The 72,089-nt window shown below is 42.9% G+C and overlaps 1 long non-coding RNA gene across 1 annotated transcript; it reads right to left on the reverse strand.

The window, feature by feature from the left end:
* Positions 1-41,875: 41,875 nt before the first annotated feature.
* LOC134299273 (uncharacterized) lies at positions 41,876-43,110 on the reverse strand. The gene is made up of 2 exons (XR_010006458.1): positions 42,502-43,110; positions 41,876-42,250 (listed from the first exon to the last, which is right to left on the reverse strand). It is a non-coding gene; the product is annotated as an uncharacterized LOC134299273 (long non-coding RNA).
* Between the last annotated feature and the right edge of the window lie 28,979 nt (positions 43,111-72,089).

The raw sequence follows: 72,089 nt of genomic DNA on the forward strand, positions 1-72,089 counted from the left end.
CCCTTCCCTATTTATTTAGCCATACTGCTGGTATAGGCCAAAGTGACCCTCAAGGGACATTTTGGTGACTCCTATGGTCCCCTGAATGGAAAATATTTTTGTCCAATATTCCCCCCCCCCCAAAAAAAATATTGCCCCATAGTGTGTCTTTATGAGATTGGAGGGTCCTAAAAACATGGCAAAATACTCTTCACACTCTCTAGAACAGGGGTCCTCAAACATTTTAAGTGGAGGGCCGATTCATGGTCCCTACGATTGTTGACGGGCCGAATTATCATTTGAAAAAAAAAATGAACCAATTCCTATGCTCACTGCACATGTCTTATTTGTAGTGCAAAGAAAACAAAAACAAAAAAAACACAACCCAGCAACAATTATATATTTATTTATTTATTTACTAACTACATTTATACCCCACCCTCTCTCACCCCGAAGGGGACTCAGAGTGGCTTACAAGTTGTATGTACATACAATATATTATATTATTAGCATAGCACAATATTAGCATTATGTAATACTATATTGTACTATACCATTATACCATAATATTATTAGTAATATTACATTTAATATATAATATATAATTAATATTATCATATTATACAATATTATTATATTGTATTATTATTATTAGCTGCCCTGAGTCCCCTATTGGGTGAGAAGGGTGGGGTAGAAATACTATAATAAATGAATATTATATTGTATTACATTATAATATTATTATCAATATTATATGTACACATAATATATTATATTATTACTATATCATTCATTTACAATATTAGTAAATGAAAGAACAATACAATATTTAAAAATAAAAAATAATTTTAACCAACATACTGTAAACTTATCAGGATTGCAGTGGGAAGTGTGGACCTGCTTCTGGCCAATTAGACAATCAAGTAGGATTGTTGTTGTTGTGCCTTCAAGTCATTTCAGACTTTGGGTGAGCCCAAGTCTAAAACTGAGGGTGGGGGCCAGGTAAATGGCCTTGGAGGGCCGCATCCGGCCCCCGGGCCTTAGTTTGAGGACCCCTGCTCTAGAAAGTAATAGGGGCATGTGATGATTTAAAAAGTAATTTTGGGTTGGGAAATGTGTGCAAAAATTGGTTCTGCAAGTCTCCTAGGGGTTAATGTGACTGACTCCCAGGATCCTACAGTTATCCAGCCCTGTCCGACTGGCATGAAGAAGAGCTGGGCAACCTACCTTTCCCCATTCCCCGGTAGGTTGTTAGGAATTGTGGGAGTTGAAGTCCAAACACCTGGAGGGCCGAGGTTTGCCCATGCCTGGGATATCCTCTTGATTCAGTCTCCAGCCAATGAGGGCCATGGAGTATTTGCTCTCCAACTCCACTCCCAATAATCCAGTTCTGATAACAAATTAGGGACAGCATTTACACCAATGCCATGGCCAGATCAAGGCAAATTGGGCAGGGTCCAGCCGCAATGCTGCTCACGAATCTGGTGCACAACTGCGCAAGTGATTGCCAGAATATCCTTCCCGGCTCTTGATTACAGCCTTGGAGCTATTGAATTCGCTTCATTCCATTCTTAGCGGTTCTATTAGTCCGCCAATATACCTTTTAAATTAAACTCAGCTTCTATGTCTCCAGGGAAGCCTGGGAGAGCATAAGTTATTGCCAGAGAAAAAAAGTGGCAGAGTACGCAGGGATCGGATTATTAAACCCACACTTGGTGTTCACTGCCAGTATGTGCCAGGTGTGGTAGCAATGATGGCTGGCAACTAGCCGAGCAGTTGAGCTACTCTGGCTTTTAGTCCAAATTTTAAAGGAGCAATCGAGGATGTTGCACATATTGGAGGAATGGGTTTTGGCATCTTAGATTATTCCTAATATGCCTGGAAGTTGGGAAACAAATCCACTTTGGGTTTTAGTCCAAACTGGATTTCTGTTAACATGGAAGCCACCCAAGTACCAAAAGATAGTATCAGGCAAGCCTTTTCCAGAATGGCATAACTGTACATTAATAATAATAATAATAATAATAATAATAATAATAATAATAATAATAATAATAATAATAATATACATCACACAGTCCTAAGCGCTTGGGAAGTGTTCGACTTGGAATTTTGTGATATAAAATCCAGCATATCTATCTTGTTTGCTGTATCATACTATGTCGCTATGTCAATAATAATAATAATAATAATAATAATAATAATAATAATAATATACATCACACAGTCCTAAGCGCTTGGGAAGTATTCGACTTGTAATTTTGTGATATGAAATCCAGCATATCTATCTTGTTTGCTGTATCATACTGTGTCACTGTGTCAATAATAATAATAATAATAATGATAATATACTTTACAGTAGAGTCTCACTTATCCAACCTTCGTTTATCCAACGTTCTGTATTATCCAATGCAGTCTGCCTTTTAGTAGTCAATGTTTTTGTAGTCAATGTTTTCCACTTGGCCATGGGGAGGTGCTGTTGTTCCGTTTTCCATGCCTAAGAAACTGATGTCCTTCCTGATTGAATTTTGCCAGCATGTTTTCAGTGGCGCCTTTTACCTCCCCGCCAAAGCAGTACCTATTTATCTACTTATATTGCTGTTTCCAAACTGCTCGGTAAGCAGAAGCTAGAGCTTATGGTGAAAGCTCATCCCAACCCATGGCCAACCTTCTGGTCGATAAGATTTTCAGTAGTTGGCAGTTTAACCAGCTGTGCTAGCCGCAGCCCCTTATGAATATATAAAAATATAGGTCTTTGAGCAGTGAACCAGCATGGTCTGAATGCAGATCCCTGAATCCACATGACTAGGGTTCAAATTTCACATTCAACCATAGATCTTGGTCAATTCCCATTCTCTCAACCTAAGAGGAAGTAATCTAGGGAACTGACACAAGAGAAGAACTGAGGAATCCGTTGAGTGTCAGCTATAGGTTCAGCAAGACTAGAAGAAGTCCCTGAAGCCATCCTTGTGGAGAGAAAAAGTGGGGTATAAATCATCATCATCATCATCATCATCTAGCCCTGAGCAGTGGGAAGGAGATAAATTGTCAAGAACATAAATACTGACAAGTTTATGCCTCATTTGTTCAATGTGCTTGCTTGCATTGACTATGAACTGGATGATGGGTGTTGTCATAATTTAACCACACTGGTATTAGTTTACATGGGGGGGGGGGGGGGGCACTAGAGAATGGTATTTATTCTGTGTGTTGTCGAAAGCTTTCATAGCTGGAATCACTGGGTTGTGGTGAGTTTTCCGGGATGTGTGGCCATGTTCCAGCAGCATTTTCTCCTGATGTTTCACCCATATCTATGGCAGGCATCCTCAGAGACTGTGTGGTCTGTTGGAAACTAGGCAAGTGGGGATTATATATCTGTGGATTGTCCAGGGTGGGAGAAATAATAATAATAATAATAATAATAATAATAATAATAATAATAATAACTTTATTTTTATACCCCGCCCCATCTCCCCGGGGGGACTCGGAGCGGCTTACATGGGGCCATGCCCGACAACAATACAACAGCAGCAATAAAACAATAAAACAAATATTGAGAATAAAACAAATGTCACATCAATAAAACATTAACATCAGTAAAGAACTCATGTCTGTTGGAGGCAAGTGTGAACATTGCAATTGGTATTGAATAGCCTTGCAGCTTCAAAGTCTAGCTGCTTCCTACCTGGGGGAATGCTTCATATATCAACCCCTCTTGCCTAGTTTCCAACAGACCTCACAACCTCTGTGGATGTCTGTCATAGATGTGGGTGACATGTCAGGAGAGAATGCTGCTGGAACAGGGCCAGACATCCCAGAAAACTCACAGCAACCCAATGATTTATTATTCTCTTTAGCAAAGAGGTGTTAAAGTTTATAGATTTATGGCCGCAGCTGCAAGAGAAAAGCAGCAGCAGACAAATGGCTCCAAGGCAGTTAAAGTGTGAGATCTGGCATGAGGAGATCTGAAGTATTTTGGTTTTATGAGCCAAAGGAGGCAAAATTCATAGAAAGGGGACTGGCCTTACATATTGACAAAGCTTATAGAATATTTGAATTGTTTTACCTATGACTGGATTGTGCATCATACAATCCCTAGATTTAACAAGGTATGTTGTAAGATGAACAGCTCTGCTAGATAAAGTTTCTATGTTTTCAGAGCTTTGTTTCCTGAACATGGCATCTAGCAGGGATTTTATTGCCTAGTTTGAGAAGATTCTAGTTCTAGTTCCTAATGAGCCATTGAACTCACTGTGAACCAATTGCTGTGAGCAATGTGTTGTAGATCAGCCAAAGACTGATGGTTTAACTGAAGATTTAGAGAGGATTGTGGGCTTTGCTGTGGCACAAAGTGATGGGCTCTCAAGTCTGGGAAATTCAGGTCTGGGAAATGATGTTTCTGTGAAAAAACTGGCTTGGAAAGTGCAGGGCCCAATGAGTCAATAGTAGATAAGGATTCGAGTGAAGAACTGAGTGATAAGGAGTGTTCCCAGGAGAAGCCACCTATAGCTACGGATATCAAAAGTCTCAGTTTACAAATCAGAGCTGAAAATAGTGTACACAGGGCTGAGAGATTATGTGGGAAAGTTAGGGAGAAAATTCATGGGAAGCATAATGCTTTCATGGGTGTGTATTAAACAATAAGTTGTTTACTTTAAGAGCAGTTCAGGCAACACTGCGTTAGAGTGAGAAGCTAAGCCTGGGTTCTCTTGTTCATGGCTCAAGTCAAGCCTTGATTTTTGATTTAATATATCCTCAAAGTTTTCTACTTTTCTGTTCATGTTCTCCTGCTCAAGCCTTAGTAGTTATATCTTCCTGAATGTGGATTTAAGCTGTATCTGTGATTCTTGACTGTTCCTGGACTTTGTCACCTTTGGAACTTTATGACAAATTTGGATTATTGTTTGGTTCTTACCTTTTGTTATACCTTTTTGGATTATATATTTTCGTTCCTTATTCCTGATTTTTAGTCTGCTTTTTATCTGTTTTTACAACAAACGGTTTGCTTATATTTCTGGACTCTTGTGTGGTGCAGTGGTCATAGGTGTTTCCAGGCCTGGACTTCAACTCAATGAACGCTGCCTTGAGCTCTTGAGATGAACTGTTTATTTTTAACCAGTCCCAGGCAATCGAAGGGCAATGTTCTCTAAATAACTTGGGTGAAATCTACGAACAGCGTGGCACTTTATAGAGTTCCCATATGGACCATCTGTCTGATATAGTGTGTGATTTGTGCATTTGTGGGAATTGATAGGAAAATGAAATATGTTGCAGATCAAACACTTAGTGAGATGCACACATTGGGAAACACAGGAAATGCTTGCCTGATTCTCTCACCCGTCCTGCGTTTGCCTGGCACCCTGTTTCCATCTCTGCCCTTGTTCTGTTAACAAGCATTTGGTCGCAAGTTGGTTCAGATTTATCTCTCCCAAAGTATGCCAACCAAAGCCTGGCCAGATATAATGTATTCATCCTTTGGGAGTTTACTTTGAACAGCTCCTGCGGTCAAAAAAGTTCATTTAATTGTTCCCCTCTAAGCTTATGACTGTTCTTCATAGCATTGCACACATCTAATACCTAGCATGTGAAAGCACCGATCTGGAAACCAGAATATTTGTGCTATCACAGTTATTTAAACACTTCAGCTTGAATGCTGTTGGTCGTCCCAACCAAAATAGACCCAACTCAACCAAAATGGATTGTTGAATAGGGTTATTATGTGTTTTCCAGGCTGTATGGCCATGTTCCAGAAGTAGTCTCTCCTGACGTTTCGCCCACATCTATGGCAGGCATCCTCAGAGGTTGTGAGGTATATGGAGAAACTAAGTGTGGAGATGTGGCAGGGAGGAATCTTTTTATCCCACTGCTGCCACCAAATTGTGGAGATCTCAGGCAGAGAGGAATTTTTTTTCTTTATTCTCTTTTTCTTTCTGATTCTTATTCACATTAGATGGTAGCGTTACTTAGTTTTGAATATAGGTGACAGAGACTTGGATATTGAAGAACAAAAACAAGTTTATTTCAGGCAGAGAGCTTAGTGGTTACAGTAACTTCTTTAAAGGCACTTAGATAATGGTTGCAAAGTTATTAACGGATCACTTTGGATCTAACTGGGATTGCTTTCCCTTCCTACTCAGACTCTACAAATAAACCTAAACAAGTCACCTAACTTGCTTAATTTAACACCACTGGAGATCTGAGTTCCCCTGGTTTCCCTAACCTGGAACCAGTGTCTTCCCTGTGACTAAAATCACAGACTATACTGTTTTTTAAAACATTCCCTCCTTTTTCTTCAAACGGAGGTTGGCTCCACCCTCGTTACTATGGCAACCTGCCTCAGAATGCTGAGCTGGTTACCATCCCCCACGCACTGGTGACTAATACTTACCCTTTTAAACATAGTTAAACCTGACTTTTAAAATGAAATTAAACATGACATCTATAAATCAAAATAAAAACACATTTCTTCACACTAAGCAAAGAAGGTTTATATATCTGGCTACCAGTATTAAAAAAAACTCCAAAACCAGACCAGTAAATAAGGAGCAGCACTCTGAAAACAGAAGAATTCCAGACAGGAATCAATCAGGGACAGCTAACGACTGTGAACAAAGGATTCCCCCAGGCCAGGAGGTGAGGCTGGGAAGGCCATTTAATGCTAACAAAGGTGATTAATTACAACATTCATACTGACCTTCAACAGACAAGATTTCTTCCCCCCACCCAGGAACTTGCACAGATATATATTAAGCTTCCTTGCTTAGTTTCTCCATACCTCACAACCTCTGAGGATGCCTGCCATAGATGTGGGTGAAACGTCAGGAGAGAATACTTCTGGATCATGGCCATACAGCCCGGAAAACACACAACAACCCTGTGATCACGGCCATGAAAGCCTTTGACAACAGATTGTTGAATAGTGAGTCCATGCAAAATGCCACTTTTCATAGGTCTACTCTAATGAGGGATCCAAGGCCAGAAAATTAATCCAATTGTAGTCCCAACTACAATGGAGTTCCAATGGAGACACTGATTCAAGGCTCATTGAACCATTGAGTGATGTTTTTCCCTTGGATTCAAGGAATCATAGAACTATAGAGTTGGAAAGAACCCAAAGGCCATTTAATCTAAGCCTCTACCAATGCTGGAAATCTACGCTAAAGCATCCCTTACAAATGGCCATCTACTGTCATACAAAAGGGTTGTATCCAAACTGCAATGAAAATAAGAGGAAAATATATTATTCCACAATTACAGATCCAACTAAATCCAGCTAGGATTGTGAAGAATCTTGTTGTGGTTCTTGTTTCATAAGTCAACTTATGATGACTGCAAGATTAGTTTGTGACAGGGCTTTCTAGAGTTGAGAGAGTGTGACTTGCCCAAGATCACCCAATGGGTTTCTTTCCAAGACCAAGTGGGAATTGAATCCTGGTCTCCAGGGTTCAAACCACTACAGCACAGTGGCTGTTGTTACTATCCATAGCCACAAAAGAGTGAACTGTTAAAGTTGCTGAGTTAGCCTCAACTAAAACAGATTTTAAAGAATAAGCCAACTGAAGATTGTTTGACACATTTTCCTGTGGATATTTTGACAGGTGAGTTTGCTATTCCCTGGAACAAAATCAGTGATGGACAGGATCCCCAGGAATGCTGAAAAGGCAAACCTCTTCCTCCCCAATACAGTCCTACCTCCTGCCAACCTTGACATGGCGTGGTGGCAGATGGCCCAGTTCCTACTGTGCTTTTTGTCAACTCTTCAAATACAGATTTTGAACCAAGGGCACTGCAAAAAAAATATTGGAAAAGCAAGGGGCTAAAGTATCCCCCTCTTTCTCCTCCAAAATGATAACTCTAAGGATGAAGGAGTTTTAACTAATGCTGTACTAGACCTTGGAAGCAATGTGTTTCCTTTGGTGGTCAATGGCTTCCATGGCAGGAGGACTGTGAGTTGTTTTGTCTGGAAGAAGATGTACCCTAATCCCAGGACACTACTGTATCTAGAGCATTGACCTAAAATGCTGGAGGTAACATTAATTGCTTCTGGACTTCTTCTATTACCTGCTGTGAAGGAATGCTGCTAGCCTTCAGCTAAAGGGCTTCTTCTGAGGTACGAGGGTTGAATGAAAAGTAATGCCTTCACCTTTGTAACTCAACAGATGACAGTCCTGGTATGCAGCAGGTACTGGCTTGTTCAGTAGACTCTCCTCTACAGTTCCATTGGGCGAGAAGCCTTATCATTGAACGGTTGTGTTGTTAAAGTGCGAAGTACAGAACCCTGCGCAGACGGTTGGTCAATGCAACTTAAGCAACATGCAGTCATTGAATTCTTGACAGCAGAAGGTGTCACCCCAAAGGAGATTCATCAGAGAATGCAAGCTGTTTATGGTGATTGAGTTGCTAAGAGTACTGTGCGTTGATGGGCAAGTACGTTTAAAGATGTTCAGGTGGGAATATCTGACTTGCATCACAAACAAAGAGTTGGACGTCCTGTGACAGCAACCACCAAATTTCACAAGCAAAAGGTTGACAGATTGATTCAGGACAATTGTTGTATCACTCAGAGAGAAATTTCAAGCATCATCGGCATTTCACAAGAACGTGTGAGTCACATTATTGCTTTACTTGGCTATCGGAAGATCTGTGCACAATGGGGACTGTGAGACGCCGGTTCGGAAACAGAGTGTCAACTTCTTCCGTGATGGCTTCAGAAAACTTGTTCATCGTTGGCAGAAATGTATCCAATTGTCTGGTGATGATGTGGAAAAGTGAATAGTGGTAGTTAAAGAGCACATTCTAAGGATTATTTCTGCGTTTGATTTATTAAAATATTCCCATCCAAACCCAAGTAATGAAGGTTGAGGCATTACTTTTCATTCAACCCTTGTAGGTCTCCTGCTGCAGAAAGCTTAGTTTTTGGTATCCATGAAAATCCAGGAAAGATGGGAGTAAATCCAACATTCCACTGGAGAAGGAATACAAATGAAGAAAATCTGTGAAATCCCATTTACACAAAGACAAAGCCATCATCCATCAGGTCTACTCCATCCCATCCCCAATCGATTCCTTCATTCAATTCATGCCAAGGCAGCAAACAGGTGCATAACCAGGCTGGAAGTAGCTCTGGAAGTAGCCCAGGCAGGAAAATCATGCTTGGAAAGACAAGAAGTTGCCAAAATTTAACTAGGAATGCCAAAAGAAGATTGTAGATTTTACTCCTGCAAGGTGGAACCAAGGGTTGTCACTTATCAAAGGATGAAGCGGGATTTCTCTCATCCACCAAACTGGAAATTGCTCCATCAGGGGCTTACCGTTGAGGCTTCGGACCAAGAACCATAAGACAAGTCAAGGCCCAGGAAAACAGCTGCAGTCCTCAAGTGAGTCCAGCAGTTAGAGCCATGTTCCAAAAACCGTAGGCACAGCAAGCCAAAGCTGGATCCAGTCCAGAGAGTCTATTGGACAACATCCTGACGCTCCAGGGCAAGCGACAGAAGGAGGAAGAGAGTCAGCTTTCCAGCTGGTAGAGGAGGCTGGAGAGCCAGACAAACAGAGGCCGGGCTGGGGATTTTGAGCAGGAGATCTCAGCACGGAGAATGACAGTGGAATCAACTTCTGATGCAAATCATGCACTGGTTTGGTTTGGAGGGAAGTGTTTTGGGGGTAATTGTGCTTTTCTATGTGCTGCCAGATCAGTTTCAACATACAGGAGTCCATAAATGAGAGACTTTTAAGAGTGCTAGTCATCAGGTCTTGCATACTCAGGGCCACAGCATCATTGATTACCATATATACACATAAGGCAACATGTTGGATATCATCCTGGACTATACAAATCTCATCTATTAGCTATGTAGTGGATAGGTTAGAATGAGGGAAATCTATCTCTATATTCCATGTATGCCTAGATAGGCTTTTGCTAGTTGTTCTCTTCCTTCCTGTTTACATCCACTCCCCACATTGTTGATATAGTAATGTGAACCCTTTAGAGATGAGGTAACTTCCTCTATTTAGATTGGAATGTTAATTGCCCCAAAGGATCGGACCATGCGGTCGGGCATATCTCTTCCTCCTTTGTCTTCTGCCCACTCTACTGGCAAAATGTAGCTATTTAGATATTTTTGTTATTTTTCACCTTCTTACCATCCTTAGATGCTAGCTTAGAGAGCTAGTTAGCTCCAGAAGCTTTTCTATTCACAATGGATTTCTTTTTACCTCAATAAATACTTTTTGAACTTTCAAGGAGACTTTGCAATCCTTTGCCATCCTAAGCAACGAAGGCTTCCACAAACTCACCTCACGTAAGTTTCTGCTGCTTGTGAAGTGTGCTTCTGCCACTCTGCTATATTTTTGAGGAATCACCCTCGAAAGAGGGTTGTTTTTTTAGTCTAACCGCTCATAGATTCCCAACAAAGGGTTATGGGCCCAGCATGCTTCTGCCACTCTGCTATATTTTGTGGAATCACCCCCGAAAGAGGGTTGTTTTTTTAGTCTAACCGCTCATAGATTCCCAACACAACATCATGTATAAGCTGAAGACAGGATTAGGGGCCAAAATTACGGATTTTGACATGACCCATGTCTACACTGAGGGTCATTCTGTTGAGAGGGGCCAATGCTAACTCAAGGAGAGTGTTGCCCTACACAAGACCACCACTATTTCCCCATCCAGGCATTCAAAAAGACCAGAAACAGCTCCACAGTGGAAAGACTAGGACAGATTGGTGTTTCTTTTAGGTTCTCCTGGGACCAACTGGGTCTACAACTCCCAGAAATCTCATCCAGTTTACCAGCTGTTAGGATTTTTGGGAGTTGAAGGCCAAAACATCTGGGGACCCACAGGTGGAGAACCATTGGATTAAGCTCTTGCCTTTCATCATTCTGCTCGGAGAAGGGAATGGTCCCTTTTTGGATAAGAGTTAAGGTACAGTCCTCACACTGACCATCAATAAAGTCTACCCAGTTTTTTGAGGGTGATGTCTTTGACTTAGTTTTTTTAAACTTATTCATGGGTATATAGCAGGCATGGGCAAACTTGGGCCCTCCAGGTGTTTTGGACTTCAACTCCCACAATCTGGAGGGCCCAAGTTTGCCCATGCCTGCTCACCTGTAATGTGCTTCTTCTATCACAGGTGTAATGAGGTATGAATTTAAGGTTTACAGATGTTATGTTTAATTGTGTGTATATGTTTTAAAGGGGTAAGTATTAGAGTTACCAGTGCGTGGGGATGGTAGCCAGCTTAGCATTCTGAGGCAGGTTGCCATAGAAACGTAGCTGCTTCTGTAGAAATATAACTATTTCAAAGCTAGCAAGAAAGGGGCGGAGCTAGCTGGATGAAAAAGGAGGGAATATTTTGAAGAGAGTTCAGTCTGTGATCGGAAGAATCACAGGGAAAGACTGGTTCTGAGGTGGTTAGAACCAGGGAAGTTCAAAAGTCAGTCTGTGATCGTGAGAGTCACAGGGAATAGACTGGTTCCAGGTTTAGGGAAACCAGGGAAGTTCAAATCTCAGTCTGTGCTCTGATGAGGGACAGGAAAGATTGATTCTAGGTTGATGGGATCAAGGAGACTCAATTGTTCATTTTGAGTCGGTTTTAAATAAGTTTAATGTAGTCTGTGTCCTGGAAAGGCACAGAGAATCTGTGATAGTATATTATAGGGGTGACTGTGGTTTGAAGTCACTTGATAATCCAAGTTTCAGACTTTGGGAACCAATCCCAGCTGGACTCACAGAGATCCATTGAAGTAACAGTTAGAAAGGAGCAGAGGAATAGGTTTTAACTACTTTAAGTAAAAGAAGTGATACTTTAGAGAGTTTGATTCAACTTATTCTAGTATTGTAACTGTTAATAAGAATACCTCTAAGTGAAACATCTTTTGTAACCACCAAGCTGGTGCCTGAATAAACTTGTTATTGTTCTTTCAACATCCAAGCCTCTGTTGCATATATTCTAAACCAAGTTACGCTACCCTTTAAAGTAAAAGTAAACATCTCCCTGCGTCTTTGGTGGTTGCATCTTTATTAGTTCTTTACAAATTTGGGGCAGCGGGTGGGATAAAAAGATTCCCCCCTGCCTAAAGGAGCCTTAGATGTTCATAGTCCTTTACAAATTGGTGGCAGCAGTGGAATAAAAAAGATTCACCCTGCCTGAAAGAACCTCAGTCATTATTAGCTCTTCGCAACAGGTATGAAATAATTTGCAATTATGCTAAATCCTTGTAAAAAGTGAACTGAGACAAAACACTCCCCCATCCCTAACCACCCCATGAAAAAATCTAAAATGCTGAGTATCTGCAGGCAGCAGACTTTTGCCATTCCCCCGGCCCGATGCTCATCACAAGGCCTGCCTTAGTGTAGGGCAGAATGTAAGTGTATGGATCACACTTGACAGCTTGTCCCACCTCCATCCCCTCTGCCACTGGGCAACCTGCCTTAGATGCCTTTTGGAAAGCTCGGGTCTCAAGTGGGTACGATAGCCAAGCTCATCTTGGTTCCAAGGAATGTGCGAATCACATTGTGAGTGCTGATCTCCGATGAATCAGTTCTGGTTGCCACGTTCACCGAAAATGTTCCTGGGGAAATGTAGAAATATGCAGAAAGGCAGCCCTGCAGGAAAGTTCGAGAAAAGGAAATGAGATGAAGCTGTGCAAAGGAAGTGAGAGGCCAAGTACAGTAAGCGAATACGTTGGATAATAAGGAGAGATTAAGGAAAAGCCTATTAAACATCAAATTAGGTTATGATTTTACAAATTAAGCACCAAAACATCATGTTATACAACAAATTTGACAGAAAAAGTAGTTCAGTGCACAGTAATACTATGTTGTAATTACTGTATTTACGAATTTAGCACCAAAATATCACGATGTATTGAAAACATTGACTACAAAAATGCATTGGATAATCCAGAACGTTGGATAAATGAGTGTTGGATAAGTGAGACTCTACTGTACGTTTTGCACCACTGTGCTGTTGGAAAGGAAGAAGCACCAACAATGGTATAGAGAGAGCAATTGGGAACAGAGGGAGCCCATGTCTGCTGTCCTGTTTTTTTAATCTCTACTTATTTATTTATTTATTTATTTGTTTACAATATTTATATTCCACCCTTCTTTCTCACCCCGAAGGGGACTCAGGGCAGATCATAATATACATATACAAGACAAACATTCAATGGCATATGAACATAAGAGACAGAGATAGACACAGAGGCAATTTAACCTTCTCCAGCTTCCAGCTTCCTGAGGGGATGCCCAATTCCGGCCACAAGGGGGAGCAGCTGCTTCATCATCCACTGTGACGGCGACCTCCTCATTCTAAACGTTGCTGGATGATTTTTTATGGTGTCATAAATTAGTTAAATTAGCCTCTCCACATATAAGTGGTACCCAAGTTTCCTACTTGATAGATGCAACTATTGTTTGGGTTGCTTAGATCAACTATGAGCAGAGCTATTTTTTATTTTAATGGTCGAGTGCTCACTCCGCCACAAGCTGGCCTCGAACTCATGACCTCTTGGTCATAGTGATTTATTGCAGCTGGCTACTTCCTATGTAACTCAAGGTGTTTTGCTTTCTTCTTGCATGTAGAAGTCACTTCACCCTTCTTTCCTAAAGTTTTTAGTGTGTTTTCAAGAAAGAAACATCACGAAGCTTTTTTTTCCTGCCCTAAGTTGCCTCTCACAGAAATATGAGACACACATACATATACATAGTATACATATATCTTTATTTATTTATTTATTTGCAGTATTTATAGTCCGCCCTTCTCACCCCGAAGGGGACTCAAGGCGGATCACAATGTACATATATATGTCAAACATTCAATGCCATTAGACAAACGACATATATAGACAACCGCATATAGACAGACACAGAGGCAATTTAACATTCCAGCTTCTGTCTTCATGAGGGTATGCTCGATTCTGACCACAGGGGGAGCTGCTGCTTCATCGTCCATTGTGACGCCGAGTCCTTGATGGAGTACTTCCTCACCTTCCGCACACTGCTGGAGATTTTATGGCATCATAAATTAGTTAAATTAGCCTCCCCGCATAAGCGGTACCTAAATTCCTATTTGGCAGATGCAATTGTCTTTCGGCTGCATAGGTCAACTCAACAGCAAGCTGGATTATTAATGGTCAGGAGCTTGCCCTGATACATATATGAGCAAATATGTGGTAGTTACATACAAAACCCAATAACTGATTGAGAGTCACTGAATGTTTGAATAGAGTAGAGCCATCAAATCAGTTGGATTTACCAGTGAGTTGTCTTACCTTTCAACAATGAATTCAATATATCTGCTCTAATGGGGAACCATTCAAGGAGGTTCCAAACTATGCTTCCCAAATGTTATCAGAAGTGGAGTCTACTCCAGAGGTTCTATGAATTGTAATATTTATTCACCTTTTTCCTTGCTTTCAATTGCACACTTCCCTGACACAAGCATTTTGTTATGTTTTGTTTCAAAGCCAATCTTAGCCCCTTATGCAAAAAGTGCTGATATCTGAATGCAGCTGAGTTCTAGTTCACTTACAGGTTCAGCAATTGCCAATTCAATGAGCATGTGTCCAAAAGCAAACTGAATGTCCCTGTATTTCCTGTCTCCAGAAACTTATGTCTTGAGATATATAGCTTGAGATGCTATTGAGCCCAGTCTTATCCAATGATCCATCTATCATGAATTTATCTAATGCCCTTTCAAAGTTATTATTCAAGATGGGAAACAATGCTGCAGCCACATCCTGATGCAAATATCCTAAACCAGTTGTGTGCTCGCCGCATAAAAGAATACTGTCTTTGTCTTAAAGCAACATCACTTTCCAACCCACAAAACCAACCACATGTCCTTGGCAACCCACATTGCCTTTTGTTTCCTTTGCTGATGCCGATCCAGCTCAGAACTGTTTCTCTTGAACAGCATATCACACAGAACTTGAAAAAGTTATTATTCTGGATTTCTGATCCCATGGGTTCTGGACTGTAGCAGGCTAATCAGCTTTTCAGTAGAGTACAATTGTTACTTCTGACCTTCTTCCTGCTCACTGTTTAGTAAACTCACAGGATTCAGTTGTCATCCAAAACAACAGGAAGCTTCACTCTTCAGTTCCACTATTTACAGCTGCACAATTCAGGATACAATAATCCACAACCAGGCTTATACTTACAAAACGAGATTCAGTCAGCAGTAATGCATAGCAAAATAGTCACAGGTACAGATTATTATTTTTTTATTTACAGTATTTATATTTCACATTTCTCACCCCAAAGGGGACTCAGGGAGGATCACAGTAAACATATACATGGCAAACATTCAATGCCATTAGGCATACAACATATATAGACAGACACAGAGGCAATTTAACATTCCAGCTTCCAACTTCCTGAGGGTATGCTCGATTCCGGCCAGGGGGGAGCTGCTGCTTCACCATCCACTTGTGATTGTTGCAACTCAGCTGGAACCTCAGGGTGACTCTGATGGGGATTATGGGATTCAGGTTCAAAATGACTCTGATGGGGATTATGGGATTCAGGTTCAGAGTGTCCCTGTTGTAGAAGATGAGGAACAGGGAGTTTTTCCCACAGGAGGGAATGGTGTTGATGATACTGAAACTAGCCAAGTGCAAATCGACTCAGAAAAGGAGGACAGTTCTTAGTCTGATAACAAGCCGGTTGACACTAACGAGCAGGCTGACCTTGAGGGAACGGAATCTCTAGATCAAGCTGACCGTTTGGAATTCAGGGTTCGAAGGAGTGTGAGAATAGCAAACAAGAAGGAGGTCAGAGGCCAAAGAAATGCTTTCATGCTTCGCAAAGGGTATTAAAACAGTGTGTTGGGAGACAAATTTTTGTCAAAGCAACCTTTCGCTCAAGCCAAGAAGCAAGCTCTCGTTTTCCTGGATTATCTTGCAGCCTTTGTGTGTTCATAGGACTTTGTCATGCTTTAATGGGCCTCTGTTTAAGGAGCTCCACTGGCTGCCGCTTACTTTCCGAACCCAATTCAAGGTACAGGTTCTTACCTACAAAGCCCTAAACGGTCTAACCCTACCTTAGAGACCGCATTTCCCCCTATGAACCCGCACGATCTCTTCGCTCGTCGGGGGAGGCCCTCCTCTCGCTCCCACCACCCTCGCAGGCGCGGTTGGTGGGGACGAGAGAGAGGGCCTTCTCTGTCGTGGCCCCCCAGCTTTGGAACCTGCTCCCTAGGGAGATTAGGCTGGCCCCCACCCTCCTCTCCTTCCGGAAGAATCTGAAAACCTGGCTTTTCCGGAAAGCCTTTGATGAGTGACTTTTGTTGGTTTAAGATGCCTGCCTACGTAATAATAGACCCACTGATCTGCCCTCTTATTGTCATTATTGTCATTTATAGTACTTCATTGACTATGTCAATTATGTAACTATCTCCCCCCGACTTGACACATTCACCTTTTGGCCCAGACTTGTGTTTGATATACCTGTTTTAACATTTTATCTTGTAAGATTGTCCTTTTCGATTGTTTTACCGATATTGTTGATTTATTGTTGTAAATTTGTGTTTTTGTTTTGATTTTATATTGTGATGTTGGGCAAGGCCCCATGTGAGCCACCTCGAGTCCCTTCGGGGAAATGGGGCGGGGTACAAGAATAAAATTATTATTATTATTATTATTATTATTATTATTATTATTATTATTGTTTATTCCTTATGATTTCTTGGATTATTCTCTAAAGCCTTGTTTTGTAACAATCTTTTGGAACTTTACTTTTGCTTTTAAAGAACTATTTATTTTCTATTTCCTAATAAACTACAAAAGACTTCAACCTGTGTGCAGCCTGGTGTATATAGCAAGGTGAAACTAACCTGAGGTGCGACAGTGACACTGAGTCCTTGATGGAATACTTCCTCATTCTTCTGCATGCTTCTGGAAGGTTTTGTGGTGTCTTAAATTAGTTAAATTAGCCTCGCCACATAAAGCAGTACCTAAATTTCCTACTTGACAGATGCAACTGTCTTTTGGGCTGCCTAGGTCAACAGCAAGCTAGACTATTTAATGGTCGGGAGCTCACTCCAACTCAACCATTTCTGCAATACCTTCTGGTGTTCCATCATACTCTTTCAGTCATTTCCCAGATTGTGACACCCCTGGCAGCGAGAGCACTGGAAACCAATACACTGAGGCCAATAAACAATCTAATATCTTTATTAAAGAATTGAAGAAATAAAGCAAAAGTAAGCAGAAGATAAAGTTCATCAATAGACCTTTTGGGAAAGGTCAAATATAGTCCAATAATATATTGTCCAATGTCCAATATTAAAGTTTAAAGGTTGAAATCCAAAAAACCGAAACGCACTCAAACTTCCAAGCAGTTTGAGTGGGGAAACGTCCAAGTCTTCTGCTAGAGTTACAAAGCAAGTCCAAGGCAAGGAATTGAAGACAAAACTAGATTCACAGCACGACAAGGCAAGGCTGAAATCACGGCAAGGCAAGGCAAGGCAAGGAAACACGGCTAGGCTAGGCACGGCTAGGCTGGAAGGTAGTGGATCCAAACGTGGTCCACACTTGGCTGGAAGTGAAGTTAATCCTTCAACCGACACGTTGACTCCACGCTGGCTAGCCAGCGCACAGAACTTTTAAGGAACTTCAAATCTCTCCACAGAGCAGGTGTCCAAATGCTCTTTTCCCAAGGGAAAAGAGCTAAAACAACATCTTCAACCAGATGCGATCATCCCTGAGAATTCTCAGGGGAAAACAGGTTAATCAGCAGATTCTCTGGCTGCTAATTGTGCGCTCCTTCTCCTGCCAGCTTTTTCAAACCTACTAGTTTCCCAAAACAAAGGAAGGGGAACTGGTGGGAGAAGCCTCCGTTTCAAGGGCCTTTTTAATGAGCTGTGGACTAGAATTGTCAATAGGGAGCATCTGGAACGGGGCAGAATCTTGCTGAATCGGCACAAACCCCATTTCCTCGTCACTTTGGTCCATAATGGAGGCAAGATCACGGCCCAAGGGTTCAGGGGACATCACACAGATGTTAGTCACATGTCCATCAGAACTGTATTTTACACATGGATTAAATGCTCAGGCATTTCTATGCAACAGACTCTATAGTTAACTTATTGAAGAAGTTGACCATAGAGTGTGCTAGAGAACCTAGGGACTTCTTGGAAGAGTATTTTTAATTAAATATGCAAAAGTGAAGCCCACCGACAATATATAGTGTGAATGACTTGCTCTCAAAGTCCTATACTTTGGACTGTGGGCAAAGTTCTATATTTTGGAGTATTTTGGAGTGTTGTCCACATTCATGCATGAATGTGGACAATATGTTGATTTTACAAAGGTAGATTAACTGAAAATAGTATGTTTATTTGGTATTTATGCAGATACATTAATACAGTAATGAATACAGTAGTTACTTCCTTCATGGCTTGATTTTTTTTTGTTTTGTTTTGTGTGTCTTCAAAATATTTCTGGCTTACAGCCATCTGGGTTTTCTTGGCAAGATTTGTTCAGCAGAAGTTTCTCTTTGCCTTTTTCTCTGGTTGAGAGAATGTGACTTGACCAAGGTCAACCAATGGGTTTCTATGGCCAAACAGGAATTCAAACCCTAGTCTCCAATATCATACTCCAACAGCCAAACAACTATACCATGCTGGCTCTCACATCTTGGATTCCAACCGCCCTTTATTGCTGTTTCTTAAACCTGGTGACAATAGTGCCTACTCAACACAAAATAACTCTGTCAATGCTATGGGACAATTGGTAAAGTTTAGCTATAATGCTATTTAGAATCCTAAAACCCATCCATTGCACAATGCCGGCTACTGTGTTCTGGATGCTGTGCTGCAAAATAGTAACTTTTCCAAGCTCTGCATGCATGAATGCTCATGTCAGCTGGCAGATGTGTTTGGGACATATCAGCCATCAACGTCATGGATGAAGCATCTACCCATTGCTCCAGTTTTCCACAAAAGACTCCGGAAAAGGTCATCTCCTCCATTTGACAGCCACAGCTCTAACAAATGAGTTTATTTCTCATTTATGCTGCAACTTATCATGCTTAAAAATCTGCCAATTACTCCATCAGTCAATCAAAGAGTTTTTAAAACACGTGTCCTTTCCATCACAAAGAACCTAGTTTCTCGACATGTCTATGTGCCTTCAAGTCGCCTGAGACCCCATGCATTTCAGAGTGTTTTTTGAAGATCAGGAATACTCAGAAGTGGTTTTGCTCTTTCCTTCCTTTGAAAAGAAGCTACAGAGTCTTGTATTTGTCAGCAGTCTCCCTTCCAAGTGATCACCAGGGCACACCCTGCTTAACTTTCATAATCAGCTGGTATCTGGTGCCTAAAGGTCATTTATAAAGGGCAAAATTAGGGATTAAATTCAGTGCAAAAACCGAGACACCAGGTGTAAATGTCTAAGTGAATGTATACATAATGGTTTACTACACCACCCTTTTGATGAAAGCCAACATTGTGTATTCATCAATGTACGATATAGATGATAGAAGGAGAAATGGATGGATGGATGGAGAGAGAGAGAGAGAGAGAGAGAGAGAGAGAGAGAGAGATAGCAAAAGATACTGAATCCTGGTGAGATCCATCATGCCGGTGTAGTGCAAATCAATACCCACAAAGTTAAATGATGCAACCCCAGTTTCTATCAAACATTATCACTGTGCATATGACTGTGTATTTCCCAGGCTACCTGCTCCTTATGCAACATCAGTGCATGGTTAAGATGGCTAGAGTTATGAAGGAGGACAAGCACATCAACTAGGAGATGCTGCAACAGTGTGCTTTTGCCTGACAAAAACCCTTCCTTTGCTGTCCTCTCCTCCTTAGTTAATTCAGGACAAACTACTTTGGCACTTTGAATCAACTTGCAGCCATGGAAGGAAACTGAAGAAGGGAAAAGTGGGAGAAAGAGAGAGAAACTGGGACATTTTATAAGCTGCTGCAAAGTGGGATGACATCAGATTAATTTGGACCAGTGTTTCTCAAACCGCTTCTCTAAATGTTTTGGCCTTTAGATCCAACAATTCCTAAGAGCTGGTAAACTGGCTGGGATTTTTACAAGCAAAAGTCCAAAACACTTGGAAGAACAAAGTTTGAGAAAGACTGATCTAGACTTTTCCTACTATCTGGACAGAATGTTGTCAAAGGCTTTCATGGCCAGAATCACTGGGTTGCTGTGAGTTTTCCTGCTGTATGGCCATGTTCCAAAAGCATTCTCTCCTAACGTTTTGCCCACATCTATGGCAGGCATCCTCAGAGGCCATAGATGTGGGCGAAACGTCAAGAGAGAATACTTCTGGAACATTGCCATACAGCCCGGAAAACATGTAACAACCCCACATCTATGGCAGGCATATTCAAAGGTTAGATAGAGGATGTCTGCCATAGATGTGGTCAAAACCTCAGAAGAAAATGCTTCTGGAACATGACCATACAGCCAGAAAACTCACAACAACCCAATCTGGGCAGAGTTTGTCTTTTCCTTCTTCTTCCTTTCCCAGTTGTGGAAGCCTTGCTCATTAAAAGCATTCCAGCCTATATGAATTCATTTGTCGAGCACTTTTTCAGGTGAGACAACTCCACCAGAGTTTGGAGAATCACATTCACCTTTCCAAACCAATGCGTTGTTGAACCCAATAACTCTTTTGGCACATGGACAATTTCACCACATTTCCCCCTGCTCTGGACCATTTTAGAACTCTTAAGAGGTCTTTTAAACTACAAGAAATGGCCTGATAGTTGACTTCCAGGCCCCTTTTTGTTGAAAAATGACCCCTCCTGAGGTTCAAATGGACCAAGGGACTCGAAAAGTTGAGAAATTGAACCCTGATCTACACTACAGTACTATCCCAGGGAAATGGCATACAACACATGGAATACATTTCTCCCCTCCCTGATGTTAATATTTGTGAATTATAGAATGTATCACAGGTGTGATAGATAACTTTAAAATGTGTGCATGGATTTATAGATGAATTAACCTCATTGCCATACTTGAGTTTAATTAAGTATTGACAACCCTTGTTATTGAGTATTAATTGATTATGATGTGCATGGAGCATTTTTTAAACCCAGTTTTGCCTTATCTTCTTAATGGATCTGGTGACTATATTAATATCTACTACAACAAGAAAATAAAAAAGAAGGTACTTCAGTTCACATATACACCTTGTTCTTTTCTATATAATAATAACAACAACAACAACAACTTTATTTTTATATCCCGCTCCCATCTCCCCAAGGGGACTCAGGGCAGCTCACATGGGAACGAGCACAACATCAACATACATTAAAACACAATTTATAATTTAAAACAATATAAAACAAGAAAAACAATATAAGACAATATAAAACAGCATAGAACATATCAAGCGTAGTATGAGTTTTTGAATGGGAAAATCATTATTTTTATAATGATCATGATCACCCACCATGAGCTTTACTAAGCCATTTAATCATACTTTACATTTATAACAGTTTAGGAAACAGGGCTACTCCTTTTTTGGTGAAAGCTGAACTCAAGATGCCAAGGATATCTTCAGCTCTGGCACCATTGGGTTGCATATCTTGACATCCCATTAAGTCCGTCTTTTGTCTCTTGGCTGCTTTTTCTGCATTTAAGGAGTGTGCATAAAACATGCTCCTTAAAGCCTGTTTCGCCAGGCAGTAAATATTCTCCCATTTTATACCTGTTGAGGGAGAGATCCATCAATCAGCAGAAAATGTTCAGCCGTGGCTTAGATTGGTATCAATCAAGGTTTGAGTTTGGAAAGACGGGTAACGGCAGAGGGGTGGAAGAGACGCAATGATTTGAGGGCGGAAAAAAGAGACAAGAAAAAACAGAAAGCACTACTTATTTTATTTATTTATTTACAGTATTTATATTCCGCCCTTCTCAACCCGAAGGGGACTCAGGGTGGATCACATTATACACATATAGGGCAAACATTCAATGCCCATATATACATAGAACCGAGACAGAGACAGACAGACGCAGAGGCAATTTAACCTTCTCCTGAGGGGATGTTCGATTCTGGCCACAGGGAGGAGCAGCTGCTTCATCATCCACTCTTGACCGCACTTCCTCATTCCAACGTCGTAAATTAGTTAAATTTGCCTCCCCACTTTATAAGTGGTACCTTATTTCCTACTTGATAGATGCAACTATCTTTCGGGTTGCTAGGTCAGCAACGAGCAGGGGCTATTTTTTATTTTTAATTGACGGATGCTCACTCCGCCACGGGCTGGCCTCGAACTCATGACCTCATGGTCAGAGTGATTTATTGCAGCAGGCTGCTCACCAGCCTGTGCCACAGCCCAGCCAACTTGCCATGTTCACTTATCTACACTGAAGAATTATCACAGTTTAACACCACTTTAACTGCCATGGATTCCTCCTAAGGGATTCTTAGTATTTTGGTTTGTTGTGGTACCAGAATGCTCCAAAATAGAAGGCAAAAATATCTCACAAAACTGCAAATCCCAGCATTCTATAGCATTGAGTCATGACAGTCAAAGTAGTGTCAAACTGCTATAATTCTACAGTAGACTTGTGAGCAGATTTAGTTTCCCCATTTTCCTTTGGTACCTTCGTTACTTCAGGAGCAGGTAATGGTAAGGGCTCTCCCAATACGAAAACGCACCCAACATGAAAACAAACAGGATCCGAACTTGGCTCCTCCTTCCCTATTCCCCATCACAGTTGAATCTTTTTGATTTTCCTATATTTTCCTGATTCTTTTTATTTAGTGGGACAGATTAGGAGCCAGGGAATTTCAGAAAAACATCTACTTCTGCTTTATTGACTATTCTAAACCCTTCAACTGTATGGATCATAATAAACTGTGGCATGTACTTGGTGGTCTGGGGATACCAAGTCACCTTGTCTGTCTCCTGAGAAATCTGTGTAAAGACCAAGTAGCCACAGTAAGAACAGACCACGGAACAATAGACTGGTTCAAGATTGGGAAAGGAGTGCGGCAGGACTGTATCCTCTCACACTACCTATTCAACTTGTACACAGAACACATCTTGCGACATGCGGGGCTTGAGGAATCCAAGGCCAGAGTTAAAATTGCTGGAAGAAACATTAACAACCTTAGATATGCAGATGATACCACTCTGATGGCTGAAAGCGAGGAGGAGCTGAGGAGCCTCATCACCGGGCTGCAGTTAAACGTCAAGAAAACCAAGATCATGGCAACCAGACCGATTGACAACTGGCAAATAGAGGGAGAAAACGTGGAGGCAGTGACAGACTTTATATTTCTAGGTGCAAAGATCACTGCAGATGTAGACTGCAGCCAGGAAATCAGAAGACGTTTCCTTCTTGGGAGGAGAGCAATGGCCAACCTTGACAAAATAGTGAAGAGCAGAAACATCACACTGGCAACGACGGTCCGCATAGTGAAAGCAATGATATTCCGCATAGTAATCTATGGATGCCAGAGCTGGACCATAAGGAAGGCTGAGTGAAGGAAGAGAGACGCTTTTGAACTCTGGTGCTGGAGGAAAATCCTGAGTGTGCCTTGGACCTTGGCAAGAAGATCCAACCAGTCCATCCTCCAGGAAATAATGTCCAATGGCTGCTCACTGGAGGGACGGATATTAGAGGCAAAGCTGAAGCATTTTGGCTGCACCATGAGGAGACGGGAAAGCTTGGAAAAGATCACGATGCTGGGGAAAATGGAAGGAAAAAGGAAGAGAGGCCGACCAAGGGCAAGATGGATAGACGGTATCCTTGAAGGAACTGGGGGTGGTGATGGCCGACAGGGAGCTCTGTGTCAGGGGATGATGAGGTGCAGAGTGGATTCCAAAAACTCATCATCCCGGTCTCACCTCTTTCTCCAGACTGTCTTCCCATGCTGAGAATCAGCACTGGTCAACAAACACTCCAGCAGGTGAAGGGGTCAGTTGAAAATCAACTGTTGTTAAACTTTATTTACATATCTATTTACAGTTGCACTTCTCGGCTTCAGAGCATAGCATTCATAATCCATCTCCAGCGAATGCTCAATGCCGAACACACACACTAACGACACTCCCCTGCATTCCACAGACCATGAAGGAAGTCCCGGTCAAACAAACTTGACCCCATTGGTCCTGTGATACGTCAATCAAAGCAGGTTCTTATTAACTCCATAACTACTGAAATGCCTTGCCGAAAACTCACACAGAAGGTATTTCTAAAAGCCTAGATTGATTTTAACATTTCACACAATTCACAATACCCTGACACTCTGGCCTGGACTGGCCCATGAGGTCACGAAGAGTCGAAAGTGACTGAACGAGTGAGACGACGACAATGATTAGGAGTTGGGGACCTGAGGTGTGCGTGTACATGTTTGGGAGCTTGGAGAGTCACTCTTTTAGCTTCTTCTTTTTTTCTTCCCTTCCTCTTCTTCAGAAAATACTTTTAAAAGATAATAATAATAATTATTAATAATAATCCCAGCAAACAAAAAAAGAAGCCTACCTCTCCTCTAGGAAGGAAGCAAAACCGGCAAGCAGAAAGGAGATTGCAGGCACTGAAAACAGAGGGGATTTTTAAGGAAGTCCAGGGAGGATAGCTCTACTGAGCTCCAGGTCATCGGTCTTCCTTCCCTGGACCTCCTTAAGGAGGGAAAAGGAAGGGACCTGAGGCTGTTAGGAATTGTGGGAGTTGAAGTCCAAAACACCTGGACGGCCAAAGTTTGCTGTGCCTGCTGTAAGAGAAATAGAAACAGAACTAAAACAACTGAAACAAGACAAGCACAAATGGCAAGAATGTACAAAGAAGAAATTAAAGAAGTGTCAAGAAGGATTCTTCCCTGCCATTGTTGGCTTCCCAGGCTGAGCTTCTCCTGTTCAGAATGGAAGCAAGAATGTCATGCTAGTACATTATGCCTCCATGTGCATGGAGACATAATGCACTGGATATGCTCATTTCACATTAGGAAAAAAAATCCCCACCTGCTCCTGAAGGGTTTGTATAACTTTTGTAAGGTTGCCTTGAAACCTCATCATCATAAACTTTTATTGTACGCGTGTAGCCTTTTGCAATATGTGGAATGAAACAGATTAAAAATATTTAAACTATTATTACAGATCTGTGTACAAACAACTAATAAAAAGTATTTTAAGAAATGTTCATACTACAGTGCATTGTCGAATGAAACGGACACATTGTTCCTTAGCTGCCAGTGAAAAACTGGGCTACAGAATATGGACAAATTATCTACAGAGCCACCAAGAAAATCCAACAAATGCTATGTTCAGCAAAGAACTCTGCCATATACCATGCAGCTGTGGACAAGGCTACAAAAGGACCATCAAATGTAGCATTGCTCGGGCTGTTAAAGTGGTACCAAACTGCATTAATTCTATAGTGTAGATACACCGCTATGGACATGAAAGGCACTGCAGACTAACTCAACCAGAGAAGTCAGCCATGGCAGAGCACTTGATGAACCAACCTTGGCACAGAAAATTATTTGAGAACACAGAAATGATTGACCCATCTGACCACCACCACGTCAGAAAACACAGAGAAGCCTTCATTGAAATGTGGACAATTTCAACAGAAAGGAGGAATCCATGAAAATGAACAAAATCGGGTCGCCAGTATTTCAAAACTCTAAAATCAGGTCAGTAAATAAAGAACAACACTCAGAAAACAGGGGAATTCCAGACAGGAAACAATCATGGTCAGCTAACACCTCCCAACAAAGTATTCACAAAGAAGGAAGCAGCCAGGTTTAGAAGCTGCAAGGCTATTCAATGCTAATCAAGGTGATCAACTGCAACATTCACACTTGCCTCCAAAAGACAAGAGATCTTCTTCCACTCTGGGCATTATTACACAGATATATAAATCCCACTTACCTAGTTTCCAACAGACCTCAGAACCTCTGAGGATGCCTGCCATAGATGTGGGTGAAGTGTCAGGAGAGAATGCTTTGGAACATGGCCAGACAGCCCGGAAAACTCACAACAACCCAGTGGACAAATACAGACTGAGGAAACAACAGGTGATGATAATGATGAGTAATGACATTGGGCAAACTTATGTCTGTAGAACGTATTCTCAAGTTCCCCATTGAATTTCTTTGTTGGATGGGAGTTTCTCTCCTCTGATTCTTTAGAACTGACCTGTACAACAGCAGTAGGTAGGTGCCAAAATTAAACTAAGCTAAACATTTTTGGGCCACAAATTGATTTTTAGAACCTCATTGAACTATAACTGTCAGCATTGGACCACAGCAGTTAAAGTGGTACCAAACTGCATTAATTCTACAGTGTAGATGCACCCTTATGACACTGAAATGGGAGAACCTTGACACGTTAGGGCTGTGGCTAGCACAGCAAGCGAAACCACCAGCTACAAAAGATCTTGTTAACCAGCTCAAGCTGTGGATCAGGGCGAGCTCCCACTGTCAGCCCCAGCTTCTCCTTACCTAGCAATTCGAAAACAACAATGGAGTAGATAAATAGGTACCGCTTTGGCGATGCTGTCAATTTGATTAAGGAAGGTGTCTAAAGACGACAGGCTCCTCAGCATGGAAAAATGAAACAACAGCACCTCCCCATGGCCGAGTCGAGCACAGCCTCCGGATGCCGGAGATGAAAAAAGGGGGAAGCCTTGCCTCTGTTTATGTACTGTCTGTCTTTGTCAATTGCATAACGGCCTTGAATGCTGGCCATATATGTACCTGTCATCCGCTCTGAGTCATCTCAGGGAGATAGAGCGGAATATAAATAGATTATATTATTATTATTTCCTACACAAACAAACCCTAGCAAACTCACTTTTGGACTATATCTCCCCAAATTCTCCATCTAGCGCTCATTACATCTTTGTAGGCCACTCAACATCCTTTAGTGGCCCACAAGCCATATGTTCTGCTGTTCTGCTTGACAATGGTGTTTCTATTCTCCTACTATCACCATTGGGTGTGTGAACAAGACTTTCAGCTGTGCCTTCATAGCTTTCAATCTGGTTTTGAATGATGCCAGACATTTCCCAGGGGAGGAAAACAGTGTTAACTGCCTTTTCTCCCCATCGGAAAGGATGCTCATCCTCCCAGATTGCCATTTGATCTGATTGGCCTGGTTGTTCTCCTCATTTCTGCAGTTACTAATCTATAATAGGGGGGAAAGCAATGCAGTCACCTGGAGATAACTTACCACGGCAAGTAGGTTGCCTGGAGATAACTGCTCATCCAGGAGCCCAGGTAATCGCGATAAGAGCCAATCTGGGCTGAAGACATTGATAAAACGCAGGGACACGTCTCTCCGCTCCACTCCAGCCGGATGGCAAACAAGATGTTCCCAGCTGGATCGTGTTTTTGCAAAATGATTCTTGTAATTTGATTGGGAGAAGCGGTTGCACCTGGACACAAACCCAACAAGGGCATTTGCAAACATATTGGCCTGCATGCATCAGATCCAACTTTTGCATAATTGGGTAGGAATCAGAAAGGAAGAAATGTGCAGTCCTTCCGGAGAAAGCAAACAAGGGGTCTCATATTTGCAAGTATTTATTTATTGTGTCAGAAGCAAACTGAGAGTACATTTATGATATATTTAAAAACACAAAGTTTAAAAACTTTGCATTATACTAAATGTCCTTTGACCAGAAGCTGGTGTGCCTCTGATGTCACTATAAGAAGGTTCCCCATGGTGCATGTGCTGGGGCTCAGACTTCATTGTAGCAAGTGGTCTGTGGTTTTCTTTTCTCCATACTTCAATGTCATGGACTCCACTTTTAGCCTCGTTTCTGAAGTTTGGCTCTGGACCTCATGGTGTCTTTTCAGCGCCTTCCAAGTTGCCCAGTCTTCTGTGTGCCCAGGAAGGAGTTTCTCGTCCGGTATCAGCCATGGGTTGAGGTTCCAGGTTTTAGCCTGACACTTTTGGACTCTTGCTTGCTGAGGTGTTCCTGCGAGTGTCTCTGTAGATCTTAGGAAGTTATTTCTTGATTTAAGGTGCTGGCATGCTGGCTGATATCTGAACAGGGGATGCGCCGGAGATGTCACTGCCTTGGTCCTTTCATTACTGACTGCTGCTTCCCGACGGATGTCAGGTAGTGCAATACTAGCTAAACAGCATAATTTCTCCAGTGGTGTAAGGCAAAAATAGGGGTATAGCATCTAGATCCAGGGAAGTCATGCTCCCTCTCTATTCTGCCTTGGTCAGACCACACCTGGAATCACACTGTGTCCAATTCTGGGCACCACAGTTGAAGGGAGATGTTGACAAGCTGGAATGTGTCCAAAGGAGGGCAACTAAAATGATCACAGGTCTGGAGAACAAACCCTATGAGGAGTGGCTTAAAGAGCTGGGCATGTTTAGCCTGCAGAAGAGAAGGCTGAGAGGAGACATGATAGCCCTGTATAAATACGTGAGGGGAAGTCATAGGGAGGTGGGAGCAAGCTTGTTTTCTGCTGCCCTGCAGACTAGGACACGGAACAATGGCTTCAAACTACAGGAAAGGAGATTCCACCTGAACATCAGGAAGAACTTCCTCACTGTGAGGGCTGTCCGGCAGTGGAACTCTCTCCCCCGGACTGTGGTGGAGGCTCCTTCTTTGGAGGCTTTTAAGCAGAGGCTGGATGGCCATCTGTCGGGGGTGCTTTAAATGCGATTTCCTGCTTCTTGGCAGGGGGTTGGACTGGATGGCCCATGAGGTCTCTTCCAACTCTACGATTCTATGATTCTATGAGTCTATGTAAGACATCCTGTGATAATGTGGCATGTCCCATTAAGAGCCACATCCATTGTTTTAACCTGGTGAGATGTATTCCACAGTGGACATGTGTATTCAGCAGCAGAGTAACAAAGCTCAAGGGTAGATGTCTTCACTATGTCTGTTTGGGATCCACAGGTTGTGCTGTTGAAGACTGGCCTGGAGGGGAAGTATCACAGCTAATGATAAGGCAAGCAGCCATACATACTCCAGAGGGCTGTGTCATGGAAATGGCCACCGCAAAAGCATGTCGTAGCAAACAAAGAATATATACCTTTGGCTTATCTAAAATTGACCAATGGCTGAGGGTTTTCATCACCTTCCACACCCACTTGGCATAAATGATACCTGTGACTTCACTTGTTGATTTCAAGCTAACTTTTGGTCTTGGAACTTTCTGGAGAAAGGCACCAGCTCACAGGAATAATAATAATATAATAATAACTTTATTTTTATACCCCGCCCAATCTCCCCGAAGGGACTCGGGGCAGCTTACATGGGGCCTAGCCCAACACAACAATATAATAACAACAGCAAGGCAATAAAACAAATATCCCAACAAAAAACATCAGCATCAATAAAAGTCATAAAAATCCACATACAGCATAAAATGTTAAAAACAGGAGACTAATACACGGATCTGGGCAAAAGTGCAGCATATTTCAAAAAGAGGAGAGGTAGTTTCATAGCTAAAATGGTCAATAAAGTGCAATGTAATATGGCAAAGCATCAACGATGGAGCTATTGTTGAATGGGCAGATAAATCAACCTACAATGATTAATCATCGAAGGCCTTTTGGAAGGGAAGGGCATACGCAGAGGCATAGCCACAGGCAAAAGTTTACTATTTTCTGGCTTATGGTCCCTTCAGTGCCAGTCAGCTTTCGTATGATACTGTTTTTAGCACCCACTTATTGCTTGATAGTCAACAGTGCTTCTTGTTGTTGGGAATCACCCTGGACTACTCAAGTCTAAATGTAGTCAGATAGATGATAGAGTTAGATTGAGGGAATCCTTTCCCCATTTTCAAAGCATGCCTAGATAGGCTTTACTGTGTTTCACTCTATCCTGTTTACGTCACATCCCTTACTTTGAAGTTAGTAGAAATGTCAATCTTTAGGGACACTAACTTCTCATTGGTCAGAATGTCTTTTATGGCCCCAATAAACTGGACCATGAGGTTGGAACCATTTTGGTTCACTCCTTCTTCTCCCTTTGTTCTTCTTGCTAACAAGAAACATCTCACCATCCCTCCTGGCAAGATGTAACTATTTAGATGTTTGTTATTTTTCCTTTCTTATTTTTCCTTAGAAACCAGTTTAGAATAGACTAGACAGCTCCCAAGCCTTTCTATCTACAATGGAGTTCTTTTTACCTGAATAAATACTTTTTGAACTTTTACTGAGACTCTGCAATCGATTGCCATCCTAAGCTGAAAGGCTTCTCTCCCATGTAAGTAACTGTTGCATTTGAAATCTTTTGCTTTTGCTACTCTGCTGCATTTTGGTGGAATCTCCCCCAAAGAGGGTTGAATTGAGTCTAACCGCTCAGAGATTACCACAACACTTGTAAGTCAGAGCTCAGTTCAAGGTAACTCCCAAGTATTTTGGTGTGTTGCAATGCTCCAGTGAGATTCCTTCCCAGGTCATCCTCAGAGCTCGAGATGCTTGTCTATTTGCAAGTAATAATACTCCAGAACTTTTTATAGGACTGAACCCAATTGCTAATCCCAGCTAGAAAAGATTCTGGGATCTTTCCAAAGCCCAAAAGGACTACTGAGAAATACCAGGTGCTTCAGGCTATAATTCAGAAGTGAGAACTGGCAAAAGCACTCCGGATTCTAGTCTGACCTTTAAAGGAACCACTCAAGGAGTTGAACCTTCAGATTAAAATCCTCAATACAGTAGAGTCTCACTTATCCAACACTCGCTTATCCAACATCCTGGATTATCCAACGCATTTTATAGTCAATGTTTTCAATACATCGTGATATTTTGGTGCTAAATTTGTAAATACAGTAATTACTACATAGCATTACTGTGTATTGAACTACTTTTTCTGTCAAATTTGTTGTTAAACATGATGTTTTGGTGCTTAATTTGTAAAATCATAGCCTAATTTGATGTTTAATAGGCTTTTCCTTGATCCCTCCTTATTATCCAACATATTCACTTATCCAACGTTCTGCCAGCCCGTTTATGTTGGATAAGTGAGACTCTACTGTATATTCATTGGCCCATTAACAAGAAATACTCTAGTTACAATAATAAACGACAAGTAAAATAGATAATAAGAAAAAGGTATTAGCATCTAAATACCCTAAAGAAAGGGTGTCAAACTCATATTCATTCATATATTCCAGATTTTAGGAATTGTAGGAGTTGGAGTCTATACTCTAAGGCAGGCATGGGCGAACTTCGGCCCTCCAGGTGTTATGGTTGAGCCTTCGGGCTCCGGTAATAGAAGAAGGGGTCATAAGACTCCTCGAGAGTCAGACTCTTTCGAGGAGCGTGAAAGAAAACGGCTCCGGGATTTGTTTACAGACCCGACAGATGAGGACTCATTTGAGGGTTTTTCTGAGGGTTTGGAGGAAGAGATGGCCAGCTCGGAGGAGGACGACATGGAATGGACTCGTGTGAGGGAGGATTTGGGTGTTGGGGAAACAGGCAATGAAAGCATGGGAGGTGATTGGCGGGTTGCAGGATCAGACCCATGGACTGGCTGGAGGGATGGAGCGGGATCCACAGCTGGGGATGCTGTGGGGCGTAGTCAAAGGTGCTTAAGCTCTGATGAGGATGATGATGTTGGGGCACCTGGAATTGGGATGGCAGCTGACAGCGATGATGAGCTTGAACTGGGATAAATTGGGGTTTGGGACCAATGTCTAATTGCGTTGGGCAAGGTAATCTGGACGGACGCTTGGGCTTTTGTTGGGGAACTTCCTGAAGACGGGTGTGATTCGTTACTGGATACGTAAGTTTACCAAGGACACTGGGCATCGACGGCGGGAGGAACTGTGCGGGGTTTTTCTCTGTGCAACTTGTGTTTAATCTCGATAGCTTGGACCTCCGTCGTCTTTTTGACGGGCAATATCTACTCGCACTGGATTGACGCTGGACTGACTGACTTCGATTCCGGATTATCCCTTCTGCTGGCTATCGGTGAGACCTTTGGATTTCTAGACGACTACGCTTGGCTATTGACCTCTGGACCGGATTGGGACCCTGCTGACTGCCGTTACCCTGACTGCTGTGCCTGGACCTGGATATCGTTGGCCGCTGAACCTTAAACTGAATCCTGACTACGACCACGCTTTTCGTTCGCTGCAGGAAGGAATAAACAAGCCTGGTTTATTCTCCTGCTGTTTCTGAGTAGCAGAGAGGAATCTGCTACCAGTCTGTTGTTTACATTCTGACTCCTGTTGATCCTCTTTTGTTTGCATTGTTTGCCAGGCTGAAGTAAGCACTTTTGATTTAATCCAGATTATACTTCTGTTTAACCCGGTTTATCCCTTTGAACCGTTTAAGCTCAAACTGAGCTGTTTTTTGTTACTTATCACACTGAAGTCAAGTGTTTGCCCTGTTCTTTGTTTCCTACGGACGTTTTTAGTTCTGTAACCTCAATAAACTGAGTTTTGTTTTACTCGCTGGCGTTCTGTCTGTGACACCAGGTGTTTTGGACTACAACTCCCACAATTCCTAACAGCCTACCGGCTGTTAGGAATTGTGGGAGTTGCAGTCCAAAACACCTAGAGGGCTGAAGTTCGCCCATGCCTGGTCTAAGAATTAATGCAGCAAGACTGAATCGCCAGGATTCCTTAACATTAAGCCATGCTGCAGTCATCCTACAGAGCGAATCCATCCCACAATAAAATTGAGACAATTATTATTATTATTATTATTATTATTATTATTATTATTATTATTATTATTGCATCTGAAAGTGCAAAGCCAAATGTGCCATTGTTGGCTGCCATCACAAAAAAATGTGACATTGCAGCTATGAGTCAGCTAATCTTCCTCCGGTTCTCTGATGACAGTAAAACATTCGCTCTTCTGTCAGCGGCAATTCACCCCACGGCCATGGAGCCCAGAGCTTCGGGGACCCCTTGACCTCCGGATCAGAGGCTGGGCTGCCTCCTCCCCCTGGTTTAGCAATCTGTAAATAAGGCCTCTTTGTGCCCATGTGGTGACCTTTGGCTTGGCTCCGTCTCCCAACAGACATCAATTTGTTTGATAGTTAGCCTTGACATTTGCCTGCAGGGGGAAAAAACGAGGACTGGCAAGCAAAGCAGTGAGGGAAGAGCCATGCATTTAATCCTGGCTCTCTTGCAGACTTCTTGTACAACCCAAGGCACATTCAGCAAGGATCAGTGCCGCAGGTCGGATGACATCAAGGCTGCAATTGAACTGCACTTACGGCTCCTTAGATGCCCTCACGCTGGGATTGGAAAGGAGGGAAGAGGCATGGCTTCATCTCCTACCAGCTAAAAAAGCCAATATGATTCTACGAGGGTTGAATGAAAAGTAATGCCTCCACCTTCGTAACTCCTCAACAGATGGCAGTCCTGGTCTGCGGCAGGTACTGACTTGTTCAGTAGAGTCTCCTGTACAGTTAGTTCCATTTGGCGGGAAGCCTTAGCATTGAATGGTTGTGTTGTTAAAGTGCAAAGTATGGAACGCTGTGCAGACAGTTCCATTTGGCAGGAAGCCTTGGCATTGAACGGTTGTGTTGTTAAAGTGCGAAGTATGGAACCCTGTGCAGACGGTTCCATTTGACGGGAAGCCTTAGCATTGAACGGTTGTGTTGGTAAAGTGTGAAGTATGGAACTCTTTGCAGACAATTCCATTTGGCGGGAAGCCTTAGCATTGAACGGTTGTTAAAGTGCGAAGTATGGAACCCTGTGCAGATGGTTCCATTTGACGGGAAGCCTTGGCATTGAATGGTTGTGTTGTTAAAGTGCGAAGTATGGAATCCTGTGCAGACGGTTCCATTTGACAGGAAGCCTTAGCATTGAACGGTTGTGTTGGTAAAGTGTGAAGTATGGAACTCTTTGCAGACAATTCCATTTGGCGGGAAGCCTTAGCATTGAACGGTTGTGTTGTTAAAGTGCGAAGTATGGAACCCTGTGCAGATGGTTCCATTTGACGGGAAGCCTTAGCATTGAACGGTTGTGTTGTTAAAGTGCGAAGTATGGAACCCTGCACAGAGGTCGGTCAATGCGACTTAAGCAACGTGCAGTCATTGAATTCTTGACAGCAGAAGGTGTCACCCCAAAGGAGATTCATCAGAGAATGCAAGCTGGTTATGGGGATTGTGTGGATGTGAGTCCTGTGCATCGTTGGGTGAGTAAGTTTAAAGAGGTTGAGGTGGGAACATCTGACTTGCATGACAAACAAAGAGTTGGGCGTCCTGTGACAGCAAACACCGAGTTTCACAAGCAAAAGCTTGACAGATGGATTCAAGACGATCATTGTATCACTCAGAGAGAAATTTCAAGCATAATCGGCATTTCACAAGAACGGGTGGTCACATTGTTGCTTTGCTTGGCTGCCGGAAGATCTGTGCACAATGGGTCCTGTGAGACGCTGGTTGCGGAAACAGAGTGTCGACTTCTTCCGTGACGGCTTCAGAAAACTTGTTCATTGTTAGCAGAAATGTATCCAATTGTCTGGTGATGATGTGGAAAAGTGAATAGTGGTAGTTAAAGAGCACATTCTAAGGGTTATTTCTGCGTTTTATTTATTAAAATATTCCCATCCAAACCCAAGTAATGAAGGTGGAGGCATTCCTTTCCATCAACCTCGTAGGCTGCATCAATAGGGTTCTAGGTAGGACACAAGAATCTTCTTTGTCTAGTGTCATCCATAGGGTTCCAGTGTCCAGATAGGAAGAGTGACACCTGGCTTCAGAACAGTACAGTACATGTAAAAGGGATTTAGGAGTCTTAGACCTGCTAGCAGAGCATAGCATTTAGAACAGGCATGGGCAAACTTCAGCCCTCAGGTGTTTTGGACTTCAACTCCCACCATTCCTAACAGCCTACCGGCTGTTAGGAATGATGGGAGTTGAAGTCCAAAACACCTGGAGGGCTGAAGTTTGCCCATGCCTGCTTTAGGGTATTTAGACGTCTTCTTGGAATGACAAGCAGCATGATATTATTCCCCATTAATGTTCACCTACATCAGCGTTTCTCAACATGTGGACCGGGGTCGCGAGGGAGTGTCCGAGGGGTCGCCAAAGACCATCAGAAAACACATATTTTTGATGGTCTTAGGAACTCCTTTGGCAGAGAACCCATTTGGCCCAATTCTATCTTTGGTGGGGTTCAAAGTGCTCTTTGATTGTAGGTGAACTATAAATCCCAGCAACTGCAACTCCCAAATGTCGAGGTCTATTTTCCCCAAACTCCACCAATGTTCACATTTGGGTATATTGAGTATTCGTGCCACCTAGATCCATCATTGTTTGAGTCCATAGTGCTCTCTGGATGTAGGTGAACTACAACTCCAAAACTCAAGGTCAATGCCCACCAGTATTTTCTGTCGGTCATGGGAGTTCTGTGTGCCAAGTTTGGTTCAATTCCATCGTTGCTGGAGTTCAGAATGCTCTTTGATTGTAGGTGAACTATAAATCCCAGCAACTACAACTTACAAATGACAAAATCAAACCCTCCTCAACCTCACCAGTATTCAAATTTGGACATATTGAGTATTTCTGCCAAATTTGGTCCAGTGAATGAAAATACATCCTGCATATCGGATATTTACATTGTTAAAGTGGGAATGATTGTATATAGAATTGTTTAAATGTAATTGAGTCATGGTCGTGCAATGTGTGCTGGAGATTGCATCATACACTGTGTTCTGCTTACTATGTCAGTGTGTAAAGGGTTAAACTTGGATTGCATCAGACAGCAGAGACTGAGATAAATAGCCCTCTACTTCCTATCTTTTTCTCTCTGTCCCTTCCCGTGTGTGTCTGTGTGAGAGCTGTGTATCGTCTTGTGAGATTTTCGTTTGTAAGTAAACTTTTGATAGACAACTGAAGACTGCAGCGTCGTTATTTATCCAGAGCTTCCTCGTCAGCGACTTCTGCTGTGCGTGTGTATCTAGGAAACCGCTCTGACATACATTACGATTCATAACAGTAGTAAAATGACAATTATGAAGTAACAACAAAAATAATTTTATGGTTGTGGGGTCAACACAACACAACACAAGGAACTGTATTATGAAGTTGCAACATTAGGATGGTTGAGAACCACCGACCTACATGAAGTGCATTTTCTCTGTGGCTTACCATTTTGGAAAGTCAAGATGAATTTGACCACAACGAGAAGGTGATACCGTTCAACATTAAGTCATATTTTGCAGCTTGGATTTCTAGGCTTTGAACTCTCGATTGTGGGAGGTGGGACCAGACCGGGAAAACAAGCATTTCAATTTGTGTGGTGACATTCGAGTGAGAAGCAACTTGCCGAAGATGTTTGACGTTTTCATCCTTGTGCTCCTTTCCGCTCTAAGGTCATGGACTACATTTCTTCACATAGCCCGAAAGTGTTGACAGTCTGCAGCTCAAACGCCAACACCAACACAGCAACATGTAATTCAATTTTCTAGCAAGTAATGCAAATAATAAGTCGGCAATCCTCTTTAGAAGTCGCAGGGAACGGGTCATGGAAACAGCATGGTGTGCTTTGGCTCAAACCAAATAACAAAGCCAAGGTAACACAGAGGCACAATCCAACCATTTTTAATTTTAAGAATTCACCATCCATACAATAGACTCTGGTATGTATTTATTTATCATGTCAGAAGCGAACTGAGCGTACAGTTATAATATATTTAGAAAATACACAAAGTTAAAAAACTTGGCATTATACTAGATTTCCTTTGACCAGAAGCTGGCCACTTGGAGTGCCTCTGGTGTTGTTGTGAGAAGGTCCTCCATTGTATATGTGGCAGGGCTCAGGCTGCATTGTAGTTAAGTGGTCGCTGATTTGCTCTTCTCTGCACTCTCATGTTGTGGACTCCACTTTGTGGCACCATTTCTCAAGATTAGCTCTGCACCTCGTGCAGTCTTTTCAATGCTTTCCAAATTGCCCAATGCTTCTGTTGTTCAGGGCTTTCTGTGTGCCCAGGAGGGAGTCTCTTATCCGATTTCAACCATGGATTGAGGTTCCAGGTTTTAGCCTGCCACTTTTGGACTCTTGCTTGCTGAGGTGTTCCTGCAAGTATCTCTGTAGATCTTAGGAAGCTATTTCTTGATTTAAGGCTAATATCCAAACAGAGGATGGGTCGGAGATGTTAACACCTTGGTCCTTTCATTGCAGGCTGCCACTGCAATGATGTCAGGTGTTGCAATACTGGCTAAACAGTATAAGGAAGCACAGCCAACCTGCCAGACTGGTTATATCATACAAGTTAAAATTAGGGAACTGGAGAAAAGAGGATTGTGTTTGCTGGTGTTTGGGTTGGCATGACACAGTTTGCGGGGAGAAAAATCACTCTAAATTTACACTTGACACCACAGACTTCATAATATGTACAAGGCATTTCTTGGAAATGTTGGAAATGCGAGGGAAATGTGGCAGTCTGCAAAAAGATCCAGAAATACTGGACTCAAACACATAGAAACTGGAATAAATTGTTAAGCTAAACATCATGATGAAGCCAGAGCTTTATTTGTTGGGAATGCTGGACAATCCGCTAGAAAATAAAAACTAGAAAATAAAAGATAACTGCAGTAAGAATATGTCATGGTTTGCAAAGGCACTGTGCTGTGTGTGTGTTAACTGGAAAATGAAGTGCATGAAGCCGATTGGCTGGGCCTGAAACTTCTGCAGATTGATTTGATACTGTTTCTGTTCTGCTGCTGCAGAAACAGTTTGGACAAGTTTTTCAGTTCTGAGACAGTACTGCTGGTGAACAAAGCTGCGTACTCAGAGAAGCCTTGCTATTTTGAGGCCTGTTTGCTTCTGAGCAAAGAAGGTGAAGAACCAGGACTGTATTCTTCTCTGAAGCAGATTTGTGGACTGAGAAAGGACTGTTTATGACTGTGGACATCTGTAAGTGATCAGAGGGACCATTGGAAATCCTACTGTTTTGATCTCTTGGAATCAGTAAAGTTCCTGTATTTTTGTTCTGTAAACCTGAGTGGTATGTTATTATTCTGCGGGTGACTATGGATCGCGGACACAAGTAAGAGCTTCCATTTATCATCATCAATCTATAACATAATAGTCTGTGCAGAGATGGAGGGAAGCAGTTCTTGAAACGTAATTAAAATGACTGATTAAAAGGTAAAGGTTTTCCATTGACATTAAATCTAGTCGTGTCCAACTCTGGGGTTGGTGCTCATCAGAGCCGGCGTTGTCCGCAGACACCTCCAAAGTCATGTGGCCAGCATGACTGCATGAAGCTCTGTTACCGTCCCACCAAAGCAGTACCTATTAATTTACTCACATTTGCATATTTTCGAACTGCTAGGTTGGCAGAAGCTGGGGCTAACATTCGGAGCTCACTTATATGACTTCTGATGCACTTTCCCTGTCTTTGACATGAGTATAAAGGGAAGCATAGCCAACCTGCCAGACTTTTACAAGTCCGATTTCATAACACCTGAGCCGAGCTTCATAACCGCAACCAAATGTGTTGAGCTCTGACCCAGCTTGAGCTCTGTCATTTGTCTCTCTTCCCCGCTTCTCTCCATCTGGCGCCGAGACACCTTTCAAACTCAATACAAATGCAAAGTTTCGGGTCCTTAGCAATCCCCTTTTGCCCTTTCCTCTGGGGCCGAGATGCCATTAGCCACAGCGAGGCACCTGCCTCAGGCGTCCCATTTTGGAGCGTGTCGCGAAAGGGCAGGAAATTGTAAGTTATTGAATTTCTTATTATTGCATACATATATATTTACTGGTGAAGAGGGGGAGAAGCACAGGCAATATTTGCAGATTTATAAGCAGCAAGGAATTGAACTGTTTTCAAGGGGTACCTGCCTTGATAGACATAGACCACCTGTATCATTGGAAGCACACCGAAAATCGATTAGTGGCCAGATGAAGACATTAGTTTTATGGGGAGCCAAGTATAAGACTAAAAGAAAACAGCTGTCCAGGGGAAAAACGCAGACGCCTTGGTTTATAGCTGTCTGGGGTGCTTGGGAGGCAACCCAAAGGGAATTTGGTCTCCATGTGCAAGAAACTCAGTGAAGAAAGACTGATGCCAGGACCAAACAACTGCCAACCCAAAGAGAGAGGGAATGGCAAGAGGTTGTTGTGTGTTTTCCAGAAGTATTCTCTCCTGACGTTTCGCCCACTTCTATGGCAGGCATCCTCAGAGGTTTTGAAGTATAGGTGGATCCCTGCCATAGATGTGGGCGAAACGTCAGGAGAGCATACTTCTGGAACATGGCCATACAGCCCGGAAAACACACAACAACCCTGTGATTCTGGCCATGAAAGCCTTTGACAACACAATGGCAGGAGGAGTGCTAAGCCTTTAGGATTCCACCCCAAAATAAGGATATGACCATGATCACAATTATCTGGAGAGAGCTGTTTCGAAAGCCAAGGTTTAAAAGATGGTGAAAAGCTATTTCAGACCGTTACCATAGACCAGGTGTGGCCAACCTTGGGCCCTCCAGGTGTTTTGGACTTCAATTCCACAATTCCTAACAGCCTACCATATGTATAGGTAAAGGTAAAGGTAAGTCCAGTCATGTCTGACTCTGAGGGTTGGTGCTCATCTCCATTTCTAAGCCAAAGAGCTGGCGTTGTCCGTAGACACCTCCAAGGTCATGTGGCCGCCGGCATGACTGCATGGATCGCTGTTACTTTCCCGCCGGAGCGGTACCTATTGATCTACTCACATTGGCATGTTTTCGAACTGCTAAGTTGGCAGAAGCTGGAGCTAACAGCGGGCACTCACTCCGCTCAACAGATTTGAACCTGCGACCTTTCAGTCTGCAAGTTCAGCAGCTCAGTGCTTTAACTCACTTTGCCACCGGGGCTCCCATATGTATATCTATATCTATATGTAAGTATGGCTGGAGTTGCACTTCAAAAATGTACCTGTTCTGACTTACATATAAATTCAGCTTTGGAACAAACCAACAAAGCCTAATGTGTTGTCGAAGGCTTTCATGGCTGGGATCACAGGTTTGTTGTATGTTTTCCAGGCTGTATGGCCATGTTCCAGAAGCATTCTCTCCTGACATTTCACCCACATCTATGGCAGGCATCCTCAGAGGTTGTGAGGTATGTGAGAGAACTAAGCAAGGAAGCTTTATATTTATTTATTTATTTATTTACAGTATTTATATTCTGCCCTTCTCACCCCGAAGGGGACTCAGGGCGGATCACATTGTACACATATAAGGCAAACATTCAATGCCTTTTAACATAGAACAAGACAAACAAACATAGACTCCGAGCGGGCCTTGAACTCATGACCTCCTGGTCAGAGTGATTCATTGCAGTTAATTGCAGCTGGCTTGCTCTCCCGCCTGCGTCACAGCCCGGGCCCTGTGGAAGTTCTTGGTGGGGGGAAGGACTCTAGTCTGTTGGAGGCCAGGGTGAATGTTGTAATTAATCACCATATATTATTTGAGAACAAAGTATATTACTAATAATATTATTAATAATATTACCATATAATGATATAGTACAATATAGTAATTTAATGCTTATATTGGGCCCCTGGTGGTGGCGCAGTGTGTTAAAGCATTGAGCTGCTGAACTTGCGGACCAAAAGGTACCAGGTTCAAATCCCGGGAGCGGAATGAGCGCCCGCTGTTAGCCCCAGCTCCTGCCAACCTAGCAGTTCGAAAACATGCAAATGTGAGTAGATCAATAGGTACCGCTCTGGCGGGAAGGTAACGGCGCTCCATGCAGTCATGCCAGTGGCCACATGACCTTGGAGGTGTCTACGGACAATGCCGGCTCTTCGGCTTAGAAATGGAAATCAGCACCAACCCCCAGAGTCGGTCACGGCTGGACTTAACGTCAGGGGAAAACTTTTACCTTAATGCTTATATTGTGCTATGCTAATAATATATTGTATGTACATTTGATTTGTAAGCCACTCTGAGTCTCCTTCGGGGTGAGAAAAGCGGGATATAAATGTAGTAAATAAATAATATTATTTGAGAACACAGAAATGCTCGACCATTCCAACAACTATCATGTCAGACTACACAGAGTAACCATTAAAATCCACAAGCATGCGGACAATTTCAACAGAAAGGAGGAAACCATGAAAATGAACAAAATCTGGCTACCAGTATTTTAAAAAAAACTCCAAAATCAGGACAGTAAATAAGGAACAGCACTCTGAAAACAGAAGAATTCCAGACAGGAATCAATCAGGGGCAGCTAACGACTCTGAACAAAGGATTCCCCATGCCAGGAGGTGAGGCTGGGAAGGCCATTTAATGCTAACAAAGGTGATTAATTACAACATTCACACTGGCCTCCAACTGACAAGAGTTCTTTCCCCCACCCAGGAACTTCCACAGATATATAAACCTTCCTTGCTTAGGGTTGTTGTATGTTTTCCGGGCTGTATGGCCATGTTCTAGAAGTATTATCTCCTGACGTTTCGCCATAGATGTGGAAAACATACAACAACTCTGTGATCCCGGCCATGAAAGCCTGCGACAACACATCTTCCTTGCTTAGTTTCTCCATACCTCACAACCTCTGAGGATGCCTGCCATAGATGTGGGTGAAATGTCAGGAGAGAATACTTCTGGAACATGGCCATACAGCCTGGAAAACATACAACAACCTTACAAAGCCTATCTTGTTCCTAACTTGGGGACTACCTGTACCAGTGATGGCCAACCTATGACACGCGTGTCAGCACTGACACGCCTAGCCATTTTTGCTGACACACTGCTGCATGCAGATTGATTGGATGACTATGTCTTTTGTGACCAAATTCGGTGTGATTTGGTCCAGTGGTTTTGTTGTTTACTCCATGGGAATTATGCACATTACATTATCATTATATCATTCTATTATTATTCTATTATTATTGTAGTAAATTGTCATATTATTACTATTATATTATTATTATATTATTCATTATTCATGACTACATTGAAACTAGAATAGAGAGAAATCAGCGTGGAAACTACAAGAGGTACCATAGATTGTTGTACATGGAAATAATGGTAGTAAATAGTTTTTGATTTATTAAATATAGTTATATATTACAATTATACATTTTTGTTATTTAAACTATACATATTGCAAAATTATGGGTTTTTTTCTCGAAGTGACACACCACCCAAGTCATGCTAAGTTTTTTTTGGTGAATTTTGACACACCAAGCGCAAAAGATTGTCCATCATTGACCTGTACTGTCTATATTTGCACCATGTCTATAGAATTCCGGCCAGAGGTGGTCATCACACCAAGCCAGGACAGCAAGGTTTCACCGTTCTTCCTTTGTCTTCATATTTGTCTTGCAAGGCTCCTTCTCCTTTCCTTTTCATTCCTTCCTCTGCTTCTTTTTCCTGGGGTCGCGGGAAGCACGTCTGCAGACTGAAGGCATGTACAGAGAGAGAGAGAGAGAGAGAGAGAGAGGTGGTCACGTTGCCAAGCAAGGCTGAAGCCTGACTGCTCCATCGGCACATCAGGGAGCGGATTTGAGCAGAGCCCCTCCTGTCAGTCGTATGGACCGGCCAAGGAAGTTCCACGAGCTTTTCCAGTGGTTTTCTGGTTGTCATGGAAACCTTTCTTTTCCCCTTCCTCTCTCTCTCTCAGCATCCCAGCCCAGGCAACGGTGCGCCTACCTCACTTTGTGTGGCCAGTGGCGTGAGCTTTACCAGGAGCGCCTGGAAAGGGTGTGACATCTGCAGAAGGCCTTGGCTTCCTGGGCACGTCCCAGCCTCCGGGATGAATTGACAAAGAACAGCATGGCTTTCGCGCGGCATCGATGCCACCTGCTCTGAGCACAGCTGGAGCATTTCGGCACCGTGTTCGCTTCGCAGAGCAAAGAGAAGAAGCAAGGCAACAATTTGCCTATAGTTTAAATCAAGAGCTGGGAAAGGCCGCAAGGATCATCCAGTCCAACCCCAACCCCTTTCTGCCAGGCAGGAACACAATCAAAGCACCCCTGACAGATGGCCATCCAGTCTCTGTTTAGAGCCCTCTGAAGGACACAAAGCACTCCTGACAGATGGCCATCCAGTCTCTGTTTAGAGCCCTCCAAAGGACACAATCAAAGCACTCCTGACAGATGGCCATCCAGTCTCTGTTGAGAGCCCTCTGAAGGACACAATCAAAGCACTCCTGACAGATGGCCATCCAGTCTCTGTTTAGAGCCCTCCGAAAGACACAATCAAAGCACTCCTGACAGATGGCCATCCAGTCTCTGTTGAGAGCCCTCCGAAGGAGGAGCTTCTACCACATTCTGAGGCAACCTATCCCGGTGCTAATCAGCTCTTTCCATCAGGAAGCTCTTCCTAATGTAATAATAATAATAATAATAATAATAATAATAATAATAATACTTACTGGGATCTGTGCGCATCATCCAAAAATACATCACACAGTCCTAATCACTTGGGAAGTGTTCGACTTGTGATTTTGTGATACGAAATCCAGCATATCTATCTTGTTTGCTGTGTCATACAAGAAGAAGAAGAAGAAGAAGAAGAGGAAGAGGAAGAGGAAGAGGAAGAGGAAGAGGAAGAAGAAGAAGAAGAAGAAGAAGAAGAAGAAGAAGAAGAAGAAGAAGAAGAAGAAGAAGAAGAAGAGGTGTTTGTTGTTGTTGTTTATTTGTATCCCACCACCATCTCCCCCGGAGGGGATTCGGGACGGCTCACAGAAATATCAGATACAAAATAGTAACAATGTATAATACATCAATAACAATAACAATAACATGCACCAATTATAATATTTAAACATTGACTAGAAGAATGAGACACACTTACTAAAAACATAGAATTGAAAACAGTGAGGTTGTAATGATAGATTAACAAAGTGCACATTATAAGTTAAGAACTCAAAAACATAGATAAAGTGCCACAGATTCGTTTAGGTGGGATCTCTTTTCCTGCAATTTGAATCCATTGCTCTGTGGCCAAGTTTCTGGAGCAGCGGAAACCAACCTTGTTCCTTCCTCAATGTGACATCCTTTCAGATATTTAAATATGGTTCTCATGTCCCCTCTCAGACCCCATCTACACTGCCATATAATCCAGTTTCTGAAACCTAATTGTCTTCTTAGAACTGGATTATATGGCAGTGTGTTTTTGTTTATTTGTTCAGTCTCTTCCAACTCTTGGTGACCTCATGGTCCAGTCCAGGCCAGAGCTCCCTGTCGGCCGTGGCCAGCCCCAGTTCCTTCAAGGTCAATCCAGTCCCTTCAAGGATGCCATCCATCCATCTTGCCCTTGGTCGGCCTCTCTTCCTTTTTCCTTCCTGTATCATGGAAATGGCTGCCGCCCCTTGTGCACAGTTAACAAAGAATATATATCTTTGGCTTATCTAAAATTGACCACTAGCTGAGGATCTTCCTGACCTTCCACACCTACTTGGCATAAGTTATATCAATGACCTCACTTGTTGATTTCAAGCTAACTTTTGGTCTTGGAACTTTCTGTAAAAAGGCACCAGCTCACAGGAAGGAAGGGTCATATGCCGAGGCAAAGCCACATAGGCAAAAGTTTACTATTTTCTGGCTTATAGTCCCTTCAATGTCTCTGCTTTTCACTATTTTATCATTGAGGTTGGCCATTGCTCTCCTACCAAGAAGGAAACGTCTTCTGATTTCCTGGCTGCAGTCTGCGTCTGCAGTAATCTTTGCGCCTAGAAATGCAAAGTCTGTCACTGCCTCCACGTTTTCTCCCTCTATTTGCCAGTTATCAATCAGTCTGGTTACCACAATCTTGGTTTTCTTGGTGTTTAACCACAACCCAACTTTTGCACTTTCTTCTTTCACCTTGGTGATAAGGTTCCTCAGCTCCTCCTCACTTTCAGTCATCAAAGTGGTAACATCTGCATATCTGAGGTTGGTAATGTTTCTTCCAGCAATTTAACTCAGGTATATGGCAGTGGAGACTCCTATAATCCAGTTCTAAGAAGATAATCTGGATTCATAAATATGGCTATGTGGATCTAGTTTCAGCCTTCTTTTCTCCAAGCTAAGCATCCTCATCTTCCTAAGCTGCTCCTCATAGGGCTTCCAAACCTTTGACCACTTCAGCTGCCCTTCTCTGGACACCTTCCAGCTGGTCAATACCCTTCTTGAATTGTAGCTCCGAGAACTGGACACAGGATCAATGAAGCATGACCAAAGTAGAAGAGAGTGGGACTATGCCTTCTCTCTATCTATTTTAGATGTTTTAGATGTTGCATCACACTGTTGACTGATGTTCAGCATATGGTCTAGCAAGGCTCTAGATCTCTTTCACATGTACTGTTTTCAAGTCAGGTATCACCCTTCTTATATATAAACATTATTGAAATAATGACCTGGTTGGAAACAAAAATTGTGATGAAAATGACGGCAACTGGGATTCCTTGGCAGTCTTCTTGGGATTGGGTAAGGTTGTCCTCTTTGGACTGGAACTCACAGCATAGCCGGTTGGGGGATTCTGGGAGTGACAGTCCAAAAAAGAACCTTTTCCTATCTTCTAGCCTGCAGTGTCTGGAGAACCAAGACTAGCCTTCAAGTCATGTAATGATATGTGGCAACTACATGGATTTTATTGGGATTTTTCAGGCCAGACACACACACAGGTGGTTTGGCCAGTTCCCTCCTCCAAAATAGCACCAACAGTGCCACCCAAATAGTCACCAGAGCTGTTCCTGCTTAGCTTCTAAGATCGGCTGGGATCTGGTGCCTTTGGAATATTTACGGCCAAGCTTTCTAAACAATACATGTTTACATTTCTCAAAGTCCTAATATATGTTGAAGATCAGGGTTAACGTTTGCTGTCTGGTTTTGATTTGTTTGGGAGTTTTTTCCAGCAGAGCCTTGCCATGCCAAGCTATTTGTAACTGCGCCGCTTCTGTGTTTTTTGATCTTAATCATTCTAATGGGTTCGCTGGGAAACAGCGGCCTTTGCTAATGACCCAAGTGGGTCAGATCAAATGGGGGAAGCGGCAGCGGTGTTTTTATCCCGAGAGGCTGAGACCGAGAGGATGCTGCAGAGGTCAAAGCACGAGAGAAGGCACCGAGTCAAGAGTAATTAGGTTTGCTTGAAACCATTGCCATGGTCAGATGTGTGCAATGATGCCAGTGACTTTGGGGAGACAAGGGAGTGAGGAGAAAGGCCAGGGAGAGACTTAAAGATGGGAAGACATAAGAGATGTGACCCTTGGAAAAATACTATGCCCACCCTGGCTGGAAATCTCTAGGTTCTCCATGCTGAAAATTTATCGAGGGCTGCCTGGCGAGTTCTGCTAACCACTAATGTTCCTAATTGGAAATCAGGACTTCACCAGTTTGAAGGCAAACTACAGAAGCTTTATTCAATCTACAGAAAGGGATGCTGTGTACCACAATGGATGTCAAAATGTACAAGCGTAAAGGATATGAGAGGTGCAGTCACTTTTATACAAAAGAAATGGCATGCATTAAATATATTAGGATTCAAAATTCCCTCCCATCACACTGATTGGCCCATTCTGAAAAGCCGGCCACTCCTGATTGGTTGAGGTGTGGGCTTAAGCAGAGCACCCTCTGATTGGCCTGGGCGGTGATCTCATGGCTAGGAATCCCCTCCTTTCCGGGCAGGAAAGCCTTAAGGCCTCCAATCAGCAGGTGGAGATGTTTCCTGGGGCGAGGAAGCTCTCATGATGTTGTACCCATCTCTGGGTGTTAGACAATGTAATTTGTGAAACAATGAGTGTCCAGATGGGTGAATGATGAGATTCGAGGAGTCCAAGGTGCAGGGGGGAAATGGGTGCTGAGTCCCCAGGTCCGTTCCCATGTTGGAAAGACAACAATTAAGTCCAGAGAATGTCTATTGTAAATGATGGAGCCATTAAAGCCATCTTAGATCTTTGTTCGGCTGATGACTCGTGTCCCCAGAGGGGAAGTTTCAGATGGCAATTGGGAGGCTCTCATCAGGGTGTCAGGAAGGTCATTGCCTGAGTGATAATTGTCAAAAGCTAAGCCTTCCACTGAAGGCATCAGGAGGAATTCCTGGAGTGCTTGGTATTGCTCAAGAGTAGGCACATGCAGACTAATTCCAGTGGCTGGCTGCAGCACCCTGGGTGCTTACCTCAGACTCTCCTCATTTTCCCTCCCCTCTTGGCAGAAGGACATGGCAACCCACCATGTCCTTTTGCCAAAAAGATGGAGGAGGAAGGCACATAGCCACCGAGAGCCCTCTGGAGCGCTCTCAGCCACCGCGTGTCTCACCTTTCTCCCAGCATAAGGATTGCTCGAGGAAGGCACACAGTGGCTGAAAGCCCCCCGGGGGTGTTAAACATGTCTATTTCAGTATGGTTTATATTATTATGGCTCTATCAACAAATGTAGTACTAGAAAGTTTTTTCTCTTTATTTTTACAATAAGAAATGAGAAAGCAGAGCCTTACTACAACCTGCCCCAAGCAAACAGAGGGAACTCAAAGATACAACATAGATTACTTGAGGAAGGTTCATCGAAACTGGACATATACCCGGGAAACAAGTCGTAATCGACCACACTGTATCGACCACACTATCTCCGGTACCCATAATCGACCATACTATCTCCGATATCCACCAGTGAATTAGTTTTGCCATTTAGGAAGAGTAATTGACTATACAATCCCTGGAACCTACCAGTGAACTCTTTCCATCATTGAGTAAATCCACTTTGTTTCCACCTTGTTATCATTTATACGAGGAATTTATATTGCATTTTATTTACTTTGAATGACTTCACCTTGAACAATACTACAACAGATCTTGAGAATATTATCAAGATGATGATAGGACTGTATTGAGAATCAACAATTACATGCATTAGAACTGGATTTAAGACTAGAGGCTGAATTAGCTTTAACCTAATTCAAACCCGATGTGATGTTATAACTATTCTTCATTACTATATTGTATACATACAGATTGAGGGTTGAATAAATCCATCTGGATACTATATATACAGGGTACTGTTTTGTACTTTGAATTGTTACCATAACTAAGTTTAAGATTATTATTTGGATAAACGACAGGAACGGGGTTACGGTCAATCACTGGGTTAATTTAAACCCAATCCAGACCCGAGATGGTTTAAAACAGCTGTTACTCACCTATACAGTATTTTATATACAAGTTGATGTTATAATCGTAACATACAAGGGACTACATTACAAGAGAAGTGTATAACAATAACATAACTTACCTTGTATTACATTACAGTAGAGTCTCACTTATCCAACATAAATGGGCCGGCAGAACATTGGATAAGCAAATATGTTGGATAATAAGGAGGGATTAAGGAAAAGCCTATTAAATATTAAATTAGGTTATGATTTTACAAATTAAGCACCAAAACATCATGTTATACAACAAATTTGACAGAAAAGGTAGTTCAATACGCAGTAATGCTATGTAGTAATTACTGTATTTACGAATTTAGCACCAAAATATCACGATGTATTGAAAACATTGACTACAAAAATACCTTGGATAATCCAGAACGTTGAATAAGCGGGTCTTGGATAAATGAGACTCTACTGTAATTACTTAATGACAGCAGTTCAATTGGTTGCAATAGAAAGATTTTAGAACTGACACACACAACCACCCAACTCCTATGAGAAATCCAACTAAACACCAAATATTCTTGATTGAAACTACAGTAGAGTCTCACTAATCCAAGCTAAACGGGCCGGCAGAAGCTTGGATAAGCGAATATCTTGGATTATAAGGACTGATCAAGGAAAAGCCTATTAAACATCAAATTAGGTTATGATTTTACAAATTAAGCACCAAAACTTCATGTTATACAACAAATTTGACAGAAAAAGTAGTTCAATAAGCAGTAATGTTATGTTGTAATTACTGTATTTACGAATTTAGCACCAAAATATCATGATATATTGGAAACATTGACTACAAAATGGCTTGGATTATCCAGAGGCTTGGATAAGCGAGGCTTGGATTAGTGAGACTCTACTGTATTTCTAAACTATAAATCACCGGATTAGGTTCTTGACGCGGGAACCTGCAATTCCTGAGGGAGGGAGAGAGAGATGAAAAGATAAGATTGGCAGGTTCTCTGAATGAATCATCTATGTTTTAAATTATAAGTAGAAGTACATCGTAGTTTCCCCTCCTCTTTTATATCAGGTTTGTTAGATGGAAGAACAGCATCAATATTACATGAAAGCCGATGATACAGAAAGCAGTAAATCATATTTTAAATACTTGCCCGTGCTTTGTGTTTGTAGAGGGAAGAATCATTTTCGTATTTTTGCATTATGTCATGAGCCATTGGAGAAATTTGTTAGGGAAATCTGTTTCACACAAACAATGTTAAACTATGAATTTTACATTGCCGTTTTATTGGTATGCATTATTTGAAAGTATTTTAATCTTATGCTTATGTCTTTTAATAAATGTGCTTTAATAGTCTTATTTTTTTAATCTATGCATTTTAAGTATGTTGTACCCCACCTTGAGGAGAGTTGGGTAAGAAATAATAATGATAATAATAATAATAATAATAATAATAATAATAATAATAATAATAATAATAATAGGTTTGGATAATTGATGTTGCCAACCCAGGTGACAGTCGCATTGATGAAAAACAACAGGAAAAACGCAGCCGCTATCAGGACCTCAAGATTGAACTGCAAAGACTCTGGCAGAAACCAGTGCAGGTGGTCCCAGTGGTGATGGGCACATTGGGTGCTGTGCCAAAAGATCTCAGCTGGCATTTGGAAACAATAGACATTGACAAAATTACGATTTGCCAACTGCAAAAGGCCACCCTACTGGGATCTGCACGCATCATCCGAAAATACATCACACAGTCCTAGAGGCTTGGGAAGTGTTCAACTTGTGATTTTGTGATACGAAATCCAGCATATCTATCTTGTTTGCTGTGTCATACGAATAATAATAACTGGAAAAAGTCACCTTACTTGGATCTGCGTGCATCATTTGAAAATACATTGTACAGTCCTAAATGATTGGGAAGTGTTCGACTTGTGATTTTGTGATACGAAATCCAGCATATACATCTTGTTTCTTGTGTCATACTGTGTTTTTGTGTCAGTAAAATAATGTTTCAGCTTGCTTTTCACATACTGCACCCATTCACCAAAAACATCAATTAGATTCACTCACTATTTTGTTGGTTTGGTTGCATACTCCAAGTTGCTTCTGGTGTGAGAGAATCAGCTGTCTACAGAGATGTTGCCCAGGGGACACCCGGATGTGTTACTATCCTGTGAGGAAGTTTCTCTCACATTGCAGCACACCCAAATACCTGGGAGTCACTCTTCACCATGCTCTCATTTACAAGAAACACTGCTTGAATATCAAGCAAAAAGTGAGTGTTAGAAACAATATCATACGAAAGCTGACTGGCACAATTTGGGGTTCACAACCAGACACAGTGAAGACATCTGCGCTTGTACTTTGCTACTCTGATGCTGAATATGCATGCCCAGTGTGGAACACATCTCACCACGTTAAAACAGTGGATGTGGCTCTTAATGAGACATGCTGCATTATCACAGGATGTCTACGCCATACACTACTGGAGGAATTATACTATTTAGCCGGTATTGGACCATCTGACATCCGTTGGGAAGTAGCAGCCAATAATGAAAGGACCAAGGTGTTGGGAATCACCCTGGACTACTCAAGTCTAAATGTAGTCAGATAGATGATAGAGTTAGATTGAGGGAATCCTTTCCCTGTTTCCAAAGCATGCCTAGATAGGCTTTACTGTGTTTCACTCTATCCTGTGTATGTCACATCTCTTACTTTGAAGTTAGTAGAAATGTGAATCTCCAGGGACACTAACTTCCCATTGGTTAGAATGTCTTTTATGGCCCCAATAAACTGGACCATGAGGTTAGAACCATTTTGGTTCTCTCTTCTCCCTTTGTTCTTCTAGCTAACGTCCTGCCATCTCTCCTGGCAAGATGTAACTATTTAGATGTTTCTTATTTTTCCTTTCTTATTTTTCCTTAGAAACCAGTCTAGAGTAGACTAGACAGCTCCCAAGCCTTTCTATCTACAATGGAGTTCTTTTTATCTGACTAAATACTTTTTGAACTTTTATTGAGACTCTGCAGTCCATTGCAATCCTCAATGGTCAAAGGCTTCTCTTTGCTCGCCCCGTGTAAGTAACTGCTGCATTTGAAAGCTTTGCCTTTGCTACTCTGCTGATTTTTGGTGGAATCTCCCCTGGAGAGGGTTAAATTGAGTCTAACCACTCAGAGATTACCACAACACAAGGCAGTAACATCTCCGGCCCATCCTCTGTTCAGCATGCCAACACCTTAAATCACAGCTTCCTAAGATATGCTCACACGAACACCTCAGCAAGTGAGAGTCCAAAAGTGGCAGGCTAAAATCCAGAACCTCAATCCATGACTGATACTAGATGAGAAACTCCCTCCTGGGCCCACAGAAGACTGGGCAACTTGGAAGGCGCTGAACGGACACCACGAGGTCCAGAGCCAATCTTCAGAAATGGGGCTAAAAAGTGGAGTCCATGACATGCAAGTATGGAGAAAAGAAAACCACAGACCACTTGCTACATGGAACCTCAATCCATGGCTGATACTTGTTCTGTTACGTGCTGGGTCTGTAGCTATTGTCTTTGTATAGGACATATACTTTATGCCCAGCGGGAAGCCAGGGTGCCTCAAAGAGAAATTCTTGAGGATTTTCCTGAAAAGGATAGTCCTTTGAGTCTTTAATGAGATAACAAAGTCTTTATTATTGAACAAATAATAAATCTTCAAGGAGTCAAATAACACTTCAAGGTTTCTGTGATGAGTCATGGGCCATGTAGTCCCGTCTCTGGTACTGTAGTACCAGATGAAGAGGAGAACTTGGGTTTTTCACCGTCTCAGTCAGAATTGGAACCTTCCCAGCCAGATTTGGGAACCTTGCACCTGCAAGAGATTTGTCTTCCAGAAGTCTGTCAAACAAGCCCTGAGCCTAAATCTCCTGTGTTTTCTCGCCACGAGTTTTGTAAACAACAGAGGGGAGTTCAAGCAGCGTCTCGCAGGAGTGCTAGGATAGCTGCTAAGAATTCAGCTGATTAAGCCTGCTTTCCATGGGAAACTTTAAGGAGTCATGCATCTGGACTCAGAGTTTAGCTTTCGTTTCTGGTTCCCCAGAGAACTGCTCTTTGGTGGGAAAACTAGACCCTATTTAGGTGTTTTGCCCACAAAGGGACCTTGCGGAGTCAATTCGTCAGCTACTGGAGTAAGTTGTGTGTGGACAGCGTGCTCCGTTTCCAAGCCTCGTTCCTGTTTCAAGCCTTGTTCCTGATTCCAAGCCTTCGCTCCCGTTTCCAAGCCTTCGTTCCCGTTTCCAGCCTTGTTTACCTCCACGGACCTTGCCTTGTTTTCCAGGACTCAGCCTTGCCTTGTTTTCCGGATTTTGCCAAGTAATTCCACGGATCTTGTTCTTGCTCCTCGTTCCTTGTTGCCTTGCATCAAGCCTTGTTCAAGTTACTCCCTAGCCTCGCTCAAGTTTCATGGACTAAAGGACATTGTCATCTCCCCTCACTTTGCCTGGCAAAGTGAGTGTTTCGGTTATTGGATTACAACTTTGGACCTTAATATTTCATATTGGACATTGTTTCTTTGGACTAATTTTGACCTTTCCTGAAAGGTCTACTTCTGGACTATTTCATACACTTGCTTTTATTAACTTTATATATTTCCTTAATAAAGATATTAGATAGATTCTGGCCTCTGTGTATGGTTATTGGTGCTCTGCAGCCTGGGTCGTGACAGTTTGACTCCGCCACCCTAAGCACCAATTAACCTAGGCCAGAATGTCTACCGGAACCGTGCCGGGTGGCCAGCCACTTAGCTACACCATCGACAAGGACGAAGTGGACCGCATCCGCGATAAGCTCAATGCGCAGGAGGGAGAAATAAAGGGATTGAAGGAACACGGAATCCGTCTCCCGGCCCTGGCATTGCCAACCAAGTTTTCTGGAGAAGCTTCTAAGGTTCATGTTTTCCGTCGCCAATGCCAGGCTTATCTAGAGGCCCGTGCTGCCGAGTTTCCCCAAGAAGACATCAAGGTGGCGTGGATTTACAGTCTCTTGGACGGGCCAGCGGCCAACTGGGCGACGGCACTGTTCGACCAAGTCTCCCCACATCTAAGGTCGGCGCAACATTTCTTGGACCACCTTAAGGCGACCTGGGGAATCGAGGACAATTTGGAGGCAGCCGGCCACAAACTCCGGCGCCTCTCCCAAGGGGACAGACCCATGTCCCAGTACATAGCCGAGTTCCGAGTGCTGGCCCACAACACCGGCTGGAATGATATAGCCCTCAGAGGACAATTTCGGGAGGGTCTCAACATTGAGATGCTGGAAGAAATCTCCAAGGTGGATCCTCCCCATTCTCTTGAAGCACTCATTGATCAATGTTTACGAGCTGAAGTCATGCTTGCCAACAGAAAACAATGGGTCCGAGGCCAGAGCGGTAGAGCTGGGGTGAAACCTCCCGCTCCCGCCGGCGTCCAGCCGCGTCCAGTATGGAGACCCCCGCCACCAGCCCCATACCCCAGAGGGAGCGAGGAGGTGCCGATGCAGTTGGGCAATGTGCGTCCCAGACTAGATGCCGCCGAGAAGGCCCGCCGCCAACGCCTAAATCTCTGTTGGTACTGCGGAAACGGGGGCCACTTCGCCAGAGAGTGCCCAGCCAAAGGGAAGCCCGCCGCCCGTCTGGCGGCGGCGTCCTCCACGGAGACGAAGGCGTCTGAGGCGGCTGGCGCACAGCCGGCGGGGGAAGCCAGAGACCGGGCGTAGAGAGGCTCGCCAACCCGGTCAAAAAACCCACTCAAGAGCCGCCAACCGGGGTCCTATTTCTTCTAGTGGTCACCTTGTGGTCAGCAAAAAAAGGGCCCGTCATGGTCCATGCCATGATAGACTCAGGAGCCACAAACAATTTCATTGATAGAGAGTATGCCGACTCTCTGGGATTACAATACCATGACTTCAAGAATGCCCGTGTGGTGCAAGCCATCGATGGCCGCCCCCTCAAGACGGGTCCCGTAAGCCAGTGGTCGGAACCCACCAGAATGTGGATAAGGGAACATATGGAAGAGATTTCCTTCTTTGTTACCGAGGTTCCCCATTTCCCTGTGATTTTGGGAATTCCATGGCTGACACTTCACGACCCAAGCATCTCCTGGTCCAACAGAGAACTGCAGTTTGCTTCAAAATATTGCCAAAACCATTGCCTTGTAGCCAAGGTCTGCCATGCCACAGACACTGAACCCATTATCACCTTGCCCAAGAAGTACTCAGAATATTGGGATGTATTCAATGAAAAAGAAGCCGAGAGATTACCCCCACATAGACCTTATGACTGTGCCATTGACTTGGTGGAGGGGGCCCCGATCCCGCGAGGACATCTCTACTCCCTGACTGAACCGGAGCAAGAAGCTCTCAGGGAGTTCATAGAGTCAAACCTTCGCAAGGGATTCATCAGACCCTCTCAATCCCCAGCCGCTTCCCCAGTGATGTTTGTAAAAAAGAAGTCAGGGGACTTACGCTTGGTGGTGGACTATAGAGCATTGAACAATATCACTAAGCGGAACAGCTATCCCCTGCCCTTGATCTCGGACCTACTAGACCGACTTCGAGGAGCCAAGGTCTACACCAAGCTGGATCTTCGGGGGGCTTATAATCTAGTTCGCATCAGAGAAGGGGACGAGTGGAAGACTGCCTTCCAGACTAAATTCGGATTATTCGAGTCCCGAGTTATGAATTATGGATTATGTGGAGCTCCCGCAACGTTCCAGCATTTTGTCAATGACATCTTTCAGGATTATCTAGATCGGTTCTTGATCATCTACCTGGACGATTTTTTGGTGTTTTCTAGATCACAATCAGAACATGAGAACCACGTCAGAATGGTGTTACAACGATTGCGGGATCATGGACTTTATGCCAAGCTGGAAAAATGCGCTTTTGATCTACAAGAGGTAGATTTTCTGGGGTACCGCGTCTCACCACTAGGGCTCTCCATGGACCCGGCAAAGGTTTCAGCAGTATTGGAATGGCGGGCGCCAACCAACAAGAAAGAGGTGCAACGATTCTTGGGGTTCGCGAACTACTACCGCAAGTTCATTCCAGACTTTGCCCGCTGGTCTGACCCAATCACCAGCTGCATCCGTGGGAAACAGCCTTTCCGCTGGACAGATCAAGCAGAGAAAGGGTTCCAACAACTAAAGAAATTATTCACGTCCCAGCCAATCCTTCAGCATCCAGACCCTGAAACCCCTTTTATCGTGCAGGCGGACGCCTCCGATGTGGCAATTGGGGCTGTACTCCTACAACCAGTGGGAGATCATCTTCATCCTTGTGCCTTTTATTCCCGTCAATTGACCGCACCAGAGAGAAATTACACCATTTGGGAAAAGGAACTATTGGCCATAAAGGCAGCCTTTGAAACTTGGAGACATTGGCTAGAAGGGGCCAAATTTCCCATTGAAGTCCATACTGATCATCGGAATCTAGAGCATCTAAGAACTGCCCGCAAGCTAAATCAGAGGCAACAACGCTGGGCTTTATTCTTTGAACGTTTTAACTTCCAAATTCATTATGTAACCCCAGCCCAGACCAAGCAAGCAGATGCTCTGTCACGGAAACCGGAATACGCTGCAGGGCGCAAGGAGACCTTTGAGTCCCAGCTGCTACAACCCGAGAACTTTGCCACGCTCACAGTGGGAAACACCAAATCCACTCCCATTGAATCAACTTCCCCTACTCCAGGACCCCTTTCTGCTCAGGAAATCAGGGCTAGTCAGCAAGCAGATGCCTGGGCACAGGACCAACTTCGCCAAGGATTACATTTTCCCTTTTCGCTTAAGGATGGGCTACTTTGCTATAGAAATCATGTTTACATCCCCCCAGGACCGGGCAGGGAAAAAGCACTTCGTCTGTGTCATGACTGCAAGCCAGCAGGGCATTTCGGGCTATTTAAAACCATGCATTTGATCCTAAGAGATTTCTGGTGGCCCAAGATCCGCAAGGATGTGGAAAAATATGTCAACACCTGCCCAGTATGCCAGCGCTCCAAGACAAGAAGAGAAAAGCCCTCAGGGCTTCTGCATCCCCTCCCTACACCATCCCACCCATGGGAAATAATCTCTGCGGATTTTATCACTGATCTACCACCTTCCTGTGGATTCACCACGATTCTAGTGGTGGTGGACCTTTTCACCAAGTTAGCCCATTTCATTCCCTGTGATGGCCTTCCCACGGCCAAAGAGACTGCAGATCTATTCCTCCAACATGTTTTCAGATTGCATGGATTGCCCAAGAGTTTGGTCACAGACCGTGGGTCCCAATTCACCTCTCGTTTCTGGAAGGCACTACAAAAACTATTGGGCATAGACTCTCGTTTATCTTCGGCTCATCATCCCCAAACGGATGGGCAAACTGAGCGCACCAATGCCACTTTAGAACAATACCTTCGCTGTTATGTAAACTACCAGCAGGACAATTGGGCTTCCCTGTTATCGCTGTCAGAGTTTGCCTACAACAATGGGGTCCAGGCTTCTACTAAAGAAACCCCGTTCTTTGCAAACTACGGCTTCCATCCACGTTTCTTTCCCCCTGTCATTGAAACCTGAGAAGTTCCCGCAGCAGAGGACTGGCTGCAGGAACTCACAGCGGTGCAACAACTCTTGCTCCAGCAACTAGACCAAGCCAAGGAGGACTATAAACGTCACGCGGACAAACATCGCCAGCCGGGCCCCGAAATCAAGGTAGGAGACCGGGTTCTTCTGTCCACTCGCTTTTTGCCCTCCCATCGCCCTTGCCGGAAGTTAGATGCCCGTTTCATTGGCCCCTATCCAGTGGTGGCGCAACTTAACCCCGTGACTTTCAAACTCCAACTTCCGCGCTCAATGCGCATTCATCCAGTGTTCCACCGCTCCCTGCTCCTTCCGGCGGATGGTGTGCGCCCTGATACAGACCGGCCGGCCCCCCCTCCTGTTTTGATGAATGGGGAGGAGGAGTTTGAGGTTCAGGACATTTTGGATTCTCGCTTTCACCGCCGCCGCCTACAATATCTCATTGACTGGGTGGGTTTTGGCCCCGAGGAACGCTCTTGGGAAGACGCTTCCACAGTCCATGCTCCTGATCTAACCCGCCGCTTCCATCAGACCTATCCCGCCAAGCCGCGGCCTCGCGCCTCGGGGAGAGAGTCCCAGTTTGAGAGGGGGCTTGAGGAGGGGGATAGTGTGATGAGTCATGGGCCATGTAGTCCCGTCTCTGGTACTGTAGTACCAGATGAAGAGGAGAACTTGGGTTTTTCACCGTCTCAGTCAGAATTGGAACCTTCCCAGCCAGATTTGGGAACCTTGCACCTGCAAGAGATTTGTCTTCCAGAAGTCTGTCAAACAAGCCCTGAGCCTAAATCTCCTGTGTTTTCTCGCCACGAGTTTTGTAAACAACAGAGGGGAGTTCAAGCAGCGTCTCGCAGGAGTGCTAGGATAGCTGCTAAGAATTCAGCTGATTAAGCCTGCTTTCCATGGGAAACTTTAAGGAGTCATGCATCTGGACTCAGAGTTTAGCTTTCGTTTCTGGTTCCCCAGAGAACTGCTCTTTGGTGGGAAAACTAGACCCTATTTAGGTGTTTTGCCCACAAAGGGACCTTGCGGAGTCAATTCGTCAGCTACTGGAGTAAGTTGTGTGTGGACAGCGCGCTCCGTTTCCAAGCCTCGTTCCTGTTTCAAGCCTTGTTCCTGATTCCAAGCCTTCGCTCCCGTTTCCAAGCCTTCGTTCCCGTTTCCAGCCTTGTTTACCTCCACGGACCTTGCCTTGTTTTCCAGGACTCAGCCTTGCCTTGTTTTCCGGATTTTGCCAAGTAATTCCACGGATCTTGTTCTTGCTCCTCGTTCCTTGTTGCCTTGCATCAAGCCTTGTTCAAGTTACTCCCTAGCCTCGCTCAAGTTTCATGGACTAAAGGACATTGTCATCTCCCCTCACTTTGCCTGGCAAAGTGAGTGTTTCGGTTATTGGATTACAACTTTGGACCTTAATATTTCATATTGGACATTGTTTCTTTGGACTAATTTTGACCTTTCCTGAAAGGTCTACTTCTGGACTATTTCATACACTTGCTTTTATTAACTTTATATATTTCCTTAATAAAGATATTAGATAGATTCTGGCCTCTGTGTATGGTTATTGGTGCTCTGCAGCCTGGGTCGTGACAGTTTCCTTAATAAACTGTTGGCCTTTTCAGTCTTGTCCCCAGGGGACAGACAATTGGCTTTGGATAACTGTGCTTTCTCTATAAGAAGAAAATCCCCTTATAACCTCGGGGATTATAAACTCGGGGCGGCTTACATGGGGCCCGATAAAACAGTCAAATATCAAAACACAGCAATAAAACAATTATCCAATAAAAACATCAATTACAGTAAAAACAATCGTTAAAATCAACATAAAACATACAATATTAACACTGGAGACTAATTCATAGAACCCAGGCAAAGTGCAACATGTGCCGAAATGGGCCGAAATGGGGAAGGTAATTTCACAGTTGAAATGGGTTTAGCTGATGTGGGACCCACTACCGATTCCAAATGCGTCTGGGTATCGAGTGGTCCTACCAACCAAGGCTTGCAGATGTTTCAGCTGGGGTTCCATGGATCTGTGGTACTGTTCCCTCTCTGAGGTTTCTTTGGAAACTTTAGGGCTGTTTCCCTCAGGAGCTGTGAGGCTGAGAGGCTGTGCGCTCTTAGCCAGAACCTTTGAGACCTTTCCCCTGGAATTTCTGTTTCTATATCCCAGGATGTTCTTGAGATATGAAGCTTTTCTATGGGAGGAGCTGGTCTAAATCTTATAGCTTAGCTTCCTTAAGTGAGACTGACTTGAAAATGGCTCCTTCCCTCCCAGAACCCTGAACAAGGGGCGGAACCAAACTTAATAATGATGGACAGGCGGCCTGCCCTATGACTGCAAACATTAGCAGAAAGAAAATAAAGTTGGAGCTTCTGGTACAGCCGTACCAGCACAAATACTAGATGAGAAACTCTCTCCTGGGCACAGAGAAGGCTGGGTGACTTGGAAGGCATTGAATAGGCTGCACTTTGAGGCCATAAGATGCAGAGCCAACCTTAAGAAATGGGGCTACAAAGTGGAGTCCACGACATGCGAGTGTGGAGAAGAACTAACCACAGACCACTGACTACAATGCAGCCTGAGCCCTGCCACATGCACAGTGGAGAACATTCTTGCCGCGACACCAGAGGTACTCGAAGTGGCCAGCTTCTGGTCAAAGGACATGTAGCATAATGCCAAGTTTTTAACTTTGTTTGTGGTTTTAAAAATACATTATAACTGCACCCTCAATTTCCTTCTGACACGATAAATAAATAACTCACTGTCTTGTGAACTATTCCTATTGTATTGTTAGCTATTGCGCACTGCTTAGTCTTCATTGGGCAACTAAAAGGCATTAGTTTTACAAAAGTATTGCTGTGGCCCATCACAGCTGCTTGGTATCATTTCATTTTTCTTCAAGAGACTCAACTTCAGTATTTGCCACTGTATTATTGCATGCAGAGAGAGAGAGAGGGAGATGGTTCAGGAGTCAGCAAATGCTTTGCAAATGTCACCATGAATTATTTAATTGAATAAGTTTCCTCTCTTAATTAATATGCAAAAAGCAAAGGAAGCCTGAAATAAGTCAGCGTCTTGGGGATTTCTGTGTGTGCAAACTGTTCTCTGGGGCCCCACAGAGACCCATAGATCCTGTCTCTCAAAATGCCACTTTGGTAAGCAGAACACCTCAGTTGCGAAGCTAGGTTTTAAGACTTCTCTTGCCTAAATTCCAGATCCTCAGTCTCAGGACGAAGATAATAGACTTCTCTTTTGGTTTCCAAAACATACAGAAATATTTCTCCTTCAGGTGGGATGCTGGGCATCTTGTGCCTTCTTTTGCAGTGCCACACAAACACTTAGCAATTCTATAAACAGTCAGCTACTACGTATTTCTTTTAAAAATGCCTCAATACCCTGAAGACACTTGATCATCATCGTCGTTGTCATCACTGTCACTTGCCTCCTCAAGGGAGATACAGCAAGGTTAAAATACCTAGACAAAAACAGCAAAATAGGATCCTGGGTCAGACCTGGTTGAGCACTGCTTATCTAAAATTCCAAAATCTGAAATTCTCCAGAGTTGTCGATATAGGTGGCTGAGACAGTGATGCCTTCTCTTTTTGATGGTTCAGCGTACACAAATTTGTTTCATGCACAAAATTATTAAAATGTATTGAATATGACCTTAGGACAATGTGTACAAAGTGTATATGAAACGCAAATGAGTTTTGTGTTTAGACTTGGGTCTCTTTCCCCATTATTGAATGTGTAGTTTGGTGAGGCACCAACTCTCTTTGGCAAAGAAAGCTAAAGAACTTGTTAAACTACAATTCCTACTATTACCATCTATAGGTAGGTAAAGGTTTTCACCTGAAATTAACTCTAGTCATGTCCAAGTCTGGGGGTTGGTGCTCATCTCCATTTCTAAGCCGAAGAGCCAGCATTGTCCGTAGACAACTCCAAGGTTATGTGGCATGACTGCATGGATCGCTGTTACCTTCCTGCCAGAGCAGTACCTATTGATCTACTCACATTTGCATGTTTTCGAACTGCTAGCTTGGCAGAAGCTGGGCAACCTTTCAGTCAGCAAGTTCAGCAGCTCAGTAGTTTAACCCACTGCACCACCGGAGGCTCATTACCATCTATAGAATGGCTTGTATTCACTTGGGGCATACAAAGGAATAATGTACAGGGTCCAAAAGTGACAATTTGGCAATTATGCTGATAACAGTGGAGTGGCACAGGCAGCATGTTCGTAGTAACTTTTACATTGTGCGTGTGCCTCCTAGACTGTGCATTTTGGTTGGGCATCCTATATCTTGCATCACAGCTGTGCCTCATATTTTATGCAATGTTCATTGACACATGATGCATCACATTGCTATTTTGTAGAATCCTGCTGTGACGCGTTTCAGTAAGGTCGAATTTCGGACTGCGGATATGGAGGGTCCATGCCTGGCAAGCATTTATGTTACAGCCTGAAGTTCCTGACTGAAGAACATACTCACCAGGTGAAGACAGATACAGCGGTTTATTTGCAATCCTGCCAGATAGGATGCAAGTATGGCTAATGTCAAAAATGTTCATGTTGGGTGTGAATACAGACAGCATAGATTTTTAAGCAGTTCAGTTTTCATTCTAGCTTTCCGCTCCCTCTCTGGATTGGCTGAAAGAAGGGGCAAAGATGAAAAAATATATACAAAAAATTATATGAATGTCCTCGTGCCTTTGAGGAAATTAGAAATCACAGGGGTGGGGATGTCGTGTTCAACAACATCGGCACATGGATGTTGGATGTTGGATTGAAGCCTTAATGAGCCCTATATTCTGTGGAGTTTTTAGCAGATTCCGATGGAGTTGGCTCCAAAAGACATAAAAACATGCAGCAATTGGATTAATATGACGAACGTTCCCTGGATCTGGCTCCTGTTTGCAAAGATAAGCACCGTATGCCGACCAGACCATATAGAACTGATTCACTTCTTTTTGGTGAGTCACATGCGCAACAAGCATGCAAAACAAGTGTGGCATTTTTCATTCGCGAAACATTGGAAGATGCTCAAGTTAATGTTCCTGGATGTAAATAGTTTCTTCATGGGGGGAAATGGGACTTGGCAGATTTAAAGTTCACCTGTAGGCAAAAGACGAAAAATCTCCGAAAGTCAAGATTTTAATATAGACTCCCCAAATACACATATTTGAGGACATTATGGCAAATGGTTTTCACAGAGGTTCCCTTTGAACCTATAAAAGCATTCTCTGTAAAATGGAAGGATATACAGTATCCACTTAAACTGGGAGACAAAACCCAGGAACAGTCAGCCTTTTTCCTTACAGCGAATCTGTCAGCTGAAAAGACACTTTGCATCCCCCAACCTGTGATAAACTCACTCGGCGCACAAGAGCCATGACTGATTTAGCCAATTGTGATGGCAAATTGGGGACACGGCAGACAATTTCAGCTCAGACTTTGACCACTGTGCTCCGGAGGCCGATTTCTCCTGCAACTTCGTCAGCAATTGACACCTTTGCAGGCTGCTATTAAATGGGTTTTTACGCATAGTTTCCGTTCTCTAGGTGGAAAAATCCGTAGTTTTGCTTTAAAAGGTCTTCGTTTCTTACCATTTGATTTTTCCCAGATGGAAACTGAGGGTCTATCTATGCCCCACATGTCACATGCAAGGCTCATGGATCAAATCTGGCCCTCCATTATATGTGACCTATGAGGTTTTCAATGTCGGTGGCGCAGTGTGTTAAAGAGCTGAGCTGCTGAACTTGCGGACCAAAAGGTCACAGGTTCGGATCCAGGGAGCGGAGTGAGCCCCCGCTGTTAGCCCCAGCTTCTGCCAACCCAGCAGTTCGAAAACATGCAAATGTGAGTAGATCAATAGGTACCGCTTCTCCGGAAAGTTTTCGGCACTCCATGCAGTCATGCCGGCCACATGACCTTGGAGGTGTCTATGGACAATGCAGGCTCTTCGGCTTAGAAATGGAGATGAGCACCAGAGTCGGACACGACTGAACTTAACGTCAGGGGAAACCTTTACCTATACAATCTTTTTTTTAAAATAAATTTTTATTGAGTATTACATACATAAAATTGTTAAAAAGGGAAGGGAAGGGAAAGGTTTGCACAAAGCGGAAATGAAAAGAAAAGGAGAAAGAAAAAAGAAAAAAGAAAGGAAGAAAAGGAAGAAAAGGGGTGGGGAAAGGGGGTGGGGTGGGGAGTCTTTATTTCTTGATTTTCCTTCTTGTCTATAATGGTGTCTTATCAAGTGATGTTTCCATCTATTGTTTTCCGTCTTTACTGCTTTTGTCTTCAATATTTGGCTTGTCTCAGTCTGTTAATTGGCGCTATATTAGTATTTTAATTTTTTCGTTCTTCATCCAATCCTTTACTGGCGTCCAGTCTGTCATCGTCTTTGGTTTATTCTGTGTTCTTGATAGTAGAAAGGTTAATTGGTCCATATTCATTATATCCCATATTTTCTTCATCCAATCCTCTTCTTTACCTATACAATCTTACAATTACAAACAGCCCTTTAAAAGCAACCATAAGACTGATGTGGCCCTTGGTGAAAATGGGTTTGACACCTCAATCTATGCTATAGAATTAATGCGGCTTGATACTTCTTTAACCACCATGGCTCAATGCTATGGAATCTTTGGAGTTTAATTTTGCACGGTCTTTAGCCTTGTCTGCCTGGGCTGGTACTTTATTAAACTGCCATAGCAGTTAAAGTGGTGTCAAACTGCATTAATTCTGCCATTTAGATGCACTCTGTGACATGCGTTTTCCAAGTTTGTTTCAGTCTTGGATTACAACTTTAGACACCAGGGTCTGAATCTCTGCATGGTCATTGAAACCCATATTTCCTTCTCATAGCAAGTCCCTTCTTTCCCCACAGAAGGCGAAATGTTGTGAAACCAGCACCATCCTCCAAATAAACACACACACAGCACACAATGAGGAATTGCAGTGTCATGGATGCAGCAGACCTTTGCAGCTAATCATTACTTTGCTCTGAAGACTTTCACGTCTCTAGGAATCGCAGGAGAAAACTTCCCCAGAGAGGACATATTTCACTGAGTGTGGCTGGGTGAAACTGTGCGTAGCAGTACTGCAGGTATGTGCCATATTGAGTGTTTTTATATATAAAAACATAATATAATGAAATGAACAAGTCTGGGAATAGACCATTCTTTTGGATTTCCTTCTCCACTAAGCGAAGGCACCAAATTGTGGAACTGGGCCTTGAAGAACTAAATGGAATAGGCACTGTCCTCATTTTGGCACCAAATTAAAGCATAGCTTTAATATCTATATATATAAAAGAGTGATGGCATCAGGGCAGCGGACAAAACAACAAAACTACAGGCCCCACAACCTCGAAAATTGACAACACAACCCATCATCCACGCCTCTAGGTTGATACAACAAAAAGAAAAGAAAAATAAAGTCCTAATTAGAGGGAGAGGAATAATTGTTTTTATCCAATTGCTGCCATTTAGAAGGCTAAGCTCCGCCCACTTGGTCTCCTAGCAACCCACTCACCCAGAGGACAGGCAGAGTTAGGCCTCACTTAGGCCTCTTCCACACTGCCTATAAAATACAAATTATCTGATTTTAACTGCGTTACATGGCAGTGTAGACTCAAGGCCCTTCCACACAGCTATATAACCCATTTATAATCTTATATTATCTGCTTTAACTGGATTATCTGGACTCCACACCTTTACCCTTTACCTTAACTACCATCAATTCCTCAATACTTTATTTCCCATACCACCATACTTCGCCACAGCAACGCGTGGCCGGGCACAGCTAGTGTGTGTGTATATATATATATATATATATATATATATATATATATATATATGTGATGGCATCAGGGCAGCGGACAAAACAACAAAACTACAGGCTCCCCCAACCTCAAAATTTGACAACACAACCCATCATTCATGGCTCTAGGTTGATACAACAAAAAGAAAAGAAAAATAAAGTCCTAATTACAGGGAGAGGAATAATAGTTTTTATCCAATTGCTGCCAGTTAGAAGGCTAAGCTCCGCCCACTTGGTCTCCTAGCAAATCTACTCAGCCCAGGGGACAGGCATAGTTAGGCCTCACTTAGGCCTTTCCCACAGATTATCAGATTTTAACTGGATTATATGGCAGTGTAGACTCAAGGCCCTTCCACACAGCTATATAACCCATTTATAATCTTATATTATCTGCTTTGAACTGGATTATCTTGACTCCACACTGCCATATAATCCACTTCAGTGTGCATACTAAACATAAAGACAACTATACAATAGACATTCAATACCACCACTACCTCAACAATTTCTCACCAACACCACCAGACAACGCCACAGCAACGCGTGGCCGGGCACAGCTAATATATATATATATATATATATATATATATATATATATATATATATGCAAATACTTTAAGGTCTGATGGGTTCATGGGTTATGGTGTGCTGAAATTGCTTTTATTTAGGTCATTGAAATAGCCGCTACTCTTTTAAAATTATTCTAAATGTGTGATGTCTCATGGGCCTTGTAGTCCCGTTCCTAGTACTATTGTGGCAGACGAAGAGGAAAACATGGGATTTCCAACGGTTCAGCCAGAATCGGAGCCCCTGCACCTGGAGGATGTTTGCCCTCAAGAAGTCAGCCAAACAAGCCTTGGGCAGAATTCTCCCCCGTTTTCCCGAAAGGACAATTATAATAGAGATAGAGGAGCCAGGGAGGCTAATCGCCGGAGCCTCAGAATCACAGCCAAACAATTAGCTGATTAGGTCTGCTTCCCTTGGGAAATTCTAAGGAGTCATGCATCTGGACGGAGTTGGGTTTCACTTCTCGTTCTCCAGGGAAAGTGTTCTTCTGGCGGGAAACGAGACCCTATTTAGGTGTTTTGCCGCGAAGGAAACCTTGCGGAGTCAACTCGTCAGCTTGAGGAGTGAGATTGTTGTGGACTTCGTAACCCCAGTTCCTTGTTTTCCCGGACCAAGTTCCAAGCCTGCCTTGTTTCACGTTTGGCCGCGGAACTCGCCACGGACCTTGTTCTTGCTTCTTGTTTGCCTCGTATCAAGTCTTGTTTAGCCAAGAATCTAGTTTGTTTTCCAGCCTTGTTGTCAAGCTTCAATGGACTAAAAAACCTTGTCATCTCCCCACACTATTGCTTGGCAAAGTGTGTGTTTCAGTTAATGGATTATAACTTTGGACTCTAATATCACATATTGGACATTATTTTCCTGGACTATATTTGACCTTTCCTGCAAGGTCTACTTCTGAACTATATTCTTCACTTGTTTTTATTGACTTTATATATTCCTTTAATAAAGATATTAGATAGAATCCGGCCTCTGCGCATGGTTATTGGTGTTCTGTAGCCTGGGTCTTGACAGAATGGTTATTTAGTTGTATACTACCTTGAGAGCTTACAATACAGGGTGGAATGCACACGAACACACAAATAATGAATTTTTCAAAAAACTCTGGCTCAATTCTTCAACTTGAGAAAACTTGGCAAATGTGTTTCCATGGAAACAAATTGTTAAACTAGTTCCTCTCCCTTGCGTTTCCTCAAAAGCCTAAGAAATACCTGGAAAGGAACAAAAAGAGACCTTCTCCACCATGGATGGTCACCATGCAGATCTTCAGATCTTGTTGGACTACATGTCCTATCATGCCCAGGCAACAGAGGACAATAGTAAGGAATGCTGGCTGCTGCTAATCAATAGCAGTTGGGATTAGGTGAAGTTTATCCATCCCCGTTCTCCAACATAATGTTCTGCTTCATCTCTTGGTTGCATCCCATTTGAATGATCCAAATGCATTCTATGTTGGCTGCTTTTGAAAAGTGCTCAGAAACTTCAGGTTGCCCAAGGAGTTGCAGCCAATTGGGTGTGTGACCACATTACTCTCTCGTTGCAACAATTCCCTTGTGCCAATACAAAGTGTTGGTTTTGACCTATAAGGCCCTATTTGTCTTGGGTTCAGAACTCTAGGTTATAGAAAGGACTGTAACTCCATTTAGGAGCCCATTAGAACTTTAAGATCATTTGGAAAAGTCCTTCTTTCTGTCCCATCATTTGGTGGGAACAAGGGAGCGGACCTACTCAGTGGCTGCCCTCAGAATTTGGAAATCACTCCTTAGAGAGGCTCAGAAAGCCTCTTGTTAAGTGCCATCAAGTCATCTTTAATAAATAAATCTTCAACAAATAAATCCAAGTTTCCCTGTCCTCAGGTCTTGCAGACTCATAGCTATGGCTTCCTTGACAAAGTCTCTCTCTCTGGAATTCAGTATTCCTTTTTTTTCTTCCTGCCTTCCACCTTCCCCAACATTGTTCTCCTTTGTAGTGAGTCATCTCTTCTCATTATATAATAGTTGTGACACAATTACTACTGGGTCATCTTGGACTCTAGGAAGAGTTCCTGCCTCATCCATTTGTTGACCTTTTTAGCAGACCACGGTAACCGAACTCTTCTTGAAAATCACATTTCAATGAATGGATTTTCTTCTTTCCTTCATTGCCCATCATACAATGAAATGGGAAATGCAATGACATGGAACATCCTGACTTTAATATTCCAGGATATTAATGCTCATTTTGCCTGGTAAAGTAGGTTTGGAAGGACATCTACAACTGGGTTGTGGTGTGTTTTCTGGGCTGTATGTCCATGTTCCAGAACCATTCTCTCCTGATGTTTTGCCCACATCTATGGCAGGCATGCTCAAAGGTTGTGAGGTATATATCTCACAACCCCTGAGGATGCCTGCCATAGATGTGGGCAAAACATCAGGAGAGAATGCTTCTGGAACATGGCCATACAGCCTGGAAAACGCACAACAACTCTGTGATTCCGGCCATGAAATCCTTTGACAACACATTGAACATCTACAACTGTTATGGACACATAATTTCAGAAGCTTGTCTAATATCACAAAAGCAACAAGGACCAGAAGCCTAGTGAATGCTGTGCTGCTGCTGGATTCTTTAATATGGCACTTAGTAGTAGGCTCCAAGTGAAAGGAGTTAATTTCAGCATTTGCTTGGCTTTGCAACATATTTTGGCGAACGGTAGTGGCGTGTTCAAAACCTTTACACAGCAGTCATTGGCTTGAAAGGAAATCAAACTAATTACCAAAACTAATTGCATTGCTAATTACCAGGGATCTTTGGAGGAGGCTTTCTTTTCTGCTAGCATTCCACCCTGAAGGTTATTGAGCCACCTCAGAGTGGAAAGGTGTTCTTCACTCCTACCCAGCTTACAATTTTCCTTTGGCCACCTGCACATCTTTACAGAATCAGAGACTCAGAAAGCTGGAAGAAACCCCAAGGGCCAACTAGTACAACCCCCATTCTTCCATGCAGAAGCAGATATTCAATGCCCTTCTGACACATATCCCATTCAATCTCTGTTTTAAAAACTCCAGAGAAGGAGACACTGCCAGACTTTGTATTTCACTGTTGAACTTCCTTGATTCATGATGGTTCCCTCCACTACTGAAGGGAAAATGTCCCAAGTTAAGGTAAGACAAGAAGATAGCTCAACACCTAGGCATTCGTTGTCCCAAAATTTGGAGATTATTGTCTCTTGATTAGAGATTTTTCCTAATATGAAGATGTGCTTAATTGATGCTAATCGATGTGGGCACCTTGAGCCTACGCCTCAGATCTCTTCTCTTGCTTTGTGTAGATTATCTTTGCTTATCACCAAAATTTGTATAAATTATTGGCTGACATTTTTACTTTCCTTTTTGTTACAATTTATTTAGTCAAACTAACAAAAGAATTTAAATTATGAGAAATGTAAAGTACTATAAAGGTAAAGGTAAAGGTTTTCTCCTGACGTTAAGTCCGGTCGTGACAGACTCTGGGGGTTGGTGCTTGTAATGAAGTGTGAATTTTGGTTTACAGATGTTATGTTTAATTGTGTGTTTATGTTTTAAAAGGGTAAGTATTACAGTTATTGCATCTCAGCACTCAGAGGCTGGTTGCCATGGAGAAGTAGGCGGAGCCAACTGCCGTTTAGTTGAAGAAGTGCAGAGTTTACAAAAAAGAGTCAGTCTGTGCTCTGATGAGGAACAGGGAAGATTGATTCCAGGTTGATGGGATCAAGGAGACTCAATTGTTCATTTTGTGTCGGTTTTAAATAAGTTTGGTGACTTATTTAATGTAGTCTGTGTCCTGGTAAGGAACAGAGAATCTGTGATAGTATATCACAGGGGTGACTGTGGTTTGAAGTCACTGGATAGTCCAAGTTTCAGACTTTGGGAACCAATCCCAGCTGGACTCACAGAGATCCATTGAAGTAATGGTTTAAAAGTAGCAGAGGAAGAAGTTTTAACTACTTTAAGTAAAAAAAGTGACACTTTAGAGAGTTGATTCATCTCATTCTAGTATTATAACTGTTAATAAGAATAACTCTGAGAAACAACATTGTAACCACTAAGCTCTGTACCTGAATAAACTTGTTATTGTTCTTCCAACATCTAAGCCTCTGTCGCATATATTCTAAACCAAGTTATGCTACCCTTTAAAGTAAAAGGTCTTCTCCCTGAGTCTTTGGTGGTTGCATCTTTCCAAATTGGTGTTAGTCGATAATAGTTCTTTACAAATTGGTGGCAGTCGTTACAAATTCCTTACAGTGCTCATCTCCATTTCTAAGCCGAAGAGCGGGCGTTGTCCGTAGACACCTCCAAGGTCATGTGGCCACTGGCATGACTGCATGGAATGCCGTTACCTTCCTGCCAGAGAGGTACCTATTGATCTACTCACATTTGCATGTTTTCAAACTGCTAGGTTGGCAGAAGCTGGAGCTAACAGCGGGTGCTCATTCCCCTCCCTGGATTCAAACCTGCAACCTTTTGGTCCACAAGTTCAGCAGATCAGTGCTTTAACACACTACGCCATCAGATAGGATGGGCAATATCTACCTTTAAAAAAAATCCATGTGAACAGGAACTAGGCATCTTAGTAGACCACAAGCTGGATATGAATCAACAGAATGATGCGGCAGCTAAGAGATCAATGCAATTCTAGGCTGCATCAACAGGAGAATAGTGTCTAAATAGAAAGGAGCTATAGTCCAACTCTATTCTGTTTTTGTCAGACTTCACCAGGACAACTGTGACCAGTTCTGGGCACCACAATTCAAGAAGGATATGGACAAGTGCAACCAAAACGGTCAAAGATCTGGAAGCCAAGTCCTATGAGAAACTGCTTAGGGAGTTGAGTATGTTTAGCCTGGAGAGGAGACAGTGTAAAGTGGACAAAATTAAACATATGAGAGGATGTCATATGGAAGATGGAGTAGTCTTGTCTTCTGCTGCTCTAAAGACCTGGACATGGACAATGGATTCAAACTGCAGGAAAAGAGATTCCAAGTAAACATTAGGAAGAACCACTTTGCAGGTAAGACTTGTTCAGCAGGCCTTGGAGTGTGGTGGAGTCTCTTTCTCTCAAGGTTTTTAAGCAGGGGCTGGATGGCTATCTGTCTGTGATACTTTTGTGTATTCCTCCATGGCAGAGGGTTGGGCTCTTCCAACAATGAGTCTATGTTCCAAGTGACCTGGTGGCTACAAAAATCTCAGGAAGCACCTCTTGCCTCAGCTGATGGCCATTCCAATTCATCAGACTCTACGAAGTATTGTTGGTTGCTCTCCGCCACTAGTCACTACATAATAAATGCTTTTGAAAAGTTAATTATTCAAAAGTTCTTTCTGGCTGCTTGACCTGAGACAAGGGCATTTGAAGGATTAGCATACTTGACCAAGGCTAATGATCTTGTAGGGTGTGCAGATAAAAGACGTGTCTCAAAAGCCAAAAACAAGAGAAGAGTCACACCGTATCTGCCTGATGGTACTTCATAGCAATCATGGTGAGAGGCACTCAATTGGGCATGCTGAACCCGGACTAATGAGATTCAAGGGAGGAGAATACGGGCTGAAACCTGTTCATGTCTGACTATCTCTCTCTCTCCGTATATAAATATATATTCAATATTAGCTTTTACATTGCTGCATTCTCCTCCTGGCCTCATCTCTCCAGAGAATTCTATGCGATTTTTAATAACCTTGCAAAGATAGCACTTTTTAAAAAGGATAGGGGGGAAAAAAACCTTTTGAAGGTAACCTCTGATTCAAATTAAAAAATAAAGAGGTATTTGCATATTATCTTTAATACTCTGGCGGAATTGCTTACGAGGTGGGTCTGGTGGCTGAGAGGTCTGCCGCTCCGTCCCTGTTAAAGGGCCTTTGATATGACGGAGGGGAGTCCGGGGAAAAGAGGCAAAGTCATGCATCGCCTCCGCCTCCAACTGGGATTCCCATCTGCTGGAATAAAACGTCACCTCTGGAAAGGACATTCTTGACACATGAAGTGCCAGATGTGGAAGGGTTCCCTCTGATACACCCCCCTCTGCACTTCAAGTAAATCCTGTCACTGGCTTTGCAAAACTGCCAGAGGAATGGAAGACATCAGTCCAAGAAATCCAAAGAAGACAAGGACACGGAAGGGCAGCTTTGGAGGAACCGAATAAGATCCCGAACTGTCGAGGAGGGAGGAAACCATTCCTTGTTTTCCATTTCTTTGAGAGTATGACCCCATATAATTCTTATGAGAGAGCCATGATTCTCTACATGATAAATAATTAAATTAAAATAATTAAATTAACTGGAAGTCTTCTTGTATTGAGTTGTCGAAGGCTTTCATGCTTGGGATCACAGGGTTGTTGTATGTATTCTGGGCTGTATGGCCATGTTCTAGAACAGGGGTCCCCAAACTAAGGCCAGATGCGGCCCTCCGAGGTCATTTACCTGGCCCCCGCCCTCAGTTTTATAATATAATATATTGTATATACATATAATATTGATAACAATATTATAATGTAATACAATATAACACTAATAATAATACCATATAATAATATTAATTATATATTCTAAATTACATATAATATTACTAATAATATTACAGTATAGTGGTATAGTTCAATATAGTAATATATAATGCTAATATTGTGCTATGCTAATAATATAATATATTGTATGTACATATAATTTGTAAGCCACTCATCCGCTTTCGGATGAGAAGGGTGTGATAAAAATGTAGTAAATAAATGCAGTAAATAAATAATAAATAAATTTTAGACTTAGGCTCACCCAAAGTCTGAAATGACTTGAAGGCACACAACAACAACAACAACAACAACAACAACAACCCTAATTAACTTGACTATGTCATTGGCCAGAAGCAGGACCACACTTCCCATTGAAATCCTGATAAATGTATGTTGGTTAAAATTGTTTTTATTTTTAAATATTGCATTGTTCTTTCGTTGTTGTTGTTGTTGTTGTTGTTGTTGTTTTTGCACTACAGATAAGACATATGCAGTGTGCATCGGAATTTGTTTGTATTTTTTTTCAAATGATAATCCGGCCCCTCAACAGTCTGAAGGATTGTGGACCGGCCCTCGGCTTAAAAAGTTTGAAGACCCCTGTTCTAGAAGTATTCTCTCCTGACGTTTCGCCCACATCTATGGCAGGCATCCTCAGAGGTTGTGCGGCATGGAG

This window comes from Anolis carolinensis, chromosome 5, assembly GCF_035594765.1.
Source record: "Anolis carolinensis isolate JA03-04 chromosome 5, rAnoCar3.1.pri, whole genome shotgun sequence".
Taxonomy (NCBI): Eukaryota; Metazoa; Chordata; class Lepidosauria; order Squamata; family Dactyloidae; genus Anolis; species Anolis carolinensis.